This window comes from Cryptomeria japonica, chromosome 1 (genome assembly GCF_030272615.1).
Source record: "Cryptomeria japonica chromosome 1, Sugi_1.0, whole genome shotgun sequence".
In the NCBI taxonomy this organism is placed as follows: Eukaryota; Viridiplantae; Streptophyta; class Pinopsida; order Cupressales; family Cupressaceae; genus Cryptomeria; species Cryptomeria japonica.
The window spans coordinates 450,959,871-451,031,959 of record NC_081405.1 but is presented as its reverse complement, the minus strand read 5'-3'; positions in this window follow the sequence as shown (position 1 = coordinate 451,031,959).

Below are 72,089 nucleotides of genomic sequence, written 5' to 3'. Positions count from 1 at the left end.
GAAGACCTGTTTTGAATAACAGAGTATAGAGCCCAACAAATGGACAAGATTAGTTCTATGTCTAGATTGTATTGAGCAAAAAAGAACCTGATTCAACATTTTAGATGTGAAGTTGCAGATAGATTTTATTACTGTTATTTTGTGAAGTGATAGAAAATCTCTTAACCGAGTGGACTTAACAGTATTATTTGTAAATCCCTCTAGCAAGGTGACATTCTGATTGAGTGTTTGAAATCCTTTAACAAGGTCACTTCTAACAAGGTGAAGATCCTAACAGATCTGAGGGAAATCCCTTAATCAGGTCACATCTAGTAATGTGTTTGTAACCTTTAACAAGATTTGCTTTTAACTGAGCATACTCTAGAAGAGTATATTTCTTAGTGGGTCTGAAATCCCACAGTGATTTTTCCCTATTTGGGTTTCCACGTTAAATCTGGTGTTATGAGTGTTATGATGTTTATATGCTTTTGAGTTTGCATGTTTATTAGTTTTGGTTATATTACTGAAGTATATGTTACTGAGGTTGAATCTGATGTTTTTATGGAAGATTAAGTTTGTATGATTCACCCCCCCCTCTCATCTTATTAGCTTGGCATCTGTACTTTACATTAAGTATCAGAACTATCATGTTCTTTATTGCTTTGTCCTCCAAAAGTATTCAACAACCATGCCTTGACCATTTTGAGGCTATTTAAGTAGGTTTGGCCTGAATTCCAATGAGCACAACTGATTTTTGAACAATATGACTATTCACATTCCAAAGTTGTCAAGTTACCAAGCAACTTTGACAACTTTAGCATTTTTGCACTAAATGACCCTACATGAACTAAAACATACAAAATGGTCTTAATATGAGCTTATTACATCAAATGAATAATAAACATGACCCTAGACCCCTATATGCATTCTTTGACCAACTTTGACCTAGGTGCTCCTACACCATTCACCCGGGGAGGAGAGGATGTCATGCCCCGGATGAGATCAACTCTTGGAATGAGGTACCATTCTACTTTATGTCATCCTCTGCCATCCAAGCAACATATTTGTTTGGTAGACTTCCATTTGACCAAGTACTCACTGTAGACCTTGTGTCCAATATGCCTTCGAGTTTCATGGGATAACTTGGTAGTAGATCTAGATTCTTCATCATCAATCCCTGATTTACCTGTTTCTTATTGGAATCAAGGATCACTGAGAGGGGGGGTGAATTAATGATCTACCGGTACACAAATCTCTTGCTTTATTCTTAAACCACCAAAAGCATAAACATGAAACTGAAATGCATAAACATAAAGCAATCAACCACAATATTATATCACCAAAAATTTTATGTGGAAACCTAAATGGGAAAAACCATGGTGGGATTTAAACCCACAATATTATTCCACTATGGCCAGTAGTAAAACAATATTATAAAATGAGAATGCACATGCATTCACGTACATTTCCTAGAGCTCACTACTCAAATACAATAAGGGCTACAACCTCGGAAGGCTCACTACCTTATAAAACATATACAAAGATGAATTATAGTGAATGAACTCTAAAATAGCATCAATATATGCTTGGACAAGTTCCAATTAAATGTAGATGATCCGTTGCCTTCAAACTATTTTTATGCTCTGTTCTACTCACTTGATCAACAAATATTAAAAGTGCGCAAGTGAAACTGCACTCAATCGACACAAAATAGATCACCTCATCTACTACATACCCAAAACTATTATCCAAACTGATCTTATATATCCACACACACCAAAAACAAAATTTTACAAGTCGACTTCCAAACATTTGAAAATATGTAATGTGTCACTGCAAGTCGGATTTTAATCTAAATTGAAATTTAGCACTAGACCAAAAACATAAGAACAAACACTTCTTATAGGTTCCACATAAATTCTAAACACGTTTACCAATCACCGAAATCACCGAATGCTTCCGAACCAAAACTGCTTTGACCAATCCTAAAATAACGGTTTACTAGCTATCGGTCAACATTTTGCTTCTGGTTATGAATAATTATGGCTATTGGATCGAATCTCCATGAAGAGTTGCCATCAATGACAACCCTAAATCAATAATCAAGCTTTAGAATGCACCAAATGAGTGTCAATTACCAACAATCTCTGCCTTTGCAATTGATGGCAACACTCATGAAAAAATGGCTAAGTGTTGAAACCTGTACATACACCGAATCAAAATTCTAAGGCTCCGCCTTAGACCAAAAAACCAAAAACTACATCAAGATTTTGTACACTCCATTCTCACTGAACTGTACATTTTTCACCTTAACTCTCCCCCTTTGACAACAATGCCAAATATCGGGCTCTATCCAAAATTTATATACAGAGATACCTACTGGAGACTTTACAAATACTTGAAGATGTTAGCAAAAATGGTCTTCAAAATCCTAGGTGAGTGTACCACCCACTCTTCAAGTTTTCCAAAACTGTAATGAATGCACTAAATATAGTTGCATAAATATCTACTTCCTTTAGATTAGATGACACAGGTTGAGACATTGCCTTCATACAGTCTACCTTATGTTACTACTTATCAAATTGCCATTAGTTTCATATCCAAAGTCATACTATATTCTAGTCGGTTAGTATTACTAAATCATGCAGTCATTACACATAGAGAAGTCAGTATGGACAGTCTATTCGGTTACTAAAGAAAGCAGTCATAGAACACAGTATTCACCGAGTTGTTTATCGAGTAAAGGTTCATGGCTACCGAGTGGTATAATTAACTCACCGAGTTGATATTCACCGAGTAAAGCATCTTACTAGATACATTGAACCTAGACATGCACATGAAAACATGTTACAAGATCGAGGCACATCTAACCATTTTTGTGTTGGAAATTGCACTAGGACATTGTGTATGATTACAAGATCAAGCTAACCTATGAGATATTTTGTTTAATCAAAGAATCTTTTTGTAAGATCGAAGTAATAAATCAGATCACCGCTGTAAGAGATCTATATATACAACATAATTCTAGGGTTAGATATATGACACGATATGATGTGATAAGAGATGCAATGAGATAGCAGTGTGCATGCATGAAGGAAGACTATTATAGAGACATAGAGAGGTCACCGAGAAGGTTATCAGTGAACAGTCAAAGAACAAATTAAACAGAAGGGTTTACCAAGCTTCATTATGGGTTACCGAGGTATGCTACAAGCTAGGTAATCTTATTTAGAGCTCATAGAATCTACTTTAGCATTTTAGATGTAAAGTTGTAGATATTTGTAATGATTATATTGTAATATTTTGAAGTTGTAAGAGAAACTTTTAACAGGGTAAAAGACTCTAACCAAGTCTATAAATTGTAAATCCTTTAACCGGTGCTACACTTATATAGTGCTGTATAAATCCTTTAGTAAGGTAGATCTAACTGATGTTAATACTCCTAACAGGGTAAGCTATCAGAAATAGCTAAATGTAGCTCTAACCGAGCATTCTTTATTATTGTAGTAGTGAAGTTGTGGGTGCCATCCCCACCACAGTTTTTCTCTCTAACCAAGAGTTTGTGCATGACCAAAATATGTGTTATGGAGTGAATCATGTATGAATGTTATCTGTTGATTATAGTTTTGTTTTATGTTACTGCACTATTTTTTTTATGCATAACAGTAAGGTTATTACATAAGAAAAGTTTTGGAGTATAGATTCACCTCTCCCCTCTCAGTATATTAGCTTTCTATATTGGGCCTAGCAATTGGAATCAGAGCTTGAATCTTGGAAAAGGGTTTAACCACCTGAAGAGAAAGATCTTAGCAATGGAAGGCTACAAACAATCTTAGAGGATTGTGCATCTTTAGGAAGAGCTAGATAATGCAAATCCAAGTGATTACAGACATGCAGAGGCAAATGCAAAAATCTCTTAAAGTAAGGAGAAGATTATCTGATGACTTGCAGGATTCTCAAGAGCTAGTGGAACAAATTGAGACATCATCTGAGAATAGTATATCTGAAGAAACTGAAGAAATGATTGGAATGTTGAAAGAAAAGAACAAAGCATTGGCTGATCAACTAAAAGTAATGAAAAGAGAACATGAACATTTCAGTACACAAATGATTGAAAATCTAGATGCATTAAGGAGAGATGAGGATAAAGCAAGAGATCTACAAAGAGAGAAACAACAACTTGAAGCACTAGTATCTGATAAGGATGATGAAATCATAAGGTTAACTAGTATTCAACAAAATATGACAGATCAACTAGGTTATGCACATCATGAAGCAATTCTGAAGAATGATGAAAATCAATCATTGAAACTTGAAGTATCAAGGTTGACTGATGAACTTGAAACAAAAAAGAAATTTGAAGAATCATTGGAGAAGAGTTATGAAGCATCAAAGATGTTGGATGAGCAATTGAATACAAGAAGACTCTACAAAGATGGAGGACTCAATTATAAAGGAAATAATACTACCGAGAAAGGAGAATCATCAAAACAAGCTAAAAAAAGAAATAACATTAAAAGGAAGAAGCCTATTTGCTACTACTATGGAAATCAAGGTCATACTGCCAATATATGCCAGATCAGAAAAGGTAAGCAACCGAATATCTCTAAGTCCAATGGATATTGTTATAATTGCAATAAATATGGTCACATACCTAATCAATGTAGAACAAAGCCTATTAACAACCATTAGAAGGAAAAATTCAAAGGGTTTTGTAAGAACTGCAATAGATATGGACATAGTACCGAGAGATGCTGGTTTAAGCAAAAGAACAACATGAAGTATCCACACCGAGAAAACACTGGAGGTTACCGAATTTACACAAATTCTCATTGACAACATGCAGCAGTACCATGGGATTACAATATGAGGATATGGTATGAATGTTGTGGAAGATATGGACATATAAGTGCCAACTGTTTTATAAGGTTTGGAATGAACAACCAGAGATCATGGAGAAATCCCGGTATGGCATGTTTTCATTGTCACAAAATTGGACATTTAGCTAAAGATTGCAGAGATCAACCGAGAAGAGATACTGAGGAGATAAAATAAAAATTCAAGATGATTTGGAAAAAGAAAGAAATTATGTCTGATGAAGAAAGCACCTTACCTACCGAGTTAGGTGCACCTATTTCAAATTAGCCAAGAAAAGGTATGAAGGGACTGCATTCTTCAAAAGATAAATCATAACAACTCCTATTTTATTATGAACAAGAATTCAAAATCTGCATAGTTAAGATACAATTAGTCAGTTAGTATACTATACAGGAAACCTGTCAAGTCGGTGTATATAGGAAACCTATCAAGTCGGCTATCAAAGTAAAGCTGAATACTCGGTGAAAATAGAAAATGAAGTAAATCGGTAAAAGGTGAACCGAGTGCATTTAATACCATGACCTAACCTACACAGAGCCCGATAAGGTATTTTTGAGTACTTAAAAGTATTTTGCAGTCATTTTCATTCACCCAAGTTTTTGGGAAGCAGAGCAAAGCGAATCAAAGTGACCAAATTTCATTCAGAGCAAATTTTCAAGGTATTTACATCAATCTATTCACACTGTTTAGCTGGTTTCTAATCTAGTCAAATTTCTAGTGTCTACCGAGTGTGAAGAGTAAGCTACTTGTAAACCCTAAGGATAACCTATCGAATTTTTACTCGAGATCTACCATGGCACCCAAGATCCAAGACCCTGTAGTTGTCCAAAATGTGGAGAAGCCATCTCTGAAGTATTCCCTAACTCCTAAAGTTGCCTCAGAATTGGATGATAAAATGACATTTTCACTCATCCCGGATTGAGTCTTATTGGTAGAAGATGTCAGATTCTTTACCAAGTGCCGTGTTGAGGAACTCGGTCATGTAGAGATTAGTAACACATATGATGAACTGTGCACTGACGGCAAACTGGATAGTAAATTTGAACATATCAGAATCAAGGGATTAACTGAAGCCCTAGTCTATCCTCGTGTGTTCAAACCCCAATGGGTTAAGTTTGTACTGAGCAGAGTACATGATGATTTCATGTGGCTACAAGAGCAACTGTTCAAGATCACGAAGGAATTCATTCACCTAATCACTGGATATCCCATCTACGATCATGCTAATGCACAGAAAATGATATCACAAAAGGAGCTAATTAGTCTAACTAGAGTAGAATCTGATTACCAAGGACTAAAATTGAATAATGTCATTGATGCCGAACTGAAATTTGCAATCAGAGTCATTGGTTACTATTTCTTCCAATCTGCAAGGGAAAACAGTGTACCATGTGCTGCAGTGGACCTGGCCTACAAAATAGTAAAGAAGGGAATGAAAGTAGACTTGTGTGAAGTACTAATAAAGAACTTATTTGAGAACCTGAACACCATAAGGAAGCCGAAGAAGAACAACTCGGCAAACACACTCAAGTTCAGTTCACTACTTGTCTGTATGTTTTTCTATTTTGAAAAGTTCTTTCCCTCAATCGGTAAAGTAGTATGGGAACTACACCGACCTATCACCCATCATATCAATGATTACATCAAGAAGTTAGGAGATAACTTTAATGATGTCATGGATGATTACTCTAGCAAATTCCAAGAGAAAATGCACAACAGGTATAGGATCCCACAACAACTGGTTGAAAAATACAAGGACAATATTTGTTTTGAAGTCGACACTAATTACTGCTATGTAAATGCTGTTGAACCAAGGATTCAGTTGTTGCAACCAATGGGTTATGATATTGATTATGACATCACACAACAACAAATTGATGCCTACCTATCATTGCCAAGGCATGCAACTGAACTAAGGTATGGAACCTATGAAGAGGTAAAGGAGAAAGTAAAAATGAGCATTGTAGTTCCTAAGGCTACAAGGAAAGCAACAAAGATGATAAAAGCTTTGTCTGAGAAATTCAGAGAAGAATCTTCATCTACACCTGTCAAAGGCAATCTTGCCATTACCGAGGAAGAATCAAAAGCACAGGAGGAAGCAATAACATTGAGCACAGAGTTGCCAAAGGGAAAAGTTCTAAAAAGAAAGAAACAGGACATTACAAAGGCCCTACTGACTCCACCAACGAAGAGACCAAACACCAGAGCATCAGCTGCATCACTGAGCAAGAAACAAAAGACTATTGCCACTCCTAAGGTAACAAAGACTTACAAGAAATCTACTTAGAGACTCATTTTGGCAAAAGAGTCTAGTGATACAGAGTCTGATGATGCTAACAAATTCTAGATTGTGAAGAGCAAAAAGGAAAACATTCACAGTATTGAAAAATTTTGTGCCAATCTCAAGGAATATGATGGATTTGCAAGATTCAGATATGTTAAGTATGAGTCTAGGAACAATGATGAGAAATGACAGATTGAAGAAGCTGTCATATGTACACTTCTGAAGTTTCAATTAGCACCATTGGAACTAGCAAAGTCACTTCCAAGTGAACTCTACTCACATATTGATAACAAATGGAAATATGCAATGGATTCAGAGAGACAAATAAGAGAAAGAAGTCTTGTCCACTTATTTCCTGACATGTCTATAGCTGAAATCAAGGAGCATTTGTCCACATACAATTCAAAATTTCTTGTGAAACAGAGAGCCTTAAAATTGATGAATGGGATATATATTGATGTGGAGAATGAGACTAAGGCCAAGTGGCAAGAGATCTTCAAACAAAAGGATGTCAGTGAACAATCTCAAATTGAAATTGTTGATGTCACCGAGCAAGATCCAGATGTCACTGAGCAAGGTCCAGACCCGGTTGACACAATACAAATTGATGAAGATGTAATGGATGAAGCCACACCAGAGCAAGAAATGATTGGAGGCACCACTTATGCAAAACTTGTGTCTAGTGAATCGGTCTTAGAACAAGTTCAGCCTTATCCGCCAGTGAAGCCAATAGTACCAACCGAAGCCCCCAAGGACATCAAATAAGTTACCGAAGGTAACAAGTCTGAAGCTACAGCAGACACAACAAAAGATCAATCGTCTCAGGGATAGACAAGCACAACAAATATTACAGCAGAGACCCCTAGCACCAAGCCATCCAAAGACACTGCAACTGCTATAGGAATAGTGCAAAGTGTTGCATCTACCGAGCAACCTACCGAGGGATAGCAAGCCTCACAAGCACTTATCTTAGTGCCCCAGACAAAAGGAAAAGAGAAAAAGGTGAGAAAGCATGGTTTTAAATTTGACTTATCTAAACTGATCGTGTTGCCCAATGTTGACATCTCCAAATTAAAAAGGCAAGCACTCACTAAATTCGGTGAACTATGCAAAGAAAATGCCGAATAGGAGAAACAACTGGCAATACAGAAAAAGAACAAGGTACTTCAAAAGGTTAGAACATTGATCACATAAATGCTACCATCAGCAATAGTGTCAACCGATGTAGCCATCCATATTCAGTTGGATGAACTCCTTAATCAAATTGAAACATCTGGAGTTGATGCATTCGAATACCTAAGCAAGCTTAAGGATAAAGAGCTCATAGCAAAAATGATAGAGGACGTCCAAAAATCAATTGTTGTTGGCAAGGTAAAACTTGTCAAATTCATTGCTGAGTTGACCTCTCAACTCAAGCACATTCTTTATTTATTCCAGCAATTGTGTACATTTTCTTTATTTATTAAAGACATAAAAAATAAAACTGATGCAACTGAGAAAGAGATCACCGATCTCTCCTCCAAGTTGACCACTGAGCCTAATTCAAATCAGACCTTTTTCAAAAAGCTACAACAACTCATGGCTCAACAGTTAGAACTGAGGAATGAAGAGCATAAAATTAGGATGGATATAATGACCCTTCAAACATTATTCCTTCCTCATCTCTCATCAGTCCAAGAGCAGCTTAACTGAGCTATAAGCTTATCAACTACCCAAGAGGGAAGCACTCTTGATGGCTTGATATTGTTAGAATTCCCATAGATACTGAGAGGGGGGGGTGAATCAGTATCTGACCGGTAATGTAATTTTCTTAAAACTGAATATGCAGAACATAAAGTAACAGTATACCGGTATGCAAGAATTAATGCAAATAACAGAATCAAAAACATCCACATGAAAAGAACACCATAACACAAGATGTTTAACGAGGAAACCCGGTGTGGGAAAAACCTCAGTGGGATTTGTGACTCATAGTATTCACTTACTGGCCAATAAGAGAATATTACTTACAATAGGGGCCTGCACATGCAGGAAGGCCAACTGCCTAGAGCTCACTGCTCAATAAGAAGTCACACTGACTTACAATGAGGATTTACACAAATCCAATATTTTGTACTGCTTTACAATAGCATCTTCAATGCCAGATTCAGTACTGGTTCTTTCTCTTTTCTTTACATATACCCTTGACCTACAATTCGCACATTAGGTCTGCCTTATAATTTATTTCTGCTTCCTATCCATATCCTATAAATGCCTACAATGATCTCTTTTATATACAAGAGTCATTTTACAATTTGCCAAGTTGGTTTACAATAATAAACAAAATATTACATATCAAAAATCCTATCGGCCTCTATGCCAGTATACATGTTCTTTTCTGTGCCGGTGCCGGTGTAGATTGATCTTGCTGATGTCAGTGCACTGTCTTGTTTGAGTAATGCTTTACCAGTATAATATTTTGTCGGTGCCATAGGATTGCAAGGTTGCCTGAGTAATGCTTTGTCGGTATAATGTCTTGCCAGTGCCATAGGATTGCAAGGTTGCCATCAATGACAAAACCTTCAATCACACACAATGTCTCATTGGAGTGTCCATATGACAACAATCTCCCCCTTTGGCATTGATGGCAACACTCATGAGAAATTTCAAAAAGATATCCAAAAATGTGTAGACCAAAAATGTTACCAAAATGTGAGAGCTCCCCTCGAGCATGTGATCCCTGTGTTTTGAATTTTCTCATCTACTACTCCCCCTTTGGCATCAATGACAAAGGTTAGTAGATTTTGTAGTTGTACCAATTCATAACCTCAACCTTGTAGTTGGGTGGTTATTATCTAAAGAATATCTCCCAAAATTAAGTTTATGCCATCCATAAACTTCTTGCTCTCCTTTATTGCTATCTTAGTTCTGTATACTATACTGGTGAGATGCTGCAAGTGCTCTGCCGGTGTTTTGCTACCCTGTGTTAGTGCCTCTGAGATTTCCTTTCGCAGAGATGCTAAATAGTCCAATCTTGGACTTAGTTTAGATCTCAAGAATTTTGCTTTGTTTATTATTTTCTCTTTCTCTCTTTTTAATTTGAGCAATTCTTCCTCAAAATTTGTTATCTTTTCCTCAAAAACTAATAATGTATCAGGTGAGTTAACAAAATTATCAGCAAGTTTATTGATCTCTTCCTGTACCTTGCTCATCTTTTTGTCTATATCTATGGTCAAAAATTTTATCTTACAGGTGTCTTTGTATAGAGTTTTGTACTCTTTCAATAAATTGCACAGTTCCGGTAGAAGTGTGTCAAATTCCCTGTTACACTTCTTTATTCCTTCCTCAAAGAATTTATGTTTCTCTTTTTCTACACTTTCCTTTACAATTTCTACCTTTGTTTGCTCAAAATTTCCAGAAATTTATTTACAAAGTGTATCCAACTAGCCTAAAGAATCTTTGTTGGCTATATTACAATTGGGAGTTATTGATTTCAAAACTGGAATTGAATCATCTATCGCTTTATAGGCTTGTGAGCTATAATCAGTTATTTTCTTGATAGATTCGAGCAATACCTCTGTTACATTTGATGGTGACCCAACAAACTGAGTGCTGATGGAAGTGACCATGCTAGTATTGACCTCTGGTAGGTCTGTTTGTGTCTCCATCTCTTTAAGCATTGGTTTTCCTGCATCATTTCTTACCGGTGGCATCTGTTCTAGAGCCTTTAGCTCTGTTGGTTTCTCTGTTTGTGTCCAGATTCCATCTTTTTCTCTGAATCTACTGCCAGTTACTCTTTGTTTCTATTGCCGGTTGCTCTTTGTTTTCTGTTTTATCTGTTGTATCCTTGTCTACCACTATGTTGATTTTCTGAGTATCAACATTCAAAGTATATAGGACTTCAGGATTAGGATTATTATCCTCTGTGTCCATGCTCTCAACTACTGGTTGATCTTCTGCAATTGTGGTTTTTATCGGTGGAGTATTTAAAGGAGGTGGGGGTAAGTTGTCTCTAATATTGATACTTGGTGGTCCACCAACTTTACCTTTCCCTTTGTCCTTTTGATATACCAGAATGGGCTTGGGATTCCTATATTCTTCTTGTTTTTCTTTTTCAACCAAGAATGTATCCCAACCATTTTATGTTTCCTCTAAAACTTCAGTAACTCTACTTGCCATTAGTGATATTTGTCAGTGTGTAGTGGAAAAAACTGTCTGGTTGGCCTGAGCTATCAAATCATCAATTTCCTTAGGTGAGTTGACTGGGTATACTGCAAGTAATTTCTCTATTTTTATTTTCTTATCCAACTCAATTATTCCTTGCCTTCTGGCCTCAAGTCTTTTATATAGTTCATTAGGAATTTCATTTAGGACTTGCATCAAAAACTTTTTATACATGTCCATGTGTAATATAACACTTTCCTCGACTTGTCCTTTCTCATCATCTGATAGGGTGTCATAGATTTTCCCTATGTTTTTCAATTTACCTTCCCCTGTGATCTCATTTAGTAGTATGTCAAGAGGGGCAAAGTCAGTGTTTGTCTTCTTCTTCCTTTTGGGGGTCAGCTTATTCTTAGGTGTGGCTTTCTTGATCGAAGACCTCACAGCTTGTTGCTTTTGTCTTGTCCTTCTAGGTGAAGGAGTGGATACCGATGAGGGGTCTCTTTTCCTAACAACTCTTTTGAAAGTTGTTGGCATATCTCCTTCTGAGGAAGTATCTACCGGTGATAGATGAGTTTCAGGTTGCTGGGCTGCCAAGTTATCTTCTATTATGCCGGTTTTCTTTAGTACATCTTCCTTTATGGCTTTTGCTTGTCTGGTTCCTTTCCTCACAAATGCCTCAACCCTTTTCACTCTCTTTTTAGATTGAATTTGACTTTCAATGGTCTCATCACTACCAAATACTTCTTCCTTTGGTTCATTGGGGGCTTCCAGAAGTGCTTTGGCATAAGTTTCCACTGTGTGGTCATCTGTTTCATACCCCATCTCTATAACCCAGATTGTTCTTGGGATGACTGCTTCCATCCAGATCTCATCCTTTTTGATCACAAAGCATATATCATTCTTGTATTTGTTGACAATTTCTTGTGATAGTCTGATTCTTTTATTCATTCTGACCGTTAGTGCTTGAAAATACTCATTGATATTCTTTTCTCTGTTTTCACCCATGTTGTTGAATAAGTCAGACAATTGTTTTCCTACTGGTATGTCGAATCCAAAATCCTTGTAGCCTATACCAAGAGCCTATTTGGTTATATGTAGCATTAAGCATACAAGTAAATTTCCAAATCTAAAGGTTCCTTTCTTATCCTTCTTGATTTTTGCTAAGTTGTCAATTAACTCATCCTTTAATCATTCACAGATATCAATTTTTACATTGTCCTTCACCATGTCATAAGCACTTTTTATGCATAAACTAGAAATAGAGTTAAGCCTATTAGCATGAGTTGCTTTGTAACCTAGAATCATGCTAACAAATCTAACATTTGTATCGGTCACATCATTAACCCTCAATGATCTCTTGTCAGATGTTGCACCAGTTAAGTTTGTTACCAAGTCATTGGAGACCTTCTTGGTTTTGTCGGGTCTGCTACCAGTGGAAGGTAACCCTGTTACTGCTTTCACAGCTACCTTTGTAATTTTATGTATAGAGTCAAGCCAAAAGAATGAACCATGTACCCTACTTAGAACTATCCTAACCACTTCCTTGGGAAATTCAGGAATGCAGAGGATTTCAGTGAATCCTAGGGTTTCAACAATTTTATGTTCAGGTTTCACATTCCTGGAGTTGTCACATATAACAGACTTATACATGTTTTTGATTTCCTCATCACCTAATTCCTCTATGTTGCAATGAATATACATTCTAGGGTCTTCTGCATAAACAACACCTTTTGGAATTTTTGAAAAAGCACCTGTGTTGTCATCTTTCTTAGCTACCTTGGGAACTAACTGAAACACGGGCCTAGGTCTTTTTATAACTTCGACTATTGTAGGGTTTGCTATGAATTCAAGTGTAGAGGAGGATGCCATGATGATAAATACCTTTTTCTGCCTTTGGATGGATTGATTGCTGAAGTGCTTTGCCTCTTTGCTCAGAATGCCTTAGCTTGGAAATCTTCATGCTCTTTGAAAGTTTGAATTCACGGTGAAATGAAATGGAGCCAAAAACCTTATTTTATAAAGTCTTTTCTTCTACCTACCACATTAATTGCTTGCCGGTAATGTATTAGCTTAACTTTATTTGCTAGTAGTGAAAGATTTTCAACTTCTTTTCTCTAACCAAGGGAATAATAGCACATGTGTCATTTGATTGCCAAAACCCTCAAGATAATTTTCTTCAATTTGATGAAGAACATCCTGCCGGAGGAGCATTGCTCTGTCCTGCTGGTGGAGCATTTGTTGGTTCTACCGGTGGAGGAGTAACCCCAATATTTAGATCACCTTTTCTAATCCATTGTTTTGAAAATTCTTGCTTAACCTCTTCAACCTTTTCCTTACCTTTCTAGCTAGTACTTTTGTTATCTACCGGTGTACCTTTACTTCTACAAAATTTAGCAATATGACCAATCTTGTTACATGCATAACAGGTTACATTATTTTTCTGAATAGCTTTCCCATAACCTATGCCGGTTTGTGTTCTGCATTTATTTGATAAATGACCAAATCTTCCACAAACATAACATCTTACATTCATTTTGCAATTTTCAGAGTTATGACCAATTTTGTTGCATTTGGTGCATTGACCGGTGGGAGGATTGATGTTTTGATAATTCCTAGATCTACATTAATTTGCCCTATGACCAAATTTATTACAGTTAAAGCATTTTCCATTGAATTTGTAAGTATTAGAAGGTCTTACTGGTTTGCTGTGATCCTGGGTATTTGCAGTACCGGAGCTTTCTCCAACTTCAAATCTAATTCCAAAAGTGTCACCTTTGGGTTTTTGATTCTTCAATAAGGTACCAAGTTCTTCTGAGCTTTTTTTGAATTTTTCTTTGTGTTGATTTGCAGTTTCCAATTCCCTTTCCAAGATTTCTTTTTGTCTCATTAGTTCATTTGAGTCATTCTAAGTATGCATCGGATATGTCTTCAACATGTCATTTTCATAGCTAAGTCTTGTGTTCTCATTTGCTGCATCACTTAGTCTTCTGGTCAATTCTTCTTCATTCTTCTTTCTGTCCTCAATCTCTTTGCAAAATCTCATAGTCATATCCTGCATTTCATTTTTTGTTGTCATGATCTCTTGTTTCAATTTGCTTATCATATCATTTAGTGATTCCTTTTCATCATTCTCATTTTGCAATTTTTCACAAAGTTATGTTCTCTTATTCCTTGTAACAGTAAGATTTTCTTGAAGTGCCTGAATAATTTCCTAAGCTACTTTTAAATCATCTTCTAATTTTATATTTTTTAACTTCTCTGCATCATAGTCAGTAAGAGCTCCTTCAAGTTGCTTCATCAGATTTTCCATCTTTACCGATGTCAAGATCTTCCTCAAGCTATTAGGCTTCTGAAAATAGAGGACCAAGCTCTGATACCAATTGTTAGGGTTCCCATAGATATTGAGAGGGGGGGGTGAATCAGTATCTGACCAATAATGTAATTTTCTTAAAACTAAATATGCAGAACATAAAGTAACAGTATACCGGTATGCAAGAATTAATGCAAATAACAGAATCAAAAACATCCACATGAAAAGAACACCATAACACAAGATGTTTAACGAGGAAACCCGGTGTGGGAAAAACCTCGGTGGGATTTGTGACCCACAATATTCACTTACTAGCCAATAAGAGAATATTACTTACAATAGGGGTTTGCACATGCAGGAAGGCCAACTGCCTAGAGCTCACTACTCAATAAGAAGTCACACTGACTTACAATGAGGATTTACACAAATCCAATATTCTGTACTGCTTTACAATAGCATCTTCAATGCCAGATTTAGTACCGGTTCTTGCTCTGTTCTTTACATATACCCTTGACCTACAATTCACACATTAGGTCTGCCTTATAATTTATTTCTGCTTCCTATCCATATCCTATAAATGCCTACAATGATCTCTTTTATATACAAGAGTCATTTTACAATTTGCCAAGTTGGCTTACAATAATAAACAAAATATTACATATCAAAAATCTTGTCGGCCTCTATGCTAGTATACATGTTCTTTTCTGTGCCGCTATACATCTTCTGTGTCGATGCCGGTGTAGATTGATCTTGCTAATGCCGGTGCACTGTCTTGTTTGAGTAATGCTTTACCGGTATAATATTTTGCCGGTGCCATAGGATTGCAAGAGTGCCTGAGTAATGCTTTGCCGGTATAATGTCTTGCCGGTGCCATAGGATTGCAAGGTTGCCATCAGTGACAAAACCTTCAATCACACACAATGTCTCATTATAGTGTCCATATGCCAACAGATATCACTCTTATCTAATATTCAAGCATAGAACTCATTAATGGAAAGTCTCAAGGACTCACTCTCAGTCGCCCTCACTGATGCCCGGACCAAGTATAAAACTATTTTTGATCAGTTACCACCTCCGGATGCAAATTAAGATTTTAATGTTTGTCAAAAAGGGGGAGTAATTTTATGTTACTACACAGGAGAGGAAAGCCCAACAAAGGGGGAGTAATTCTACACTTGGAGACTAGTACAATTTTGATAACACAATTTTGAGTATTATATACAAGGGGAGTCTACCGAGCAGAATATATAGAGCATTCAGAGTACACAAGTACAGTACAGAACCAAACTGAACATGCAAATTCAGAGTTATGTACAGGATAATGATAAGGGGAGTATATCTACATATACTATTGACTATTGTACATATTGTCAAGTATAGTCATTTTGTCAAGTTTTTTCTTTTTTAGTTATGACTTTGTAAGTAGTTTTTGTCAAACATCTCAACTAATGTCAAAAGGGGAGATTGTTACTACTTATCAAATTGCCATTAGTTTCATATCCAAAGTCATACTATATTCTAGACAGTTAGTATTATCGAATCATGTAGTCGGTACACACAGAGAAGTCGGTATGGACAGTCTAGTCGGTTACTGAAGAAAGCAGTCACAGAACACAGTATTCACCGAGCTGTTTATCGAGTAAAGGTTCATGGCTACCGAGTGGTATAATTAACTCATCGAGTTGATATTCACCGAGTAAAATGTCTTACTAGATACATTGAACCTGGACATGCACATGAAAACGTGTTACAAGATTGAGGCACATCTAAGTGTTTTTGTGTTGGAAATTGCACTAGGAGATTGTGTATGATTACAAGATCAATCTAACCTGTGAGATATTTTGTTTAATCGAAGAATCTTTTTGTAAGATCGAAGTAATAAATCAGATCACTGCTGTAAGAGATCTATATATACAACATGATTCTAAGGTTAGATATATGACACGATATGATGTGATAAGAGATGCAATGAGATAGAAGTGTGTTTGCATGAAGGAAGACTATTATAGAGACACAAAGAGGTCACCGAGAAGGTTATCAGTGAACAGTCGAAGAACAGAGTAAACAGAAGGGTTTATCGAGTTTCATTATGGGTTACCGAGGTATGCTACAAGCTAGGTAATCTTATTTAGAGCACATAGAATCTGCTTTAGCATTTCAGATGTAAAGTTGCAGATATTTGTAATGATTATATTGTAATATTTTGAAGTTGTAAGAGAAACCTTTAATAGGGTAAAAGACTCTAACCAAGTCTATAAATTGTAAATCCTTTAACCAGGTGCTACACTTATATAGTGTTGTATAAATCCTTTAGTAAGGTAGATCTAACTGATGTTAATACTCCTAACAGGGTAAGCTATCAAAAATAGCTAAATGTAGCTCTAACCAAGCATTCTTTATTATTGTAGTAGTGAAGTTGTGGGTGCCATCCCCACCGCAGTTTTTCTCTCTAACCAAGAGTTTATGTGTGACCAAAATATATGTGTTATGGAGTGAATCATGTATGAATGTTATTTGTTGATTATAGTTTTGTTTTATGTTACTGCACTATTCTGTTTATGCATAACAGTAAGGTTATTACATAAGAAAAGTTTTGGAGTACTGATTCACCCCTCCCCTCTTAGTACATTAACTTTCTATATTGGGCCTAACACCTTATTGCTTAACATGGTGTCCAACGATGGGGCAATTAAGTTCTAGAGTTCACCAACTATCCTCAAAATCATGTCCTTCTCCGTATTGAGGCTCGAGATTTGATCATTTAGAGACATTACCTATCCTTCAATGTTGCTGGTAAGAGCTATGTTTGAGTCAAAAGATTATGAAATTCCAGCTAGCTTACCTTCATAGATACTTATTTGTTTGTCTATGTCAGTAGTGAACTTTGGAAAAACTAGACAAGACATATATTTTACCGCCTTCTATCAGAGCCTCAATGATAGTTTGCAAACCTTGATTCAATCTAACTCGTTCATCCTCAATCATCTTCCAGAAGGTTTGCATTCTAGCCTCTTTGAATCTATCCAAAACTTGCTTTGTAGTGGACTTTTCCAATGACTCAAAATTTGTATTTACATTGTTAACTAATTAAGACAATTTACCGGAAGGGATAGTACTTGGATCTAGATTTACTTCTGGTACAACTTTCTACAAAACTTCAACAGTCATTTGAATAAGATTTCTATCCTCACTCTCTGACTTCACTAGGTCTTGATTGGCTTGGACCTGAACTACTACTGCTAGCATTAGCTTCTCCATGGGAGGCATCTTCCCAATATCTATCGGTCCATCAAAATTTACTGATATCTGGGGTAGGGTCTTAACCCAAGGAGTGTCAATTGTTGGAGAATCAACAACTTGCTTACCCTTGTCTACCTCAGCTATCTTCTCATGCACCAGAGCCAGCACAGATTCTCCTTTTTCTCCCTCTATTACACTAGTGTTTCCACTTGGTACAACTTCAACCACTGGAACCTGATCGACTATATCAATAGTTTTAGCTGGAGGAGGATTCCAACTTATATCTTCATCAAGAGATTCATCTTTTGAATGTCCCTTAATCTAATTTTCATCCTTTTGATCACAAGAGACACTTTCTTGAGCTACCAATTGAGAGGTCTCATTTTTCTGAGCACCATTATTGTACAAAGGGTTACTAATGATGATCTTCTTCCAAATATTATCTATTTCCTTTCTTACCTCTTCCACATGTCCAATCATCAACCTATTTACCCTATTCTGGCTCCTGAATATTTCTTGTTAGCTTCCTCAATGAGCCTACGAGGATCATCTTGGGTAATACAGGTGCAAACATTGATCAACTCTCTCTCCTTCATTTCTTTATTAGCCTTTTGAGTTGTCAATATCCTTGCATCAATGATATTTTATAAGACTTTTGGGATATTGCGCTCAAGTTAAATCACAGATTTATTGAAGTCATGCAAATGCAAAACAATAACATCCTCAACCTATCTCTACTCATCCTTATTCAAATTCTCGTAATATGCACTAATATTTTTTAAATTTCCATCAACAACTATCTGATCAACTAATTATCCTATTGACAGAGGAGGAACAACAATATATGTACCTTTTACTTTTCCAGATTCAATAGCTTCATCAAGCTCTGAACTCACCTTCCTTCCTCTCTTAGGACTACTAGTTGGTGTTGGTTGAGATTTGACCTTCTTGCTTGGTTCAACACTATCGGATTGTGGTTTCCTAACCACTCTCACAAATTCTCCCTTTGACTTGGAGTTGACTGCTTCTTCTTTTGAATCAGTGTTAGAAGAAACTAGAGATATCATGACATATATCCTCTTATGCTTTTCCTTTTGTCTCAGGACACCTTTTCCAGAGGGACTCACACCTTTTGATTGCATAACAGAAATAGGGGCAAACTTGGTCTCCTTTGGTTTAGCTTTTGGAGGATACTGGTTCACCCTTAGGATTCTTGATTTCCTCTTTAGCCTCCATCTTTGCATGTTTCTCCCTAGCCTACTTCACCTCCTCTTGTGTGAATCCCATCTGCACTACCCCTTCCTTGACCATCTTAGAGACTTTCCTCTTCCTTGCAGGTGCAGTAAAATTTTATGAATCTCCATGTCCTTTTCTCTAAAAGTGCCAAATCTGGGTTCCTTAGGATCCACCGGTTTACTCAAGAGGTGTTGAGCATATACCTCAAGAGTCTGACTATCCACCTCATATCCCATTGACAAGATCCAGACTATCCATGGATCAAAAACTTCCATATGACATTCATCTTCATCCACCATGAAGCAAATAGTATTTTAATACTTCTCAACTATCTCCTTGGGGATTCTCACTCTTTCCTTCATCCGACTTTGAAAGATCTTAAAGAAACTCCATAGGGCTATTGTGTGATCTTCTCTATTAACCAACCTTTGTATATCTTGTTTAATTTGCATTGGCATTGGAATATCAAAAGCCCATTGTACTCTGCCTGTACCTGGAATCTGGTTCATGAAGTACAAAGCCAAACACAGAATAAGAGAACTGAATTTGAACACATTTTTCCTGGCAGATTTGATCTTCTTTAAGTTGGTCAAGAGTTCTTCAAGAAGAACTAAACATAGATCAAATTGATTGTCTTCCTTCAGTATTTGATATGTGGCATATATGGCTATGTTAGAGACAAAATTCAGTTTGCTTGACTAATATACCTTGTAGCCACAATCATAGATGCGAATCTCACATCATGTTCTAAGATGTCATCTATAGTCATAGACCAGTTGTCAAACTATGCACCGGTTACCTTTGTCATGATTGTGTTTGAAATTTTTCTTAGATTCGGCTTCTCACTGATTTGAGGTTAATAGATCACAACATGAATGGATTCCTTGGTGATTTTATAGTTTTTATCAAGCCATATGAATTCATCATGCATGCGACTGAGACAACTTCTTTGAATAGTGGGAAGTGCACAAACTGTGTGAAACCCTTTCTCTCCAATTCTGCATATTTAGGTTTAGAATTCCCATCATTGTTTCTAATATGCCTGTTGTATAGTGCAAGGATTGCTTCATTACCAATTTACTCAATGTTGCAGTGAATGTAAATTCAAACATCATTGACATGCAAGACACCGTAGGGCATGGACGAGAATGCACCAATTGTGTCATCCTCCATAGATTTAAATGGATTCATTTTGAATTCAAGCCTTTCTCTTTCTGAAACCTCAACTACTAGCAGAGTATTAATAGAAGAAGATACCATTCTAGAAATTCTAGGGTTAAAAAGAGTTCTTATTTAAATACCCTTTGTTCTGAAAAATGCACAAATGCTCTTGTCTGATCACTTCAATCTCTTAAATGCCTTGATAACTAGTTTGCCTTTCTCTCCTATTCAAACTCTTTGCTTGAAATGTGAGAAATGATTCATATTTCCACCTTTTTATCTTCACAAATCCTAATTTTTTAGTTGATATAAATGCACTAGCAAAGTTCAACCGGATGGCTTGTCCAGCATCAATCGACTCATTGAATGATCTAGAGATCCGGATGAACAAATCCAAGCATCTTCAATCTACCATGATCGATTACAGATCTCTCCAGGGGGGTTCTACAAGATTTTGCATGAAGATGCCACCCCCTAAGGCTAAAAGCCTTAGTTACCGGGTGAGGGCTCTGCACCGGATTCAGGTATAGATCCACTAGCTTCTTTAGATTCATCTTTTCTCACCCACATATTTTTGTTCTTGTCTTTGATCTCTTCTACCTTTGTCTTCCCCTTTTCATCTATTTTGTTCTGGTTTACCAGAAAATTCTTGCTTCTAAATTTCTTTGCAATATGACCAAGCTTGCTGCATGTATGGCAAGTAACATTCCTCTGCATTGGTTTGAAGTTCATCTAATTTGGTCTCATCTTGCATTGGTTAGAGATATGTCCAAACATTCCACAAGCATAACATATCTTGTTTTAAAAGTTATTCATTACTGATCTACACATATTTGACTTGTGACCAAAATTATTGCATATGAAACACTAACTGGTAAAGGTAGGACCATTATTCATATTGTTAATCATGTTGTTGTTGTTGTTCATCATTCCATTATTCATCCTATTTCTGCATTGATTTGCCATATGACCAAATTTATTGCAAGTAAAGAATCTACCATTAAATAATTGAGCATTAGGCTATCTAATCAGAGGATTATTCCTCTTCTTTTAACTAGGTTTTGCATTGCTTTGTCCAGATCCAGAGGATTCACCTTTCTCAAATCCAAGTCCTTGCATGTCCTTTCCATGTCTCTCACTTTCTAGCATCTCATCAATCCTTTTTTAGCTAGCTTTGAATTTTTCTTTGTAATCATTAGCAGTAGCAAGTTCATCTCTTAAGGCAATAATCCATCTTTCAAGTTCTTGACCATTATTCCTTGACTGTGTCAACCCAAGCTTCAATTGATCATTCTCATAGCTAAGCTTGAAGCATTCATCAACTCTTTCCTTCAATGATTGTGCCAGATTCTCTTCATTTTTCTTCCGGTCCTCAATCTCCTTAGTAGGCCTCATCATAATTGATTGCATCTCATTCTTCAATATAACATTCTCTCTCTCAATCTTGTCAAATTCATCAGCTTTACCTTGATTTTCCATGATTTGATCTTATTTATCCTTTAGCTTGTCCATCAATTCTTTCCTTTTGTCTCTTGAAGTGTTCACTTGATCCTTCAAGTCATTAATGAAATCATCATCAGCATTCAACTTTCTCTTCAAAGAACTAATCTCATTTCTTATTGCATAAAGATCCTCAAGTGCCACACTGAGCTGTCTCTGAAAACCAGAATCCATTGATTCAATCTCTCGGACCTTCCTAAAGTGGTTAAGCTTCCTTAGAGGAACTTGGCTTTGATACCAATTGTTGGAATCAAGGATCACTGAGAGAGGGGGGGGTGAATTAGTGATCTACCAGTACACAAATCTCTTGCTTTATTCTTAAACCACTAGAAGCATAAACATGAAACTGAAATGCATAAACACAAAGTAATCAAACACAAGATCATAACACCAATATTTTTACATGGAATTCCAAATGGGAAAAACCACGGTGGAATTTGAACCCACAATATTATTCCACTATGGCCAATAGTAAAATAATATTGCAAAATGGGAATACACATGGGAAGGCACATGCATTTAGGCACATTGCCTAGATCTCACTTCTCAAATACAATAAGGGCTACAACCCCAGAAGGCTCACTACCTTATAAAACATATACATAGATGAATTATAGTGAATGAACTCTAAAATAGCATCAACATATGCTTAGATGAGTTTCGATTAAGTGCAAATCATCCATTGTCTTCAAACTATTCTTTTGCTTTTCTTTTCTCTACTCTGTTCTACCCACCAGATCAATAAAGATCAAAAGCGTGCAAGTGAAACTACACTCAATTGACAAAAAATACATCACCTTATCTACTACATACCAAAAACTATTATCCAAAATGATCTTATATATCCACACACACCAAAACAATCTTTAACAAGTCAGCTTCCAAAGATATGAAAATATGTAACATGTCACTGCAAGTTGGCTTAAATCCAAATCAAAACTTAGCACTGAACCAAAAACATATGAACACATACTTCTTATAAGTCCCACATAACTTCTAAACACATTTAGCAATCATTAGAATCACTAGAATGCTTCCAGACCAAAACTACTCTGACCAATCCTGAAATATTTGTTAACACTTGCTTCCAGTGAAGAATAATTATGGCTACCAGATTGAATCTCCATGAAGAGTTTCCATCAATGATAACCCTAAATAAATAATCAAGCTTCAGGATGCACCTGATGAGTGTCAATTGCCAACATTTCTTTTCCTGCATCCATAGATCCTTTAAAAGGATAGAGGTCAACTACATTAAATATTAGTGAGATGGCTACCCCAAGGGGTCACTTTATCTCATCTATTTTATCCAAAATTATGGACCACCTTGTAAGGTCCAATCTTCTTCATCATCAAATTGGTGTATTTTCCCTTAGGCAACCTCTCTTTCCTCAGTTGTGTAAGCACCATGTCTCCAACCTTGAACTAAACATCCTTGTTTCTCAAATCTTCCTTCTCCGTGTACCTTTCCACACTCTTTTGAAGAGTTTCTTTCACTTTTTGATGGATATCATGCATTGCTATTGCAAAATCCTCTCCTTTTGCACTCCTGCTCTCCATTCCTTTCAGACCCCTCAACTCATATACAACCCTTGGGCTCATGCCATACACAACCTCAAAAGGACTCATTCCTATGCTCTAGCTAATAAAATCATTATAAGCATACTCTGCTTGGGGAAGTATGAGATCCCATGACTTACCATTCTCTTTGGTGAGACACCTCAACAATTTTCCCAATGACCTATTGACAACCTTAGTTTTCCCATCCATTTGTGGATGATAGGAAAAACTAAAGGTCAAATTTGTTCCCAACTTTTTCCACAAGGTCCACCAAAAATGACCCATGAACTTGGAATCTCTATTAGACACAATAGTCAAAAGAAGTCCATGAACCCTTACAATCTCTTTGAAAAATAAACCAAATATGTGAGATGCATCATTTTTAGTTCTACAAGGAATGAAATGTGCCATCTTATTGAATCTATCAACAACATACACACTGTCATACCCTCTTTGTGTCTTGGGCAGACCCAAAACAAAGTCCATGTTGATTGACTCCCATGGATGGTTAGGTACTGGAAACTGTTGATAAATACCTACAATAGGACTTGATCCTTTGGCTCTTTTACACACCCCACAACTCTCCACAAACCTTTTGGCATCAAAATTCATCCTTGGCCAATGATAACATCTCTTGACCTACTCCAAAGTCTTATCATATCCAAAATGTCCACCTAGACTCCCAAAATGCTTCTCTCTGATCAGATTTACTCTCATAGAGAATTTTGGCACACACAATTGAGCACCCTTGAATAAAAAACCATCTTGCAACACAAAATTAGAATACTCACTGTGAAAAGAACCTTGTGGCTGATTACAAATAGAAAAAGCACCCCTAAAATCATCATCATCTTGATACATACCTCTCAATGCATCCACCCCTACACTTTGGAGTTGTATCTCTTGTGCTAACATGGCTCTCCTACTTAGAGCATCAACAACCTTGTTTTCTTGACCCTTGTTATGCTTGATGGTGAAGGTATATGCCTATAAATATTCCACCCATTTTATGTGTCTATGGCCCAACATTTCTTGACTGTTCAAGCAACTCAACAAATGATTATCAGTGAAGACAACAAAGTATTTAGATAGGAGATAGTATCTCCATTTCTTTAGGACTTGAACCATTGCATAGAGCTCTACGTTATATGAGGAATACCTTATTTTAGCTTCATTAAGCTTCTCACTAAAGAATGTTCTGTGTGTGAAAAGTTGACCTGTATCTGTAAGCTATATTTGAATACACAACACTTCAATTAAGACATTAGATGCATGGTTAGTAAATCAATAATCGATAATGAACAATAAACCATTGCAAAGCGACCTATTTCCTTCTAGTAGATGCAAGTTTAGTCTTTCTCTCAGATTTCTATATGCAATACTAGTGACTAGACGACACCTAAACAAAGGATTTAATATATATGAGCATGAATTTGAGCTAAATGAATGCAAGATTTAAGCTAGATGATTTAATAAGGATGCAATAACTAAAATGAAATATCTCAATGCACAAATCTCAATGAACCTAGAGAAAAAACAACATCAAACAATATATTCTCTAGGATCCTTGAATGAGAGATGAGAGCCTGAATTTATACAAAATTTAGAAAGAAACCGACAGTTGAGATCAAATGATGATGAGCGGCCAAGATTTTCCAAGAGTAAGCACAATCCAGGTTTATTGATGTGATTGGCTACTTTTCTTAGTTTTACAGGAAATTGAACGAAAATTAAGATAAAATTAGAAAAAACTGATTTATTCTCTATTTCATTCAATTGTGATATTGAATTGTTTTAATTGCTTTCTTGATATTTTTCTTCAATTTTTAATTTGATTTTCAAGATTAATTCCTTTTGACTTCTTTTCTTAATTCTTTTTTTCCAATTAATTTCCTTTTTTGATGATTTAATGGCAAATTGATTTATTTAATTAAATATACTAGGATATTTAATAAAATAAATAGGTTTAATTGTTTAAAATGATTTACTTGGAATGATCAATTAATTAAATATTTATTTAATTAATTTAGAGTGATTAATTTGTCATGTGACATTAATGATTTAAGAAAATTAATTGTGTGCTCAAGATTAATTTTAATTGCCTTTGGTTAGGACCTTGGTGATGTTGTCAAGATTAGGGGCCCATGGTTTAGGTGACCATTTCTAGGGTATTACATTTGCCCCTTTTTGAATTAATGTGCGAGCAACTCATTGGTTCAAAGAATAGTTGATGTCTAGGAGATACCAGTTCTGAACTTGACTGATCACGAACTAGATGAAGAGCAAGGTATTCAATTTGTTTTGAAGTGATGAAATTGAACAGAGTTGATTAAAGCGATACCAATCCTGAACTTGATTGAACTAGGACAAAGGAAGAGAAAAGATAGCGAACTTGAACTTGATGGATCAAGAAGTGGATCTTACTGATCTAGGATTTGATTGACCTAGACACAGTGAGTGAAGATAAAACTGATCTTGAACTTGATGGATCAAGATACGATGAGCGAAGATAAATAGTCCATCTTGATTTGATGCGATGAAATTGAACACCTGCTTAGATTGAGCGTGTGATCAAAGATACTCTTTAAACCCTTGATTGAGTTTAAATGAATAATCAACTTGATGAAAAGCAATGAATTGATTAATGTTAAGAGAATGTTTTAGATGAAGACAATATCAGCTTGATTTGATGCGACGAAACTGATTTGCCCCTAGAGATTGATTTGATTCAGATGATCGAGAAATTTCAACTTGAAATGAAGAGATGAAGCTGAGATGCCCCTAGCAATAAGGTCTTGTTTTGATGAAGCTTAGTTGCTCAACTTGTAACGAAGATTTTGAAAGAAATTCTCAACTTTGAGGATGATAATCACTAATGATGATGTCATGAGTATGCCCCTTGGGAGTGAAATCAAAAGATAGCGAGGGTTGCGCAATGATGTCAAGCAATTTTTTGGAGCGATAAGTTATTTAAGCACAAAGATTAATGTTGAAGATTAAAATTAGAGTTGGTTTGAGAATTAAAATTGAGATTCAGAGTTGAGCACAAATTGAAGAAAAGAAAGAGCATTTGATGAAAGTGCTAAGTGGTCTCAGTTGTGCAAAATTTACTAGGAAGATGATCTCAGTTTTTGATTTCGATCCCGAAAATGGAATCAGGATGAGCAAATTAGCTTAGGGTATAGTTTTCACGTCCATCGGAGCAAGTTAAAAAATTAGGGTTTTGGCTATATAAGGGGTCCATGTGTCATTTTAAATTCATTTTAACCTCTCCAAGTTTGAAATTTTAAAAGCCCTTTGTGAAGAAAAATGGCCATTCTGATCTAGGAGCATTGTTTTGAGTGCTAGAGATGTCATAATCGACCGTGAAACTACGACCTAGCGGTAAGTGATCGATCTTAAGCCTATTTGATTTCTTAAATTTTGAATTTTGGTTAAATTTTTTGCATTTTATAGTCGTTTAAAGTCATGTTCCTTGTTGTTCTCAAATTTTGATTTCCCTATCCCCTCTGTAAGAAAATTTAAAGCCTCTATTGCATGTGGAGAGAATGATAAGAAAATCAAAATCCAGAATAACATATAACAAGGTTTATATGAAACCTTCTACACTTTAAGCCTATCCTAGGCTTAGGTGGGTATACCTCTTGTGAATACTTTCATAATTTTAATATAAGATCCACATTGATCATACAATTCAACATATCAGGGTCTATCTTCTCAATTACCCTAGGAGCATGTGGTTCTCTATATAACTTAACCTAGTTTCCATTTACTGGGATTGTTGAATATGAAAGATCTAATTGCACATTTCCTCCAACTGATGCAGCCCATTGTCTGGATAATAGCATGCGATAATGGGGTTTTGTGTCAGTTACTATGAAATCCATTTTATAGGTTGCTTTAGGAAATGTTGCTATCTTTATCTCCACATCCTTCATTGTACCTACCATAGGTACTTCCCTATTGTCCATAGCATCACATTTCCCATACATAGTACTTACTGATAATCCCACTTCTTTCATGAAACCGTATGGCATCACATTTGTAGCAGCACCAGAGTCTTATCATACAATTTTTGATTAGCCTATTATTGACTAATAAGGTCACATAAAATGGATCCACCTGGGAAGGTTCTTGAGTAATTGTTGTTTTGACATATATTTCTGGAGTCTGAAGCTCATGATCCTTTTCATCCTTCATGGTGTCTATAGGTAAAGTTGCACTATTATCTGATATATTAGAAAATAAAGAGAGAGCAACTTCTCTATGTTCCTTTATTTTCAACAGTTCTACCAATGGAACTGTAACCTTCACTTGGGTCAAAGCCTGAGTCATATCAAAAGTGGAACTGATAATTGACTCAATATTAATTTTAGCCTTTTCTATTTTTGGTTGGCTTGCCCTTTTAGCTGAAGCAGTCCCTTGTAAATTGCCAGTAGTGTTGTTATCTACTCTCTTTGTTACGTCTTTGGATTGATCACCTTTTGCATGACCATCTTGGGGCAGAGTACTATTGCTTTCTATCCTTTTTCAAGATACTTCTTTCATGAACATGAAGCTAGGTTCACCCTGATCTCCATCCCTTTTACTACTTCTTAGATTGTAATTGTGCTTGGCTTTGGCTATGGCAGCCTTAGTAAGATTTTTTACCTCTTCATCACTAGGTCTTCTGAGATGAACTTCTTCACCTTCAATGGTTACCACATTTAAAGTAGGATGCCAATCAATTTTTATCTACCCTTGGTAATAGTCATTATAAATTAGTGAATCATACCCACTAGATTCACTTTGTGAAGACTCATTATCACTTTCAACAATAGTGCCAAACATGTTAATATGAGGCTCACCTTCCTTTCTCATGGATTCATCTAGAGCTTGAGCCACAACACACTGATGGGGAGAATGTGGTCCATCACAAGCTGTACACCAGGGAGTATTTTCCATATTGTGCACATTCTCTCCTTTCAAGGGATCAGGTGTATCTTGGTTATGTATGTTCTTGGGCTTATCTTGGATAGGTTTACCATCCTTCCAAGTGGTGTTGTATGACACATCATGCAGTCTAGGAGGCCTATCTTGCCAATTGTAATAAGGTTTGTCATTCTTACTTACCTTAGTAGTAAGATATTTCACAACAATCATTAATTTTTCTATTTTGTCTTCTTCCTTGGCAACTTTATTAGGCTGCTGTTTTGATTCTTGCCACAGCCTACCATCAGTCCTCCTTCTCACCTTTCTAGATGCTTTCCTATTACTTTCTACATTTATGGTAATTTTGAAAGCATCTCTTAGACTATGTGGGTTTTTATCTGATGAATAATGATGAACAGTAAATGCCCAACAAGTACTGAGAGGGGGGTGTGAATCAGTATAGACAAAAGCTTCTTCAACAACTTAAACTGCAAAGACTACACTAACTGGTAAACAATATCACCAGTCTAAATCAAGGCACTACCGGTAAAACACAGTATGACTGTAAAAGACATAAACTGGTAACATCTAGATTTTCTCAAAACCTATTATCTCATCTCAACTTCACCCATATGCTTAAGCAAGTAATACATCAGAAATACCATGACCATTGGATCAACTTGCATTACCACTTAACATAAAACACTAAAACATCACATGAAAAAGCATCACACATAACACACTGATTTTCCACGTGGAAACCCAACTGGGAAAAACCACGGTGGGGATGAATACCCATAAGTTGTTCTTGAACTCTTCTAAAGTCCACTCTGTTAGGAGCCTAGTCTGGTTAAAGACTTTACAATTGGTTCTGCTAGGAACTGATCCTGCTAGGGATCACCTAGTTAAGGGATGGATAAATACCCAGTTAGAGGTTAAAACCCTGTTAAAGGTTACCTTGTAAGAGGATTTGAAGAACTCAATGATTTTGAGTCACCCTATTAAAGGATTTACAAAAATCCTATTAAAGCTACCCGGTAAAGGGATTTTCCATCTTCTGAAATGGTTAGAAGTCAACATGTAATACGCTGATATGATAACAACACTTAATGCCAAGGTAGATCCAGTTAAGTTCCTTTACATTTGCAATCACACTCTACAGATCTCTACTCACTTCTCCGTTCTGGCAAGAATCACTTCACATACATTCATTTGTCAACAACTTCAAATGAAAATCATCATCGACCTTATAGATAACAATTAGGTCGATGGCCAAAACCTAAAACCCTAAGCATGTAGGTTAACAATATAGTCAGTCCAATCCTGTCCATTTAAACACATTACATAGGGTAAAACACTAATACATTTGGACTAGATTTTTGACTGAGGTTTCCGACGGAGAAGGTATATTGTGGCCAAATTTGATTTTTTTTTGAAAAAATGCCCACATTCATTGTAATTCCAACAGAAATTACCCATTTGGTTTCGACGAAGAAGGCATTAGCAATGAAAATTTTCTTTTTTTCAAAAAAGTGCTTGAGTTCATCGTAATTCTGATGATAGCGGCCATTACAAAATAAAAAAAGAGGCGGGGAATTCATTTATGAATTGCAATCCTGTGTAGGTGTCCGTGGTGACTTCAACCCCCAAGAACATCAAACGCACATCGAAGGCAATCCCACACAGGAGGTAGATTCAAATTGCCCTAGTTTTTAATTTCATGTTGCAAAAAATATACATGTGGTGGTTAATTGTCCTAGTTTAATCTCGTAAAACCATAGAACTATGATTGAGGAGTGAGCATTCAATTTTGTATCAGCAATCCCTTCCTCCCGTATACACGTGTGTTGATTGTTCACATGAGATCACATCTCTTTGCGGCATCATATCAAACAATTCACCAGCCTTGTCCATGTTTCCACATTTTGCATTCATGTCAAGCAGGGCATTTGCAAGTACAACACCTAACAAAATTCCTCTATCCGTTATGCTTTGATGGATGTCCATACCCTGTTCCAAAGCTCCCATTTTTGCACAGGCAGGGAGGATGCTAGCAAAGGTTGTGGAATTTGGCTTTATGCCTTCCAATTTCATTTTCTTGAAAGTGTCTAAAGCTTTTTCGACAAATCCATTTTGTGCATATCCAGCAATCGTTGCAGTCCACGAGACAACATTTCTTTTAGGCATTCTATCAAATAGTTCACGTGCCTTGTCTATGCTTCCACATTTTGCATACATGTCTACCAAGGCAGTTACAACTACAACATCTGACAAAATTTCTCTATCCTTTATGCTTCGATAAATATCCATACCTTGTTCCAAATCTCCCATTTTGGCACAAGCAGGGAGGATAGTAGCAATGGTCATGGAATTTGGCTTTACACCTGCCAATTGCATTTGCTTGAAAGTTTCTAAAGCCTTCTCAACAAATCCATTTTGTGTAGTTGCAACTACATCTGACAAAATTCCTCTATCTTTTATGCTTTGATGGATGTCCATACCCTGTTCCAAAGCTCCCATTTTGGCATAGGCTGGGAATAGGCTAGCAAACATAACTAAAGAAATGCAATGATTAGCTCCAAAGACATCAAACCACTACTAACAAAAATTGAGAGTCTAAAATATGATAGGGAATAGTGTGAGCTGTCCTGAAATAAAATATTTTATTTTCAATTTCAACTAAAACATAATTACTCAGCCATTTAATGTTATTAATAAATGTTTAATTTATGAAAGAGATAAATGGTTGGCCACAAGTACATGAGTTACTAAATGCACACAAATAAGTGAATTTGATATTCAAAACTATCTACAATGAATTCAATTCTTGTCCATTAGTCATTTATGTTTGCAATAAGCATCTTTCTTTGTTTTTCTTAATCTTTATTCATAGTTATGTGCATATTTCACATTCTATAATTAGGATATCAATTGCTATGGCTGAACACTAGCATGATTTTTGTGTTGTGGTATAGATGCATGGAAACATAATTATGGGATTGTTATATTATAGAGATCATAAATCTAGATATCACATATTAGTTATAGCTCTTCTTGGATTGAGTCTAAAGTTGACATATAGTCATAAAGCCATTATTAGCAGGTCTATCCATTTCTAGTAAAGACAATTGAGAAAGTCATTTTGATATTGAGAGTTTCTTATCTGTTTACCTATTGATCATTATTAAGCCATAATATTTAGGTCTATTTATCTCTCTTGCAAAACCTCTGTAAGTGTCCTAGATTGTCCCTACTACTCACTCTTCAATTCAGAAAAATGGAGTTCTAAAGATTTGTTGCACAAGATGGTGTTGAACGTATCAACAAGGCTAGCATGGAAGGCATGTTCAAGCTTCCACTTGTACAACTTACAACAAATGATTTGTTGATAGAAGAAATTCTTGAAATAGGGATACAATCGAAAGACAAGTAAGTACATACAAACCTCCCCAGTTGAAAGTAAAATCTATGTGTAAAAAGAGTACATTGAATCCCAATCCATAAACACAATAGAGATATCGATGGAGACTTAATTGGATGTAGCATGTCACACCAAAGTTGTTAGAGTATGCTAAGCTAGTACATAATGTTTCATAAAGCCACATTAGTATTTTACCGAGATCATTATCTACCAAAACTAACTATAGTAATCCTTTTAAGGATTAATTTCATGGTGCTGGATCTTCATTTAGTTCCACTTCTTGTTGGAGATAAGAATAGTTATTTCTTGAGGTAGATGAATATCCCATCAACAAAGGACAAGACCCTTTCTAGAATATAACAAATTCTACTCCAACAAAAGATCATGGGGGTTTCACTAGAGATATTGAATAAGAGATAGACTTCTACTACTGCATTAAAAGCATTGGCATGTTCTTCATTTATTGATGTAAACTCTCTATGATGCCACCACAACCAACAAAGTTGTAAAAAGTTGTTTGCAATGCATGAATTTTTAGGATTGTCCTTAGAGAAAATAGATTTAAAGTATGGAAGTAGGATCTGCCAGCTCCTGAGGGAAAGTTCATGTTAGACAATAATTTCTATTTTCTTGCCTGTGAAGAAAGACCATGTCAGACAATATCAATGAACAACAAAATAAGGAGACAATTGCTAGATTGTGGTCTAACTTGAAAAGAAAAGGTGATGGAAAATGTTATTGTCCATGCAAAATTTGTAAGGGGTTAAAGACTAGAAGACTTCTAATCAAAACAACAAAGAAACATTGTAGGCTACATGGTCACATTGAAGGTGGACATGATTATCATCCATTGGTAAGTTTTTCATTATATCATTTTGACAATTTTTATACATAATAAATCACGTGATGATGAGATCATGATGATGATTTATTTATGTATATCAATTTTATATAGGTCGAGCACCCCAGAGCACATGGTATGGATCAACACAACCCTGAGAATATGGTTTTCAAAGTGGATGAACATGGAGGTGTGAATATCGAACCTGAAGATAATGATCCCATGGAAGATGACGATCATGAGCCAGAAAACACAATTGAAGATGATGGTACAAATACATTGATCCATGACTCATTTAGTACTCACGCAGCTGATCATGATGATGAAGATGACCTTGATGTTGTTCATGATGTCCCTCTACTTGAGAAGGCATTTGAGGCCCTTTATGAAGGCTCATAGGCAACTCTTCTCTCTGTTGTATTGTTGGTGGTGAACTTGAAGGTTATGAATGGTTTATCCAACATAACAATGTCATGTATGTTAAGGCATGTCATATATGTCATAATAAACTGTAAATCATGTTGTACCATTAATATTCTTTATTATAAAAAATTATATTTTGTTGTTGTAGATTGATAGGTGAGTTTTTGTTACCACCATCAAATATTCTACCTCGCTCATACCGAGAATTATCTGCCATTATGAAAGATATTGGAATGGAGTATCAAGAAATAGATGTTTGTCCCAATGATCATATTATATATCACAAACAACATAAATTTCAAAATGAATGCCCTGAATGTTATATCAGTAGATATCGAATAGATCAAATAACAAAAAGGGTTCCTCGCAAGGTTCTTCGCTATATTCCCATCATTCCACGTATGCAACGATTATTCAAGTGCACTAGCTTGGCACAATTTATGGATTACCATGCCCGCAATAGAAGTCGAGATGACATTATTCGAATTCCTGTGGATGGTTCAACATTTATGGACATAGAGGAAAAGTGGCCACACTTTAAAGAAGAACCTCGTAATCTCTAGCTTTCATTGGTAGCAGACGGTGTCAATCCATTTGGAGAGATGAGATCTGTTTACTCAGTGTGGCCTATTTTTTTTATAAACAATAACATTCCTCCATGGATGTCAATAAAGAGGGAGCACATAATGTTGGCAATGATTGTTCCAGGTATTTTATCATTTAAATATAGTTGTCTAAATTTAATTATAAATATTGTAGTAAAATGGTCATAATAATTATGTAATGTTTTTGTTCATTCGATTAGGTAAGTACCAAGTTAAAGATATGAATGTATATATCGAGCCTCTTATTGACGAGTTGCTGGAGTTATGGAATGGTGTTACTATGTATGATGTCTCTAGACCAATAGGACAAAGATAATTTCAATTCCATGCGATGCTTCTATGGACAATACACGATGCCCCGGGGCTAACACATTTTTGTGGTACGTTATAGTGTTTAAGTTGTGCATGAACATTATAATTCAAAAAATTATCATATTTAATCCAATTATACATTATCTTGTAGGTCTTGAAACAAAGGGAAAATTTGCATGTCCTGTTTGTGGTCTAAAGATGAAATCTCGTCATTCAAAAAGTTTAGGAAAGCGGGTGTTTGATTCGTATAGGCACTTTCTCCACAAAAATCATAAGTATCGAAATACTAAAAAACATCTTTTCAATGGGAAAGAAGAGAATACATCAAAGCCAGGAAGAATGACACCTCACCTGTGGAAGTTGGAATATAATAGAATTAATCGTCAAGGTAATGCCATTCCATCTATTGGTTTGTCATAAAACATCTTTTCTATTTTGTTTTGTTTACTGATGATGTGATTGATGATCATGAAGGTCGTGAAGGCATAAATGACCACCTTCCTAAGGGAATAAAAAGTTATCCCCAACAATTTAGTAGGTTGCTCTACTACGAGTAGTTACAAATTGTTCATTTGTTTGATAGTATGCATATTGGAAAGAATATAACAGAGACATTATGGAAAATATTGGATGGAAGGCATGACAAAGAAAAAATTGTCAAAATATGTAGTGACATTCAGGATTCCAATCATGCAATGATAAATGTCATTCAATCAAATAGCCATGGAGACTAGATTAATATAAGTGAGCTTCCTTGGTTATTAACGGACCAGCAAAGAAATGCTATAAAAGAAGTCATACAAAAAATTCAATTTCCCACAGGATTTGCTGCGAACATAAACAATCTCATATCAAAGAAAAGTGAATTTGGGCCAGGGATGAAAACACATGATTGGCATACCTTCATTAAGGTAGTTCATGTTCTTGTGTTTTTAGTATGTATTTAAGTACTGAGCGTACGTGTACTTTTCATTATGTTACAAAAAAATGAAAAGATAATTTTATAATTGTTGCAGTACGTTCTACCTCTATCTCTCCTAGATGACTTTGACAATAATGTCAAGCAAGTCATATATGATCTTGGAAAATACATAAGGTAAGTAGTGATATTTGTTTAGTTCGTTGTATAGATATTATATTTGCGATTTGTTTTACTTCTTATGTAATATATTTGTTTGCGTCTTGAATACCTTGTAGGTGGTTGTCATGTAAAGAAATCCATAAAGACGATATAAAATAGTGGAAGAGAAAAATTCCTCATTTAATGTGTGAAATGCAAAAGTGTCTACCTCCATCTTTTTTCAATGCACAAGAACACTACCTCATACACCAAGTTGAGGAGATTGAATTGTGTGGACCTATACACACTAGGTCAATGTGGATGGTTGAGAGGCACTTGAAATTTTTGAAGGCTTTGGTTCGACAAAGAGCACATCCTGAGGGTTCTATGGTGGAGGGATATATGGTATACTAGACTATGGTGTACATTTCTGAATATCTTCCTAAGTTTGCAGCAAAGATCCACGTGGATCGCATTTGGGATCCCAACACCATTAACAAATTCGAAGGGGAGTACTTGACAGGGAAAGGTAGATTGAGGAAAGTGAGAGGTAATTATAAGATGTTATTGTAGTTAATTAATTCTTAATCTTCAAAATAAATTGATTGTAAGACGTCTATTTATTTTTTGTACAGTTGGTCGAGAGTGGGATGCACTACATTTGTATATTGCAAACAATCTTGATTGGATGATGGTATGGATTGAACGTTGTCAACATTCTGGATGCATGTTAACATGGGAAGGTGTGACTTCATTAGTTAAAGAAGCACATCATAATGGAGATTCCAATGTTACGCAAAGGGAAATTGATTTAGCATATGGTTTAAGAGATAAATAAGTATGTATAAATTTATTAATCACCCATATGTGTATCAACTCACAATGCAATAAATTTTACATGTTTGACATATCGCAGGTCAAACACCACAATGCTATGTGCTGCAATGGTCATAAATTTTGCATAAAAAAGTTGGATGACATGAAGAAAACTTGTGATTCTGGCATCACTGCAGTCTTTGAGGTGACAAATATTTCATCAAGAAATGACATTCATCCTCAATAGTCTCAAAATCGATACTATGGCATTTTGGATGATATACTTGAGTGTGACTTTAATTCCTTCAAATTAGTTTTGTTTGTCGTCAAATGGTATAGGCTATGATTGAATAAAAATGATCCTGATAGAACTATTATTGAACATGATAATGGTTTTATAATGCTAAATACAAGGTCATTTGAACCAGTTGGGGATGAGCCCTATATTCTTCCAGGCCAATGTGAGAAAGTATTTTACTCAGAGGTTCCACATAAACCGGGTTGGTCATTTGTTGTTAGACATGATCCAAGAGGAAGGCCAATAAAGTATAATGTGATGGAAGAAGAAGATACTAAAGAAGAAGATACTGAAGAAGTAGAAGATAAAGTGGATGATGATCACGATCGACAGTTTCACAATGACGATGAAGAAGAAAAAGAAGAAGAAGAAGAAGAAGAAGAAGAAGAAGAAGAAGAAGATGATGATGATGATGATGATGATGATGATGATGATGATGATGATGATGATGATGATGATGATGATGATGATGATGATGATGATGATGATGATGACGGTGATGGTCATGATGGTGATGATGATGGCGAAGACGTTGATGATGATGATGATGACGATGATGATGATGATGATGATGACGACGACGACGACGATGATGATGATGATGATGATGATGATGATGATGATGATGATGATGATGATGATGATGATGATGATGATGATGATGATGATGATGATGATGATGATGATGGCGATGATGACCTTGATGTTCATGATGATGAGGAATGAAATGTATGAGGAATGCGATTAGTATATTATATATTGAATATTGACTTCTTGAAAGAATTTTTTTTACATAATTAATTCATTATGTTTTGAATTATAATGCCATTACATAATTAATTCATGATGCACCTTTTAATATGAAGATGGAGATAGGGGGTGTGACTATTTATGTGACAATTTTTAAACTGTGTTTATTTATGGAAATTGGATTGTTTATTAGCTATGTGACTATTTATGTGACCATTTAGTTGAGGATCCTGCATAGTCTACATAAAGTAAAGGTAAGGAATTACAAAATTTACAATGATTTTGATGACAACATCTTTTTATTATTTAATACTCTTTTTGTCTACAAATTTCACGTTGTTCATGTTGTGTATGATGTAATTTCACTAATGTTTTTTATATTTTTTCTTTGTCACAGGCCAACATGGATCCATCACATATCGCAGACAGAGATGTACCTTGCGACACTTCTACTGAGTAGGTAAACCTCATTGTAATTGTACAAATTAGGTAGAAGCAAACTGTTACATTATTATGTTCTTTTTTTTAGTGATTTATACTAATTTTGTAATTGTTAATGATATTCTTGACACAGATGGATGTTCGGGGAAAGGGAAAGGGAGTTGCAGTACCTGAGCACCTTTCTATGGATGTGGAATCATTAGGGTTAAGAAATGATGACCCTGAATATCCCACGGACCTTTTGAAATTCTTTAAAATGCCTCTTATAAAAATTAGAAAAGAGATTGTTGCTTTGGCAGCCATGCATCCTACCACTGATGAGATACGACAGAGGGTGGAATTATTGTATAAGACAACAAAAAACTTGCAAGTAAGTAGTAATGAAAGCTTTAATTATAACAAAATTTCAATAATGGTTTATGTTTTATTCTCTTTTTATGTCATTAACTAAAATATCTACGTATTGTTTTTACATAAATTTATCTGCCCTCATGAAAGTCGTTCCTACGATCAGGGTGTTGCAGGATGAGGTGATGACAATTTTCTTGTATTATCACTTGCTTGGCTTATCACTCTGAGTACCCTAAACACATCATACTTGATGCTATCTATTTTCAAAATAAAGGTTCATCCTTGTTTACAATTCTTGCACTTTTCATATATTTAATTTTTGATATATTTAATGTATTATTCTTGAGGTGTTGTCAATGTTACTATGCAAATGCCAACGCTGCCTCATCAGAGGTCCCCCTCACCTATATTGCTGACTCAATGTTGACAACACGTAGCATGCAGACATCCTCTAGTGCACGTCATATTAGCCCACCCACTATTGGTAGATCCCTCTTTTTCTCCATCTTATGTCATGTGTTTATTTCCCTTCAAGCATTCTTTCTTGAATTCTAATGCCATTTCATAGTGGATTCATTTTTTGCAGGAGGAGATGCACATGAGGATGTGCCATAGGCGACTACTACTGATAAGATAGCATCGTTTCCTGGATCTTCTCATATTGCTAGTACGAGAACATTGTAGGCCACATTCGTGGTGAGCAACGAAGAAATGCTTCCCTTAAAGATACAAAAGGTTCCAGGTACTTTAAAATTATTATTAGATATACTCTAATTGTAATTTACTTTATGATCACTCATTTTGGACTAATATTGATCCCATGAATTTTTCGCAGGCAATGATATTTTCTATAAACATCTTAGTGACATTGCATTGCAGATATTTGGGCCCACCATATGTAAAAGGTGGTACAACATATGTGAACTAACCCTTATCCACTTTTGATTTCATATCATTGCTAGAATACTTTTCCTTTGATCCATTTCTTGAAGTGTAATAAATTTAGCTTCAGTTCATTTCTGAATCTAACAGGTTTGTTTTTTCTTTAAAAGGTGGAATGACCAAGAAAAAAGGTTAAAAGATGAATTGACAAACCAAATGGTTGAGTGGTTTGGAAATGACACCTTTAATAAAACCAAGCTCCTTGAAAAAGATGACACATATCTAAAGTATGTGAGTGACCAATACATGACCCATTTGGAGAGAAACCTAAAGTATGAGCATCCCTCCATGATTCCAGAGAGGGAGTGGAAGGACTTGATTTTGGATGCCAAGGAGAGAATTGAAAGGAAAAAAGGAAATACACCAGTAGATGCTAGAAGAAGGTACGAGATACTGTTAAGAATGTAATTATATACTAATTAATTACTCTTTATATTTATATAATCTAACATATTTCAAACTTTTTATAGACTGAGTGACACGTCAAAAGCAACCAAGGCAAGGCAAGAAAAGCATAGGCAACACAAACTTGGCTCTGGTGGTTACATGAAACTTGTTGCACGAATTGTAATTATCTCATGTAAACTCCCATATTGTCTCAAAATATTAATAAATTGCAAACGTTTTTTTTTTATCAAACAATGCAAGCAAAATTGATGGTACGAAGAAAAAATGCAGGGCTCTGAATTCAATAGAGCGCCCATAGAAGATGACAAGAGAATTGCCTACTAGCAAGGCTATTCAGCCATGGCTAATCGGCTACGAGAATTGAGTGGGCATACACAACATTCGAGTGCATCCATCACACAGGTAAATATGGTAAATGGAAGTTGTTTCAAATTGAATACTTTACCAATAATCTAATTGATGTTGAGTTGCAACATAAAGTGACTATATTTGTTTTAAATAAGCAAGCAATGATAACAATGTGCATGTCATTGGAATGCAGCCTGCTAATTGTGAAACACCACCTGCACATGAAGGTCCAGATGTACATCCCAGTAGTGGAGGTATTCATTTGCTATTCAAATTTATTTATTTAGCTATTAATACAATTAAACATCTTAATTTGTAATTAGAGTAGTAATTAATGTAACCTTTCTTGTTAATATTTTAGAGCATGTAGTCGGTGGTGAGCAAGTGGAGCATGATCTAGGTACACAACCTCAAGAACATGATGTTCCCCACTTAGGTGAAGAGGACCATGGTGTTCAACATGTTGAGGTTGAGGCTACACAAAATGATGTGGCCCCATCAGGTAAAGAGCAAAACAATTATGTTCTCTAAATTAATGAAATACTTGTAACAATAATTTTTTTTTTTTTGAATTTAACCCATTTCTTTGTTATTGTAGAGGACCCCCCTTCACTTCAGTGTCCTCATCCTCAATATAGAACTAGGCATAAATTGAGATCACGAGCAGTTGGCGGAACATCTATAGAGGGGGGAAATGATGAAGACACCGATGTTCCACTTAGTCTTTTCATAGCTTCAAAGAAAAAACAAAGAAAGAAATTATTGTAATCTAACTTATTTGATAATGACTAATTTTTATGTGTTAGTGAATGTAATTATGTGCTAATTAATGGTTATGGATGATATGTGTTAATTAATATTGATGAATGTTGCATGTTAATTAATGTTAATCAATGTTATGTGTTAATGAATGTTATGTGATATTAATGAATGAATGCTATATTTTATTAATGGTAGAAAGAATTAATGAATGAATGTTATAAGATGTTAACGGGGAATTTAGAGTGATGTTGGGGGGGGGGGAGGGGCCAAATGAGCTTCCACCTTCATGTGGTTGGCCCTGTTAAGTAGAGAATATTAAACTATTCTCAAAACCAAGCGAAGCTCAACAAGGTAACACACTTTTCAATATTTCATTATGTTGCACAGTTAATCTTATTGAATAATGTATATTAAATCTTAATTGTAGGGTCCAACAGAGCCAACACGAACAACAACACCACGAGTTGTTGGGTATAATGAACTCCCATATTGTCTTGTCTTTACACGAACAATATGAGTTGCTTCTAGTGTTGATATCCAAGGTGGGACTACAAAAGTTATGAATATGCCTCATCCTTGTAATTTTTTTTATTATAACTCCTAATTCTTGAGACTAAACTTTTTGTTCTTGATTTTTTTCACTAGTTGTCATAACCTCTGACTTTGATGCTTGTGCCTTAATAGAACTAGATGTTTCTTGTATGCATACTTGGTCAAGGATTGCATTATGATGCTATAGGGCTACAAACTAAGATTATTTATTGTATTGAGTTGCACATTTGACATGAGTTTCCCTATGAATGCTATGCACATTTATGTATATACACTATTTCTAGTTTGTATATTGATATTAATTTTGAGAAAATATTACAAAACTTAGAGTATTCTCCATAAGACTAGAAAAAAGCTCAGATAAATTTCTGCAGTGTTTTCTTACAATTACTTGTGATCATTTTTTTAGGAGTCTTGGTATCCATTTATAATAGTATGGATGCATACAAGCTTTGGACCCTTCAAAAGAAAGTTTGTTACAAACAACCGGTCATTTTCAAGAAGCAGTTATAAGTCCTTTTCAGCATCTGCGGCTTCCTCTGCTTGTTGTTCTATTACAACCCCCTGTAACTGCTCCCGAGCATCTTCTTTTTGTCCCATATACTTATCTTTCCACTTCTAATACACATCATCACTAGGCCAAGTAAAACTAGCAATCTTTTGTTTCATATATTCTAGCCGCTTCCAAGTGACTCGTACATGCCCAATCTCTGTTTCTATGAAACCATAATGAGATTTCACTTTTTCAATTTCCTCAATTGTTTGGACAAATAAGGATGTGTCATCAGTACTAATAATCTTTTTGATCCTTAGGGACAAATTGTGGTCCACCTCCTTTAACCAAGTCTTCTCTTCCTTTAGCTGGACAGGACCAATGAAACCTCCTGGAAACATTTCAAATTTATGATTTCAATATTCTTTCCTATAAAGTTAGGATTTTCATTTTATACTTGCTCCTTCCACTGAAAGAATATTCATCTCTTTTATAAACTCACATGTGGACCTTAGATTGTCTTTCTCTTCTGCATCTGCATGGGAAGAACACATGAGCCCTAACTCTTTACTTCTAGGCACTCACTTACTCAGGATTGGTTCCAAAGTGGCTTCTTCTTCTCTCAATTTGATCAAAATCTCAAGAATCCTCTTCATATTTATGTATACATTGGAGGTTTTGACTGAGTCAGCAAACTTCAAGATGGTGGCTTTCACGTTCTCCTCATATATTTTTGCATACAATGTCTGAGCTTGTTTCAATTTTTCCAGCTCATGTTGGACATTTTTAGGTAATTGGGAACTAGAAGGCATAGGAGAAGGGGGATATTCAATGATGGGACTAGTAGGAGGGGGTCTTGTTGGAGAGGAGGCTATCATGAGTGTAGAAGATTCACCGGGATGATATTGACCTGCCAGTTGACTATGGAGTCTAGCAATTATGCTGTCTCTATTGGCTATTCCTTCTTTAGCATCATTGTAAGCTTTTAAAATAGTCTCCAACTTCAATTGGAGATTAGCCTTTTCTTGTGCCTCTTTCTCTGCCACTGCAACACTAAATTTTGCAGTCTCTAGGACTATGCTTGTAGCTTCCACTACCCCTGTGTCTTGGACTCTTTTAACTATCATGCCTCCTAAGAGGCTAGAATATGATGCATCCTTCCTTCTTTTGTTTTCATCCTTCTTTAAAGACCACATGACAAGAGCAGCATTATCTTTGCTAAATGTCACTCCTTCCATAGGCTTTGTTTCTTTCCTCACTGCATCAAGCACTAAGGCATCAACTATATCCCATTCAGGGAGAATCAACACACCAACCTTTGCTACCATTTCTCTTCCTTTCTCAGGGGTGATTGCTTTGAACTCCTCCATCATTTCTTTCTTAACCTTTTCTTCTACCCGAGTTTTATTTTTAAGAGGCTGTTCACTTTTCCTCTATTCACATCTAGTCTTGAATTGATCAATATTTTGCTTCCATAGAAACTGTATAAAAGCTCCTAATGTGACAAAATTACTATCAGCTAGGAATTCTTCACTAGCTTGCTTAACAATAAGGTCCATTTCTTGGCCCTTTAACTCACCATCAGTCAAATCCATTTCAGCATTAGGTGGCTCTTCAAGCATCCCCTCTTGGGTCTCCTCATAGGTATAGGCAATCTCACCGAAACTCCCTAACTACAATAATTGTTCAGCCACAGCTTGTTCATCTCCAATGTGGATAGGAGACTAAGATGGAGAATATTGAGGCTCATCAGTTTCAATTTCCTTTCCCACTCTCTACTTCTTAGGGGAATCCTAGATGTCAATGACATCTTCAATTTTCCTCTTCCCTTTTGAAGTGGAAGGATCACCTATGACTGGCATTATCACAATGTACTTTGACCTTTTGTGCATTACATAGTCACCACGTGGGATATCTCTAGCAAAGGCAGGCTTAGCCAATACCATCTTAGCCTTATCAGGCTCATTTTGCATTATGGCCTCCCTCTTTTCTTATAAGGTTTGCATGAGATATTCAAAATAAAGAATCAGGAATTTTATTTTCTCCTCAAATGGATTGAAGCTAGAATGGGGGTCATAGCCAGTGTCAAACTGATGGATAAAATCAAGGGCTTTCTTATATGCCACCCACTTCGCCTTCCTCAGTTCTTGCTCATCTAAGTTGAATTCATTTCTAATTAGATCTTCTGGGAACTAAAATTGATGTGGCCTACCTCTACACACTACTCTTTTTCTAAACATGCCATTGAAAAAATCCTCGGGGTATACACATCTTGACACTGTAGTAGACAGCCTATATGGCTTAAAGAATTTTTCAAAAAATCTCCATCCACCCTTAGTGATCACAAAATGGTGAGCCATGGTAATAGTTGGGAAAATAGTCCCTTTACCTCTATTGGTTAGCTTTGCTTCTTGTACTCCCCCAATTTGTCTTAGGACTTCTACAATCCCTATCTTCAACGGGACCTGATGGGGTAGTAAAAAGGGGATGCCTCTAAATCCAAACACTCTAAAAATAGTAGACATAGGGTAAAAATATATGTCTCCCCAATTGTGAACAATCTTGATATCCTCTACAAACTCCTTTGGTCTGAGAAACTCCAAAAGAGCCTTAGGAATTCTAGGGTTTTCTCTGTATAGAAGAATCCTAATTTTAGATGCAAAGCATCTATCAAACTTTAAATAACTTGTATCTTTTGTATCCCAAGATAGAACGCTACTCCACAATTGCATTGGCATCTCCTCTTTATCCTTGACGTTAATCAGGTCCATCTCCTTTCCAAAATAATCAGCCCCTTTGAATAGAAACATATGCATTAACATGGAGTACCATCCAAATAGCCTATCCACCTTACCATTTTTGATTCCTACTAGCCCTTTATGAATTGCATCAGAAAGGTATGAGGCATAATCAAATGTTATTGCTAGGGAGGGGTTTAGAATTTGTGCAATCATTAACATATAATGGGTTGGCATATTCTTTTCAGCATCCTCTCCAAAAATCTGGCATAATGCCCAATACATACCCTCAGCTCTCAGAGTGAGTAGGTTGAGAGAGAATGGTTCCATTGTGTTGGGGCCTACAACTATTAACCCCCCTATCTTTACAAAGAATTCTTTCAATGGGCCACTTCTAATATGATCCCTTTGTGTGTTGTAAACTTGGGCTAACGACTCAAAGTCAATAGGTTCTAACAAATTGGAGGACTCGCTGAGTTTAAACACTTTCCTGAGTTCATCTTCATTTATCTCAATCAAGACTGATCCCTTTATGTTCCTAATACATCTTGCCACAGAGTCATAATTCTGTGCAATCAGGGCTAGCAAATCTACATCCATAAAAACACCTGGGACCACAAGCTTTCCTACATCCTGCTCCCATATGCCATTCAAAGGAGCTAGGGAATTCCTCTGCCCAAAACCGACTTTGAAGAGTCCTAAGCCTGACAATCCTATTTTAGGGTCCCTCAACCAATTACCCTTATCATAAAGGCCATCTCCAATTTTTAGATGAGGGTTCTTAGGTACTAGCTCTTTGGCCTTAGCCCCAGCATTGGTGGACATGGTTAATTGCTCTAAAAAATCATCACAGATATTTCGGTCTTGGTAATTCACTTTCCCTGTAAATTCTCTTCTAGGTGCCATTCTAGTCAAACAATTATACCACTAGAAGCTAGCATAGACCTCTAATGAAGTAATTCACATAGTAGTATTTGAGAACAAACAAAGAGTTATCAAGAAAAGCACGAGAAACCTGATTATTTGCCTGAAGAAAATCGCTCTACAACAATTTTCTCTGCAACAAACTTCGATGAAACAATACTTAGCAATCAAGTTGATGCGAACTGAAAAGGGCAAGTTGGCATTTAATTTTTTAGAAATTAACTCCACATGCTTCGGCTTTCTTTTCAAAATTAAATTTGCCAAATCAAATTCAAAACTGGCTCCAATGGGTCATAATTTCTCTAATTCTTTCCTCTGTTTCACTCTTTCGCTACCTCACAGAACATAAAACCTGTGCTCTTTTCTTTCGCGAAACAATGCTAGCCGTTGGATCTCAAGAACTTACATCACCTTTATCTCCATTTAATCTCTTTGCTTTAGTGTTGGGCCCTACCTCCTTTTTGCCACTTTGCGGAGTTTAATAGTCATGCACTTTTCCTTCGCGAGGCCGCGCTAAGCGTTAGATCAAACTCAAATCAACCGGCCTTTAACTCCAACCGGGACCATCAATCCTTTTAACTAACCGCACCTCATCTTGATGGCTAATGATTTTTGCCATTTCGCTAAGGTTAAGCTATGGGCATCTTTGGGTCATGAAACAATGAGAAGCATTGGATCAATCTTGAGATGGATTCCTTTTAAGTGGGCCCTTTATCCAAGAATTACTTACCCCACTTGTTATCTGGTTAATAAATGCCACATGGCAGTCGACCATTAGCCCTGGAAACTCCTTTTGGTTCCACCCTTAATCCGCCACATGTTCCCTTTTACTATTCCCACATAACTGTCGATTACACCTAGGTGGGCCCTCAACCACTTTTTTAAACCACATGTCATGTCATTCCTCCATGTGATTTCCACCTGTCTTTTGCAACTTCACAAACATTATTCTTCGTTTGGCTTGCAGCCATGAAACCATGAGAACCGTTAGATCAAAATAGACCTGATCTGCTTTTAACTTCATACCATGCCTGTCCCTTGGGCCCATTGGCCTTTTCACTACTTTGCAATGACTAACTTGCTAGCATCTTATCTTCGTGAATTCATACGAGCCATTAGATCTCAAGAACTTGCTTGTTGTTTACTCTTTTTATGACAACCTTGCTCGGACCCACTGCATACTGCAAACTGAGTGCCTTGTCACCACCATGTCATCGCCAACTGGGGTTAGCATATTTACTACCCCTATTAGTGGGACCCTCCACCTTTTTGCTATTTCGCTGAAGGTATAGCTTGAGCATCTCCTGACCAAAAAACAATGAGAAGCCATTGATCTTTTTCCAAGCTCTACAAAAAGTGGCAGCTGTTATGCCACGTCACTCCTCCGTGTGATTTGCACTTGTCTTTCATGACTTTGTGAACATTATTCTTCGTTTGGCTTGCAGTCACAAAACCATGAGAACCGTTAGATCAAAATAGACCTGATCTTCTTTTAACTTCATGCCATGCCTGTCCCTTGGGCCCATCGGCCTTTTCACTACTTCGCAATGACTAACTTGCTAGCATCTTATCTTTGTGAATTCACGTGAGCCGTTAGATATCAAGAACTTTCTCATTGTTTACTCTTTTTATGACAACCTTGCCTGGACCCACTGCATACCGCCAACTGAGTGCCTTGTCACCCCCATGTCATCGCCAACTGGGGTTACCACATTTACTACCACTCTTAGCGGGACCCTCCACCTTTTTGCTATTTCGCTGAAGGTATAGCTCGTGCATCTCTTGGCCACAAAACAATGAGAAGCCATTGATGTTTTTCCAACCCGATCATTCTTTAACCAAAGAAGACCACTTATCTCTCGGACCCACCAAACCCTTTCACCACTTCGCAAAGGTTAAAACACGTTTAGCTTGATCTCATGAAACCACGCTGTCCGTCTGATCAGATGAAACTTGATTAGTGTTTAGCTTTGGTCCAAACCTATATGCCGGGTCCACCTTTGCCTTTCGCTACTTTGTGAAAACTAAGTTTCAAGCACTTTTTGGTCACGAATCAACGCGGACCGTCAGATCAATAGAAAATCGCATGATACTTATAAGGCTCGACGGACATTAGAAAAGGTAGATTAAAAGAGAACAAGAATAAAATATTTAAAGGGACTGCCTAGGTAAATGACAAGGGGAGAACACTTTTATCATAAATGGACCCATTGCTTAAGTGAATATAGTAACACCAAATTAGAAACCAAAAGGGCTTTTCTCAGCTATTGAAGCAACTTAAAACCTAAACCCTGAACCCCTTAGGATTTAAAACAAATTGAAAGAACTTCCTTCCTTCGATGGCTCTTTTATATTTATTTTTTTTATAAAAATGATCATCATCGGAATTACGACGAATACCAAGCTTTCGACCGATGACTTCTTTGACCATCGACAGAGTCCATTGGATTGTCAAATTTCTGATGGGCATGGCATCATCGACCAATCTGACGTTGAGTTTTTTACGGTGGATTTTGTCGACACTCTGACAAAAATTCATTGAAAATCCGACAAATGGCCATCATAAATTAGATCCGAATGTACTAGTGAAACAATCTTGAAAAAATCTCAAGGCGTTCTCCATCATCCGTTTTTCATCGCTTCTAGAAGCTGATAACCCATCACGCGCTCTCCATCATTTACTAATATTTTGCTCATTCCCGAGGTAGATAGAATCAATCTTCTTCATGCAAGATCCTCAAGGAGATTCTTCATGTGCACAAGGCTGATGTGGCAATGCGATCTAATTTTCATTTCAATGCTAACTCATCATAGAATGTGGTTGGTTGAATCACACAGACTTGGAATGCATCAACCAGAAACTCTGAAGCTGAGACTACCAACAGGTAGTCATATCAAATGAAACCCCGATACAAACTTTGCATATACCATTTCACACTCCAACATAGCGGTTCACTTGTTGCATATACCGGTTCATACCATCATATCGGTTCACTTGCTAGTTTGCTTACTTCAATATATCGGTTCATACTTCAACATATTGACATCAATGACAACATACAATCCCATCATGTCATCAAACTCTACACATATGCCAACAATCTCCCCCTTTGGCATTGATGGCAATACACAATGATATCTCTACATCTTCTTCCCTATTATATGTATTCAATACTATAGGTATCTTCTCTGCTTCACATCTTCTCCCCCTTTGACAACAATGCCAAAGTGGAGGCACAAACATCCGTGATCTACTATGCTACTCCCCCTGAGGAGTATCATCCTTCAACACATCAATCTTGTAAAATATTTGACAATGCAATACCTGACTGATGTGGAGCACATACCTTTAGTTCACCTCTTGAAGGGGAAACACCCCTAATTCACCTCTTGAATAGGTAATGTAGCCTTCGCTAGAGGCTTGGTGAATATATCTGCTAACTGCTCTTTACTGGAAACATGTTCCAATACAACCTCTTTGTTCTGAACTTTCTCCCTCAAGAAATGATACTTGAGCTCATAGTGCTTGGTTCTAGCATGTAATACCAGGTTCTTGGAAATATCAATTGCACTTGTGTTATCACAAAATATACTCACTAGTTCAGATACAGGGACTTTGAAACCACTTAATACATGCTTCATCCAAATTATCTGAGTGTAGTTCATAAATGTTGCTACATATTCTACTTCTGCTATGGATTGAGAGATACAACTCTACTTCTTGCTCATCCATGAGACTAGTCTACCACCAAGAAAGAATGCACCACCAGTTGTTCTCTTTTGGTTGTCCACATTACTAGCCCAATCGGCATCAGTAAACACTTTGAGATTGAAATCATTATTGTATGGATCCCACAATCCATAATCTATAGTTCCCTTCAGATATCTAAGAATCTGCTTGACTTCTACCAAGTGGGATTCTCTTGGACTTTTTTGGAAACGTGCAACAATGCCCACTGCATGTGCAATGTCTGGTCCGCTGTGTACAACATAGTGCAACTTACCAATCATTGACTGGTATTCCTTTTCATTCACCAACGCTGAGTCATTTTCTTTTGACAATTTACAACTAGTCATCATCGATGTACCAACCGGTTTGCTATCTTCCATGCCAAAGGTCTTCAACACCTCTTTGACATACTTGGACTGAGTGATAAAGATACCATCTTTCATTTGTTGAATCTATAGTCCAATGAAGAACTTAATCTCTTTGATTAGTGACATCTCGAATTCCTTCTTCATTTCATCTGCAAATGCATGACTCATCTTGTCATCTCCACCAAAAATTATGTCATCAGCAAACACTTCACAGATCAGAATCTAATCTCCTTTTGTCTTCAGATAGATATTGCTATCTTCACTTGTTCTTTCAAATCCAATCTTCACAAGATGGGAGTGTAAACATTCATACCATGCTCTAGGTGCTTGTTTCAATCCATACAAGGCTTTATGTAGCCTACACACCATATCACTATCTTCTAATAGGGCAAACCCATCTGGTTGCTCTATATACACTTCCTCTTCAAGCATTCCATTCAGGAATGCATATTTCACATCCATCTGATACACTTTGAATCCCTTGAAGGCTGCATATGCAAGTAGCATTTGAACTCCTTCCAAACTAGCTACTGGAGCAAAGGTTTCTCCATAGTCTTCTCCTTCTTCTTGAGCATATCCCTTACATACCAGTCTTTCTTTGTTTCTTACCACTGTGCCATCTTCATTCAACTTTTTTCTAAAACCCCATTTGGTGCCAATAACATTTTTGTGCTCAGGTCTAGGTACCAAAGACCATGTACCATTCTTTTCTATTTGGTCAAGTTCTTCTTCCATAGCCTTAATCCAGTCTTCATCTTTGTGTGCCTCTTTAAATGTTTTGGGCTCAAATTTAGAAATCATGCAAGAATTCTCTCTAACCTTTCTTCTTGTAAGTATTCCTGCATCCTTATCCCCTATGATCTGCTTTGGATCATGATACAACTTTACATACCTAGGAATGATCTTAATTGATTCCTCTTGCTTTTCCTCTTCATCCTCATCTTCATCAGCATCTACTGGTGTAGGAGCACTGTTACTTGTACTTGGTTGTTTTGCAACCGGTTCCCAGAAGGTTACATCTGGTTCATCTACCGCTTGCTCATTGCTGGTTTTCTCAGATTTCTCAAAGGTTTCATCAACTCTAACATTGATACTTTCAACAATTCTTTGACTCCTATTGTTAAAACACTTGAGAGCTTTGCTCTTGGTGGAATACCCTAGGAATATTCCCTCATCACATTTTGCATCAAACTTTCTCTGGTATTCACTTCTCTTGATATAACACTTGCTACCAAACACTCTAAAGTATCTTACTACTAGAGTCTTACCGGTCCAATACTCATTAGGAGTTTTATCCTTACCTTCCTTGATGAGTACCCAATTCATAGTGTAGACTGCAGTGCTCACCGCTTCTCTCCAAAAAGTGTGAGCAACCTTCCCTTGAATCAACATTGTTTTGGCAGCTTCAAGTATAGTCTGATTGTTCCTTTCTGCTAGGTCATTATTCTATGGAGTCAGGGGGGCAGATAGTTGCCACTTGATGCCATTCTCTTCATAGTACTTATTGAATTCACTAGAAGTGAACTCACCTCCTTGGTCAGTTCTAAGGCATTTAATCCTCTTACAACTTTCCTTTTCAGCTAGTGCTCTGAAGGCTTTAAACTTTCCAAAAGCTTCAGACTTGTCTTTCAAGAATGGGACCCACATCATTCTTGAGCAATCATCAGTAAGAATCATAAAGTGCCTATCTCCCTAAACACTCCTGGTTTTCATAGGACCACACAAATCAGTGTGCACAAGATCAAGTAAATTATCTGCTATGAAAGATTTACCTTTGAAGGTTGAGGAAGACATTTTCCCCAATTGACATTCTTTGCACATAGGATTCTTCAGTTTGTTCAGCACAAGAAATCCTCTAACTGCCTTGATCTTTTCGGCCTTCACAATATTATCAAAATTTACATGGCAGAGTCTCCTATGCCATATCCAACTGTTATCAAACTTAGAAATTAGAAATTCACTGATATTTGTATTTAACTAAAATAAGTTACCTTTGGTCTACATACTAGTGGCCACCAGTTCACCACTCTTTCCTTTTATTTTTCACACTCCATCTTTGAATTCCAGAGTGAGTCCTTTATCATTCAGCTAGGCAACACTCAAAAGGTTATGCCTGAGACCTTCTACCCAATACACATTATCAACATTGCTTTTTCCATTTAGAGAGATGGACCCTTTGCATTTTACCATACATGGTGCATCATTACCAAATCGGACTACACCTCCATCATACTCTTCCAGAGACATAAAAATTTTCCGGTCACCAGTAATGTGGTGAGAACATCCACTATCAATAATCCACTCATTAGAATTATCAAAGTGGGAGACAAGAGCCTTCTTGTCTGACACATCTTCCTTAATGACTACAAACACTATGTCTTCACTTTATTCATCTTTTGATTCATCATCAATGACACCTTCATTGACTGCAACAAGACAGTTTCTCCTATTTCCTCCTTTGAACTTTTTAAACTTCTCTAGTTTGTCCTTATTATCACTATTGGGACAGTTGACAAAAATGTGTCCTATCCTATTGCAAGAAAAATATTTCAAAGGGAGCTTACCTCTGTATTTTCCAGTTCCCTTAGGAAGTCTCTTGGCAAGAAGAGATTCAAACTCCATTAGGATCTCCTCATCATCCATATCCCTACTCTGTTTGGGTTCATAGCTGCTACACACCTCTTTTCCCTTTCTAGATAGTGCATCAAATGCTCTAAAGGTTGATTCAGTCTTCTGAACACTGCCATCATAACTGTTTAGCTCATATGCAGTCAACTTAGCAATGATGGAGTCAAGGGATACCTTTGTCTTGTCAATAGACCTCAACTCCTAAATAGCAGCAGCCCTTATTGCATAGACCGGTAATAAGGATCTCAAAACTTTGCTAACAATGGTGGAATCATCCATTGTACCTCCTACACTCTTGATGTCTCCAACAATAGTTTTAATCCTTATCCCATATTATTGAATAGTCTCTCCTTCAACCATCCACATGTCTTCAAATTTTCTCCTAAGGCTCTCTTCCTTAGCTTGCTTCACATGCTCATCACCGCTATAGATAGTCTCTAGAGTATCCCATACATCTTTGGGATTTTCTTTATCCTGAACATCTATAAACTCAATATCAGATAGACTGCTGATAAGAGCTTCCATGACTTTCCCATTCTCCTAAATTTCTCTTCTTTGATCATCAGTGAAAATACCGGTAGGGACAACATAAGTATTCTCAACATAGTTACAGTGTTGAGTACCCATGCTTTTAATGTAGATCTTCATTTTGTCCTTCCATATCTTAAAGGTATCTCTATTGAACTTAGGACCTTCCCTCTTCATCATTAGAATAAAATCTTTTCCTCAAGCGATTAAGCTTATAACACAGAGGACTTGGAGGACACTCTGATACCAATTGATGAATAATGATGAACAATAAATGTCCAATAGGTACTGAGAGGGGGGGGTGAATCAGTATAGACAAAAAATTCTTCAACAACTTAAACTATAAAGACTGCTCTAACTGGTAAACAATATCACCAGTCTAAATCAAGACACTACCGGTAAAACATAATATGACTGTAAAAGACATAAACTGGTAACATATAGATCTTCTCAAAACCTATTATCTCATCTCAACTTCACCCATATGCTTAAGAAAGTAATACATTAGAAATACCATGACCATTGGATTAGCTTGCATTACCGCTTGACAAAAAACACTAAAACATCACATGAAAAAGCATCACACATAACACACTAATTTTTCACATGTAAACCCAACTGGGAAAAACCACAGTGGGGATGAATACCCACAAGTTATTATTGAACTCTTCTGAAGTCCGCTCTATTAGGAGCCTAGTCCAGTTAAAGACTTTACAACTGCATTTGCTAGGAACCGATCCTGCTAGGGTTCACCCGGTTAAGGGATGGATAAATACCCGGTTAGAGGTTAAAACCCTGTTAAAGGTTACCTTGTAAGAGGATTTGAAGAACTCAATGATTTTGAGTCACCCTGTTAAAGGATTTACAAAAAGTATGTTAAAGCTACCCGGTAAAGGGATTTTCCATCTTTTGAAATGGTTAGAAGTCAACAAGTAATACACTGACCTGATAACAACACTTGATGCCAAGGCAGATCCACTTCAGTTCCTTTACATTTGCAATCACACTCTACATATCTCTACTCACTTCTCCGGTCTGGCAAGAATCACCTCACATACATTCATTTGCCAACAACTTCAAACGAAAATCATCATCGACCTTATAGATAACAATTAGGTCAGTGGCCAAAACCTAAAACCCTAAGAATCTAGGTTAACAATATAGTCAGTCCAATCTTGATTGTTTAAACATATTACATAGGGTAAAACAATCTTGAACAAATCTCAAGACGTTCTCCATCGTCTATTCTTCACCGCTTCTGGAAGCTGATAACCCATCATGCGCTCTCCATCATTTACTAAGATTTTGCTCATTCTCGAGGTAGATAGAATCAATCTTCTTTATGCAAGATCCTCAAGGAGATTCTTCACACATACAAGGCTGACGTGGCAATGTAATCTAATCTTCATTTCAATTCTAACTCATCACAGAATGTCATCGATCAAATCACATAGATTTGGAATGCATCAACCAGAAACCCTAAAGCTGAGACTACCAACCAGTAGTCATATCAAATGAAACCCTGATACAAACTTTGCATATACTGGTTCACACTCCAACATATCGGTTCACTTGTTGCATATATCAGTTCATACCATCATACCAGTTCACTTGCCAGTTTGCTTACTTCAATATACTAGCTCATACTTTAGCATATTGACATCAATGACAACATACAATCCCATCATGTCATCAAACTCTGCATATATTCCAACATTATCTCTCAGGATGTAAGCCATTTTAGAATCAAAAGCATTATAGTAAGTGTTCAGACACATATTATCATCTAATCTCATCACTTGGTAGAGCCTATGCATTGCTTTTTGAAACCTCGCATTGAAGTCTATGACAATCTCATTATCACACTTCCTGACATTGGTGAAATCATTGAGCATAAAGCTCACATTCATTTTACCACCATATTGCTCTTGGAAGAAATTCTTAAAGTCCTCCCAAGAACCAATTCTATTTATGGGCAGACCTCTATACCAATCCCTTGCATCATCCACCAAAGACTGTACAAATAATTTCATGATGACATCTTCATCTACAATCTCATAGACATTTACCAGGTCACTGAAAGATTTTAAGTGCTCTTCTACACTTATAGCATTATTGCCAGCAAATTTGCAAATCCTATCCCTCCATTCGGTAGGAACATGGTTAGGGTACCCTGGGATTCCCTCAAAGAAAAACTATCTGTACAACTCCAAATTTATGGGTCTTCTCTGGAACTGGTTACCAGTAGGATTACTACCCATGTTCATTCTCATATTAAGAGCATGAGTTATAGGAACTTGGTTACTTTGATTGGTAATAGGGAAATGATTAACTGGACCAATACTCACAGGTAGGGTTGACTAAATTTTGACTGGAGGGTGTGAGGCATGCTGAGGTAAAAGCTTATTCGGGTCAGCTGAAGTAAAGATTATGGGAGGAGCCTTTAGATAATTAATTTTTCTTTTAACCTCTTGATTGGATGCTTCTAACTCAGTTCTCTCCAATTCCCTTTGCAGATCTTCCTTTTCTTTCCTCATCCTTTCTATCTCTATCTCATGTGTAGACAACCGATGAGAGATTTCTTCTGTAATTTTAGATCCAGACCCAGTTTCCATGCACTTTTGTTTTCCTTTGTCAATATTAGTTCTAGCAGGTGGTGGATCACTAAGGACCTCCCTACTAGGTTGCACAACAAATTTGTGTGCAGGGTTGATCTTGATAGTTAGATTTTCTCTGATAACTAGACCTTCCTCCTCACTCTTGGTTTTCTCTTGGGTGAACAATTCAAGATCGACAATCTTCCTTAAAATCCTATCTCTCTCAATAAATTTAGCCTTAACTTCCTTCTCCTTATTGGTTTCTTTTTGTGTCCTTAGAGAGATCAATTGATGAAATCTTTTATTAAGAGCCTCAATTTCTTGGGATACTTCATCTTCATCAGGGAAAATCTCTTCAGAATCTGACATATTGACTTGATCAATATCAATCAGACTAATATTCCCATCTACAGTTCTTGGTATAGAATCCATCTTAACATTAGAACTATTTCTATCCTTCCCAGACAAACTAACATTAGAAATCCTCTGATTCAAAACTTGGACATCTTCATTATTACCAAACAAACCAGAATGAAAACCCAAAATGTCTTGCTCAGATTCACGGGAAGAAGAATTTGAATTTGCATATATGGGTCTTTCAGATGACTTACCCGTATGACTTCTTTTCTGTATCCAGACAACATTAGATGGCTCATGTGCAATTGATATTTTATGGCCCTTTTGGGCCTCCTCAGGCAATCCCCCTTGAAATGTCTCTTGAGGATTTATCCTCATGTATGATTTGGTGTTCTTTCCTCTTTGCATTATGTTGGTATTTTTGATGATTAATGCTGTGATTGTCATTGATGGACACACACTTGATTTGAGATCACTTTTTGTATGTATAAGTTAAAGCTCAATCGATATTTATTCCAACTGGTATGATGTATTATAGTCTTTAGACTATCGGTGTTTTTCAGAAAGTGTTTACCGATCTGAAGTGGTATGAAGACCCCAAGCGGTTCGAGGATCTCAAACGGTACAAAGGAACGAAGCGGCACAACTCATATTTCCTAGTCTTCATTTTTTCAAACTAGCAACCAGTATTTTGCTTTAACTGGTATTTTGTATGAACCGGTAATACTCTGTGATGAGTTATTAACCGACATTTTGTGATGAGTTACCATCCACCGATTGTTTGGCGGTGTCGACACTTTAATGGTGCTTTTTGTGTTGTGTTATAGAATATGTCTAGATGCATTGAACCTAGGAAATTGTATTGTAATCCTATTGGATCGAAATGAAATTTGATTCCTTTATAAGGACATCATGTCTAGGGTTTTAGGTTGTTGCTATGGTTTAAGGTGGTTGATGAGTTTTTATAAGGGTAAATACAAAAGAGAAGTTTAGGTCTGTGAGAAGAGATAGAGTGTGAATGTGTGGAAGACTGAAGTAATGCTGGAATGCATTAGGAACGAGCTATCAAGGATCTAACCAGGCAATCTATGCTATTTTCTAGATCACTCACTTGTTGATTACTCACATCTTCAACAAGTTTGAAGCCCTTAACTGGGTAGGCCCAAAAGCCTTTTGTAAATCCTCTAACAAGGTGGTTCACATTTGTGGATCTAAAATCCTCTAGCAAGGTAGTCTTTAATCAGACTTATCTCCTAATAGAGATTGAGATTCCTAACAGGATCTGTTTTGGTAAAGAACATTGTATGACCTTAACCGGTCTGGTTCCTATTCTATAGATAGTTACTTGTCAGTTTCATCTCACTGTGGTTTATCCCATTTGGGTTTCCACATCAAAATCTCTTGTGTTATGGTGTTTGTGCTTCTGTGGGTGAATGCATTATTTGCTATTTGGTTTGCATGTGTGCTAACTGGTTTGTCTGCCAAACTATTTTACCGGTTTACTGGTAGTCTAGTAAAGTGTTTAAGTATAGTAATTTTTGGCATACTAATTCACCCCCCCTCTTAGTATTCATTAATTGGTATTAGAGCCAACCTTTCTATAAGTCTAACCACTTGGAAAGAGATATGGGGGAATACACTATGAGGGAACTTACTCATTGGCTCACTCAGTCTGAGCAAGCCTATGATGATCTTATGGTCAAATATAAGGCCTCTCAGGCAAAAAGGAGAGAACATGCTAAAAAACTGATGGAGCTATCTAAAAATAGTTCTTCTGATGAAGCGGACATGGAAGCCCTGATTCAAGAAGTAGAAAAGCTAAATGAATCCAATTCCAACCTGAGAAAAGAGTTGGAAGGACTGACTATTTGAATGTGACAAGAGCTTGAGAACCGGAGGAAAGTTGCAGATCTAGTAAAAGACAAAGATCATGAAATCTCCAAGCTAAAGCAAGAGATCAGTGCCCTAACTGCTCAACTCCATGCGAGAAAAAAGGAAAAGGAAGACATGCAAGGAGAACTGAACATGGTCATCTCTGAGAATACAAATTTGATGGAAACAAATGCTGCTATTTCCAAATAACTCTCTAAGTCAAAGGAAATACTTGCTAAGTTCAACAAGAGTACTGTTAAGCTAGAACAAAAGCTTGAATCTGCCAAACCTGTCAAGAATACTGATGGACTTGGTTATTCCAGTCATGAGGAAAGTGAGACCTCTGGTACAAATGCTGGAGCATCAAAGAAACAACCGACATCAAAGGATAAAGGTAAGCAAAAGTTTAAACCTGTTTGCTTTAACTATCTTAAAGAAGGACATACTGCCAATGTGTGTAGGAGCAAAGCCTACAATAATTTTCCTTACTTTATTAACAATGTACTTAGATCCAATAAGTTCAATGGTAATTGTTATGCATGCAAAAAGTTTGGGCATAGAGCATCTGAATGCAGGTCTGTCTGTTATGAACAACATTGGAAGTTATCCTCAGAGGACTCAAGGAGTTGGTCTGGAACCCTTTGTGAACTAGAATCACAACCGGTTTAATGCCTTTAATCATTAGTCAGGAAGCGGTGGCTATCAAGCGGCAATTGGATGGAGAGAAAATTGTTTGATCTGTCATTGTCATGGTTGTTGGTATTTTGGTATGGTTTTGTCATTGATGTCAACACCTACTGAAACACTAGCACTTTGGAGATCCAACAACATTCACCGGCAAGCAAGTAACTATTGCACAGCTACTGGTATATGGTTCACCAATAGGATATAATGTTCACTGGCACTTGGAATGATATGGAAGACACTTGGTAATGTCGAAGACATCGTGTGGACACTTTGTTTTGAAGAATTAATCATTGGTATATTCATATTTGCATATTTGCTTTTACCGACAAATAGGTCTAGGGTTATCTAGGGTTACACTGGCAAGTTTATCTTTTCTGGATCAGCATGGCACGCTATGGAGATGATTTATTATTGATGTAAATGCATTAAGCCAACATCTTTAATTGGTTATTGCATCAGATATTATATTGTTTGTAAAATGTTTTTTATTGTAATATCTTGTAGAGATGACCAACTAAAATTGGTCTTAGGTTATGGTATAAATGCAAGATCTTATTTGTAAGATCGAATGTGGAATGCGAAGAAGAATTGTGTGAAGGTATATGTGAGATTAAGTAGAGGTATACACGAAGACATCATTTGAAGGTGAAGCTAGGTTTTTGTAGAAGCATATCAACATTACACCAGTTTTGAATCCAGCATATGAAGATGCTATTTTGTGCAGTACATTCTTATTGGATTTAACCATCGAACTATAGTCAGTGTGACTCCCATTTTGTGATTGAGCAGTGAGCTCTAGGTTGTTGGCCTTTCTACATGTGTAGACCCCATTTATGTACACTTACTATCTGTAGTAGTATCATCTGATTATGGGTAAGGTTTCCCACCGTGGTTTTTCCCCTTACAGGGTTTCCACGTACAAATATTGGTGTTATGTGTTGTGGATGACTCTATGTTTATGTTTCATGCATTAATCTCTACCGGTATAGAAATTTACTATTAACATTGTCTATCGACACACTTAACTGGTTTACTAGTATTAAGCATTAAGTTGGTTAATTGGTTTTTGGTTTAATTTTATTAGACCACTGATTCACCCCCCCCCCCCCCCCAAGTTGTCTCCAGGACCTAACAATTGGTATCAGAGCTTAGTCCTCTTTTGCAGAAGTTTAACAACTTGAGGAGATCCAATGTCTACTAATTATTTCAAGAAGGATAGTCCTAAACTTGATGGAACCAACTATGGGATATGGAAGATTAGGATGGAGACACATCTTAATTGCATCGGTAAAGACATCTGGGAAGTTACAAAGAGTGGTTATACTGATGTTGTAGCTGGTCAGACTGCTCCAACTACCTTAGCTAAAGATGAAGAAAATGATTTCAAAGCAAGAGAAGCACTTTGGAGCACATTATCAAAGCAACAAATCATGGGATTATCAGATAGGTCTACTGCTAAAGCTATTTGGGATCATTTGGAAACACTAAATGAAGGAGATTCCATAGTCAAGATTGCAAAACTTGAAAGCTTCCGAGTCAGGTATGAACATCTGAAAATGGAAGAAGATGAAATGATTTCTGCTTTTATGGAAAGAGTAAATGAAATTGTTTTGGGTATTAAATGTTGTGGAGGAACCCTGAGTGAGGATGAAATTGTTTCAAAAATCTTAAGAGGTTTGCCACCGGCATATAAAATGAAGGTTACTACTATAAATGAGTTGAGAACAATGCCTAATACATTAGTAACTAAGGATACATTGATTGGAAAACTTTCAGCCTTTGAAATTGAGGAATTTGGTCATGTTGCTACTATAAAGACTGATTTGGCCTTTAAAGCATCAACATCATCTACTCCATCATTTGACAAATCAGACTGGAAATCCTTTTATGCAAGAGAACTTGAAGAAACCAGGAAGGAGAATGAAGAGCTTGGAGAACTTGAAGCACTATTTGCAAGAAAAATGCCAAAAGGTCCAGTTGGAAGTAAGTATGAAGGTAAAGCACCCTTTAAATGTTTCAACTGCAATAATATTGGTCATATGGCTTCAAGATGCCCTGATAGACATGCTAGACTAAGAGAAGAAGCTAGAAGAACATACAAGCCTAATCCTGAATATCAGAGATACAGATTCAAGAAGAACAAAGACAAATCCTGTTACATTGCTGATGAAGGTGTGACTGATGATTTTGATGAGGATCCAGCAGACAATGGATGGGTTTTTGTTGCTATAACAGAAGATCAACTGGCACCTACTGCTCAACCGATAGAACAAGCCCTAGCAGCTAAAGTTGAAGTAAAGGATAATGGATCATTGACTCAGGATGCTCACATCATATGACAGGAGACAAAGGTAAATTCCTGAACTTTCAAGAATACAATGGAGGTTTAGTAAGATTTGGAGATGACAAAGCATGTTCAATCAAAGGTAAGGGTTCAATATCTCTTGTAGGTAAGCATAAAACTGACAATGTCTACTATGTTGAAGGATTAAAGCATAATATTTTAAGTGTTGGTCAATTAGTTGAGAAGGGATTTTAGTTACAATTTAAAAATGGAAAATGCAAAATCATGAATAGAACTGGTTTGGAAATTGCAACCAGAAATCAGACTAGAGGTAATATCTTTCATTTGAATAATAGTGAAAAGGCATGCGTGATTGCAAAACCTCAGAATACAATTTGTAAGGAATGTCAATTTGGAAAACAAGTTAGAGCTAGTTTCAAAAGTATTCCAAAAATAGCCAATAATGCTCTTGATTTGATTCACATTGATTTATGTGGTCCAGCTAGAACTAAAAGCTTACAAGGTGATAGATATTTCATGCTAATTATTGATGATTATTCTAGAATGTGTTGGGTTACTTTTCTCATAGAAAAATCAGAAGCACTTGGAAAGTTTAAACTGTTCAAAGCAATGGTTGAGAATGAAACCAGTAAAAAAATCAAATGTTTAAGATTAGATCGAGGAGAATTCACATCTAAGGACTTTAATACATTCTATGAAGTGAATGGAATCAGAAGACAATTATCAGCACCTCGAACACCACAACAGAATGGGGTTGTTGAGAGGAAAAATAGAACTATCTTGGATGCAGCAAGAAGTATGTTATCAGAAGAAAATCTACCACATGTGTATTGGAGAGAAGCAGTTAGCATTGCTGTCTACACATTCAACAAAGTTCACATCAAAGGTGAAACCGATAAGACCCCTCATGAACTATGGTTTGGTAATACTCCTACTCTTAAGTATTTTAGAATTTTTGGAAGTAAATGTTATATTAGAAGAGATGAGTATATTGGAAAATTTGATCCTAGAAGTGATGAAGGAATATTTCTTGGTTATTCATCTAAGAGAAAGGCATATAGATGTTTTAAGAAGAGATTGCAGAAAATTGTTGAGAGTACAGATGTAAAGATTGATGAACAATTCAGAGGAACTTCAAGGTATATAGACTCTGAACCGGCAATAGAAATTGTGACAAATGAGCCTACACTAAATCCACCAGTACAGAATGAAGATCCAGTTACCCCGATATCATTAGAGGATTCCACAGTAATTGAAGAACAACAGCAAACTATGACACCCTAGTATGTAAGATTGAATTATTCTGAAGATCAAATAATTGGAAACAAATTTAAAGGAGTTATGACAAGAGGAAGATTGGAAAATGAAGAAGTATGTCTTATTTCTCAAATTGAACCATCATATATCAATGAGGCATGTGAAGATGAATTTTGGATTAAAGCTATGGAAGAAGAATTAGGACAAATTGAGAAAAATAATACTTGGACATTAGTTACCCGGCCTAAAGATAAAAATGTAATTGGAACCAAATGGGTATTTAGAAACAAACTTAATGAATATGGTAAGGTTATCAGAAATAAAGCAAGACTAGTGTGTAAGGGATATTCTCAGAAAGAAGGAGTTGATTACAATGAAACCTTTGCACTGGTAGCCAGAATTGAGGCAGTCATAGTATTCTTGGCTTTTGCAGCTCACAAGGACTACAAAGTTTATCAAATGGATATTAAATGTGCATTTTTGAATGGAGATCTTGAAGAGGAATTATATATTGAACAACCTGATGGATTTTCTTTAACAGATGACAATGATATGGTTTGCAGGTTAAGAAAAGCTCTGTATGGATTAAAACAAGCTCCAAGAGCTTGGTATGCAAGGTTGGGTAAGTATCTTTTAAAGATTGGTTTTACTAAAGGAAATGCAGATAGCAATTTATATTACAAAATAACTAATGATGACGTCTTGATTATTGAAGTATTTGTTGATGATATAATATTTGAAGGAGAAGATGGATTATGTAAGGAATTTTCTATTAAAATGCAGCAAGAAATTGAAATGTCTATGATTGGAGAAATAAAATTCTTTTTAGGATTGTAGATTTCACAGACTGATAAAGGTATATTTTTGAGTCAATCCAAGTACTTGAAAGAATTACTAAAGAAATTTGGGATGGAGAACTCTAAACCGGTAAGCACACCTATGACTACAAATGACAAATCATCTCAAAGGGATGAATCTACACCTATTAATCCAACTAGATACAAATCTTTGATAGGAGGTTTACTGTATTTGACACAAACCAGGCCTGATATTATGAATGCAGTATGTATTGTTTCTAGATTTCAAAGTAATCCTAGGGAAAATCATGAATCAGCAATAAAAGGGATTTTCCAGTACTTACAAGGCACAACAAATCTTGGATTATGGTATCTCAGAGATGAAAATTTTGACCTATGTGCATACACAGATGCAAATTGGGTAGGAGATGTGGATGATAGAAAAAGCACCACTGGAGGAGCATTCTTTCTTGGAAAGAGATTAGTTTCTTGGTTGATTAAGAAACAGAGTTGTACATCTTTATCAACAGCAGAATCAGAATATGTTGCAGCAGCAACTAACTGTACACAGGTACTATGGCTTAGGAAAATGTTGAAAGACATAAAGGTAAAATGCAAGGAACCTATTACTATATATTGTGATAACACTGCAACAATTGATATATCTAAGAATCCAGTATTACATTCTAAAACAAAACATGTTTCTATCAAACTGAATTTTCTAAGGGAAAAAGTTGAAGAAAAGGAGATAAAACTGGTTTATGTGAATACCAAAGAACAACTTGCAGATATTTTCACAAAACCTTTGCCTAAGGAGACTTTTGAATATCTCAGAGATCATCTTGGAGTCATACCACCACTGGTAGAGACTTAGACAATTGATGATTGTCATCAACCGATAGAATTGAAAAACAAATCTTTTACTCCGGTCTTTGATGAGGAAGCTACTTCTCAAAGGGGGAGTAGTTGACATATTGAATTGATTGGTATTTTGTATATGAACTTGACTTTTGTAACTTTGGCATTTGATGTCAAAGGGGGAGAGATATCTATGGAAAAACACATTATCTTTTGAGGAGAGATTGGTATTGAAAATAAATCTTTGGATAAACACATGTTGCTCCCAGGGGGAGAGATTGTTGTTTAAGGGAGATTGATTGGGTTTTGGTATTTGGCATTTCCGTTTTGACACTTTGATGGTTTTTCCATCTTGTGTTGCCATCAATGCCAAAGGGGGAGATTGTTGGTATTTTATTATGGTTTTGTCATTGATGTCAACACCTACTGAAACACTAGCACTTTGGAGATCTAGCAACATTCATCGGCAAGCAAGTAACTATGGCACAGTTACTGGTATATGGTTCACTGACAGGATATAATGTTCACTGACACTTGGAATGATATGGAAGACACTTGGTAATGTTGAAGACATCATGTGGACACTTTGTTTTGAAGAATTAATCACTGGTATATTCATATTTGCATATTTGCTTTTACCGGCAAATAGGTCCAGGGTTATCTAGGGTTACACCAGCAGGTTTATCTTTTCGAGATTAGCATGGCACGCTATGGAGATGATTTATTATTGATGTAAATGCATTAAGCCGACATGTTTAATTGGTTATTGCATTGGATATTATATTGTTTGAAAAATGTTTTTTATTGTAATATCTTGTAGAGCCGACCTACTAAAATTGGTCTTAGGTTATGGTATAAATGTAAGATCTTATTTGTAAGATCGAATGTGGAATGAAAAGAAGAATTGTGTGAAGGTATATGCCCGATTAAGCAGAGGTATACATGAAGACATCATTTGAAGGTGAAGCTAGGTTTTTGTAGAAGCATATCAGCATTAAACCAGTACTGAATCTAGCATATGAAGATGCTATTTTGTGGAGTACATTCTCATTGGATTTAACCATCCAACTATAGTCAGTGTGACTCCCATTTTGTGATTGAGTAGTGAGCTCTAGGCTGTTGGCCTTTCTGCATGTGCAGACCCCATTTATGTACACTTACTATTTGCAGTAGTATCATCTAATTGTGGGTAAGGTTTCCCACCTTGGTTTTTCCCCTTACAGGGTTTCCATGTAAAAATATTGGTGTTATGTGTTGTGGATGACTCTATGTTTATGTTTCATGCATTAATCTCTACCGGTATAGCAATTTACTATTAACACTATCTATTGACACACTTAACTGGTTTATCGGTATTAAGCATTAAGTTGGTTAATTGGTTTTTGGTTTAAATTTATTAGACAACTGATTCACCCCCCCTCTCAGTTGTCTCCGGGACCTAACAATGGTCACACTACTGCAACATGTAGGAGGAAGAATGATAACATGAATAATGGACCTTGGAGAGAACTTGGAATGGTCTGCTATCATTGCCACAAACTGGGTCACATTGCCAGATTTTGCAGAACAAGAAAGAACATATCGGATGACATACCAGTCACTCTAGAAGGAAAGATTTATATTGAAACTGTTCAAGTGGATATGAACAAAACTTGGAAAAAGAAACCAATAGTGTTGCAAGAAGAACCAGTCTCTGCACCTAGTGTGGAAATCACGAAACCGACAAACTAAGCATCAGAAAAGCTTAGGGGGAGCAAATGGCGAAATACTTCGAACCCCTAGTTTACACCGGTAAAATACCTTAACTGGTATGAGATACCTATCAGTCTATAGAAGACCAAAAATAGTAAAAGAGAAATTAGGGTTTACACCCTAATATTGGAGCATTTATTATGGTAGGTGGAGAACCTGTTTAAAAGGAATTTTCAAATCATTTCTCACTTATCATTTTTTGAGCAAAGAAGTTTTTCAAGTGCAGAGTGAAGGAAAGTGATTTGCACTGGGAATCAAAGAGTTTATCAAAAATTTGGAGAAGAATCTAAAGCTATCATATGTTGAAGGAGTGAAGAACACAAAGTGGTATCTCTGCAACTAAAGGAGTGTGAAGCAAATTTCAAATTGCAAAGCCCTAAATTTCAATTTGCAAAGGTATTTCTCATAATTCTTCATTTATCATGGCTTCCACATCTCATGATAGTTATAGTACAACTGTTGATTCTATGGACTTCATACAACAAAAGTCAAAATATAATGCCTTGTCTCAAGTATCGGCTGGTGTTATAGTAGAAGAAGGGATTTTTGATTACATAGACTGCAAAATCGAAGACCTAGGGTCTCTTGTGATCCATTCCCAGTTGAGCTTATTCTGCAGAAAGGATAAGAAGATTAAACTGGAATTCAACATTCTAGAAAAGAAGAAACTCCAAAATGCAATTTATTTTCTTGAAGAATTTTTGGATGATCACATTTACGTTATTCTAAGCAAGGTACATGGTGACAAGATGTACCTAGAGCGAACACATGATATCACACCAGAAGTGATTCATGTCATCACTAGTTTCTGCAATACAGGGGAAGTGCCAGCTCTAAGGAAGGTCAGCAAGACTGAAATGTCCAAACTCACCGATTTAGTGAGCGACTCATGTGGCATGACCATCAACTCAATCAAGGACGATCTGGTCAAGTATGCCTGCATGGTGATAGGTTACCAGATGTTCTCTGCTAGCAAAATTAATTTTGTCTCTACTGCAGTGGTAAATGTCGCTTACAGGATGATCAAGGAGGATGCATCATTTGATTTGTGCACTTGTATGCAAAGACAACTTGTGTTGAATCTTAAGTCAATCAAACAAGACAATACACTAAGATTCAAGTTCGAACAACTACTGGTTGGGTTGTTCTTTTACTTTCAAGGCTACTTTCCAGGAGTAGGTGATATTCAGTGGTCTACCGACCAACTGGTAACAAAAAAAATCAAGGAGAGCCTAAAAGTGGTTGGAACCGACTATCCGGAAGCACTGAACAAATAATTTGATGAGTTCAGATGCAAGATGAGAAAAAGGATAAGAATATTCGGTGATTTATTCAAAAAGTATGAGGCAGACATCTACTTCACCATCAAAGTGGATGAATGCTTAATGGAGGCCGTTGAGCCTAGGCAAGAAGAAGTAGAGCCTATGGGCTATGAGGTAATGAATGATATGCTAGATGGGTATGCTTCTACCCTAATCACCTCACCCCTTGATCCTAAGGCAAAGAGAATAGACACCTATTTGGAAAGGGTTGCACTGGTTGCAGAACCCTCTGAAAAGAAAGGAAAGGTAGTGCCTTCAGCATCAACACCGGTTACTGTAGCCAATCCCAAAGTGACCAAGCGGTCACCAGTTAAGAAGAAACCAGAAGTGGCACTTGCAAAAGTCTTCGAGAGGAAGTGCAAGACAAAAAGAAATGCACCTGACTCAAAAGAAACTGTGTCAAAAGAACCACCTAAGAAGAAGACTAGGCAAACAAAGAAAAAGACAAAGAATGAACTGACATCATCTGCACTAGTAAATATTGACATTTCTTCTTACAAACCTTTGACACATTGTCAAAGAACTATAAAGAATATTAGGAGAAAAGTGTTGAATGATTTAATTTATTGTTTTGATGATTTCAATTATGATGAAAAGGAAGCAGTTGGACAGGAAATCATTAAGTATTTATGTGTTAATGACCGGTCTCCTTCAGAAATTAGATCTGAGACACCAGATTCTTTGTATAATTCTTTAGACAATAAATGGCACATTGCCATAGAAAAGGAATAGGAAATGAGGGAGAAAATATTTGCTCAACATTTTCCTGCTATCAAATTCTAAACTTTTTGAAGTTATGAATAAATACAAAGGCCTCTTCTTCATGAGAAGAAGAAGACTCCTGTTACTGGAAGGAAAGGGTCAAGAAGTGATCAAGGATACACATACTCATGCTCAAGAAGCTCTTAAGATGCATCAAGTGGCTGAAGCCAACAAAAAAGAAGAGCGAGAACTGGAATCTAGCAAACCGGATGTAGTGTATGATAGTGAAGATGAACTAGTCATAGAACAAATGGGCCCCATCGATGTAGATGCCTTAGATGGTGAAAATGTTACTCAGGATGCACCATCAGAAGGAATAGGACGGGAAAAGAAGGCAGAAGAAGAAAAGAAGCAATAGGAAGCTGAAAAGAAGAAATAGGTAGATGAAGAGGATAAGAGAAAAGAAGAGGAAAAGAGGAAAGAGGAAGTAGATAAGAGAAAATAGGAGAAAAAGAAGAAAGAGGAAGAGGATAAAAGAAAAGAAGAGGAGAAGAAGAGAAAAGAAGAGGAAAACAAGAAATAAGAGGAAGAGAGGAAGAAGAAGGAAGAGGAAAAGAAAGAAGAGGAGAAGCAGAAAGAGGAAGAGAAGAAATAGGAAGAGGAAAAGAGGAAGAAGGAAGAGGAGAAGAAGAAGGATGAAGAAGAGAAGAAGCGAAAAGATGAAGAGAAGAAACAAGAAGAAGAGAAAAGAAAGAAAGAGGAAGAGGAGCAGAGGAAGGCTCAAGAATACTAGCAAAAAGCCAAGGACAAGGAAGCAATGGAAAAGAGCACACAGGTGGAGACTCCAATGGCAACTAGTAGTCAGGCTAAACTGGCTACAATTACCAGTCCTATTGATCTCTAGTCTGCAAATGAATCAGAGATGTTGCAGAGAATTAAGCTCGCTCAAGAGTGATTGGATGCTCTAAGGAGGAAAAAGGAGGAAGATGTTATCCAAACTATGGTGGAAACATTTACCAATTTGATACTCGATACGAACCTTCCCAGTACCGATTCCTCACTTGCACAATTGAAGCTCCTATGCTCAGTTGTAGAAGACTAGGTGCAAAGCTTGGAAGAGGTCGCAGAAGCAAATGCGAAGAAGGCACATCAAAAGGCTCTAGACAATGCCCTGGTGAAAAAGATAACAGAGTCCCGGTCTGATCTCCAGAAGGCACAAAAGGCCATTAGAGATGCAATGAATAAGGGAAATCTTCTACTCAGCAAGATTTGCCAACCTCATTTATTTTGTGATGATGTGCTTATTCAGAAGAACAAACTGCAATCTGATATGTAGTCATTTATTAGCACCTTCAAGTTGCCATATGATTGCTTTTCCACATATGGTCAAACTATTCACTGGCTTCAACTGCAATTTGCAAGACTAGAGGCAGAGATAAGCAACTGGACATGAAATTTGCAGGAACTTCAACTGGTCCTACTACCAAGACTGCAAATTCTCTAGAAGTGCTACCTAAATCTTGATGCCCTAATAGTCACTCAAGAGATGAGCACGATAGATGCCATGGAAGAACAAGTCTCCTAGATGCAGACAGAGAAAGAGGTGGCTAGATCCCTACTTGACTCATGGTCCTTATCCATGAAGCAATTTTTGCAGGACTTCAAATTAGTTTTTGACAAGTTTTACTCTTTATTGTCATAAACACTTATTCTTTTAATACTAATGAAACGGGGGTTGGTCTATAATATTTTTTTTGTCATTGTTGGCAAAGGGGGAGAAGTATAAATTTTGAATTTTTTTATGTATACTTTCATGTTATTTCTATTAAGGAGTAGTATACATTGTATTTTCTGCAAAAGGGATAGTGTATATGCTTAGGGGGAGTAATTTTGATTATGGCATATTTTTGTTGTAAAACACTTAGATGTCAAAAATTTTCTAAGTGTTGCCATCAATGCCAAAGGGGGAGATTATTAGCATTTTTGATGATTAATGCTATGATTTTCATTGATGGACGCACACTTGATTTGAGATCACTTTTTGTATGTATAAGTTAAAGCTCAATCGGTATTTGTTCCAACTGGTATGATGTATTATAGTCTTTAGACTATCGGTGTTTTGCAGAAAGTGTTTACCGATATGAAGCAGTATGAAGACCCCAAGCAGTTCAAGGATCTCAAGTGGTATGAAGGAACAAAGTGACACAACTCATATTTCCCAGTCTTCATTTTCTCAAACTGGAAACTGGTATTTTTCTTTAACTGATATTTTGTATGAACCGGTAATACTCTATGATGAGTTACCAACTGACATTTTGTGATGAGTTACCATCCACCAATTGTTTGGCGATGCTGACACTTTAACAATGCTTTTTGTGTCATGTTATAGAATATGTCTAGATGCATTGAACCTAGGAAATTGTATTGTAATCCTATTGGACCGACATGAAATCAGATTCCTTTATAAGGATATCATGTCTAGGGTTTTAGGTTGTTGCTAGGGTTTAAGGTGGTTGATGAGTTTTTGTAAGCGTAAATATAGAAGAGAAGTTTAGGTCTGTGAGAAGAGATAGAGTGTGAATGTGTGGAAGACTGAAGTAATGTTGGAATGCATTAGGAATGAGCTATCAAGGATCTAACCAAGCAATCTGTGCTATTTTATAGATCACTCACTTGTTGATTACTCACATCTTCGACAAGTTTGAAGCCCTTAACCGGGTAGGCCCAAAAGCCTTTTGTAAATCCTCTAACAAGGTGGTTCACATTTGTGGATCTAAAATCCTTTAGCAAGGTAGTCTTTAATCAGACTTATCTCCTAACAAAGATTGAGATTCCTAATAGGATCTGTTCTGGTAAAGAACATTGTATGACCTTAACCAGTCTAGTTCCTATTCTACAGATAGTTACTTGTGAGTTTCATCTCACCGTGGTTTTTCCCATTTGGGTTTCCACATCAAAATCTCTTGTGTTATGGTGTTTTTGCTTCTATGGGTGAATGCATTATTTTCTATTTGGTTTGCATGTGTGCTAACCGGTTTGTCTGCTAAACTATTTTACCGGTTTACTGGTAGTCTAGTAAAGTGTTTAAGTACAGTAATTTTTGGCATACTAATTCACCTCCCCTCTTAGTATTCATCACATTATACCCATTTTCCTTAAGATAAATTATGCTTATTCAAGAGTACTGGTTATTTTATGTCAGAGTCACCACCCAAAACTATGGGACAATAAGGAATTAAGCTTGGCAAATCACTCACAGGAGACCATAGGACGAGAACAATCTTCAGAGAGAAAAATAACAAAGAACAGGGATAAAATGGCCTACAATAAGGACCAAATAAACACAAATTAGAACAAATTTTTGGGGAATATAAAAACTAATCCATAGCATATATTCACACTATGACTCTCCCCAGCAGAGTCACCACTTTTGTTGTTCTCAAATTCTAATTTCCCTATCCCCTCTGAAAGAAAATTTAAAGCCTCTATTGTATGTGGAGAGAATGATAAGAAAATCAAAATCTAGAATAACATATAACAAGGTTTATACAAAACCTTCTACACTTTAAGCCTATCCTAGGCTTAGGTGGGTATACCTCTTGTGAATAATTTCACAATTATAATATAAGGTCCACAGTAAACCAATGTTAGAAACATGTGAACCTCATCACCTCAACAATACTGAAACTAAAGAGAAAAAAATGTGTTCATTTTTAGTCTTGACCCCAAGGAAGATAGAAAAACTTCATAAATGATATCAGTGCTTATTCCGAGCTACAGAGTCACCCAAACTAAACAAGAATTCCAAATCTGAACATTCACATACATCTCATTGCTTCGGCTTTATCAACCTAATATATGCATAACATATATATGTCTTTTCTTTATGCTAGACCCAGTCATCAAATTCAAGTAGAAAACAATTGATTTACTAACAGAAAGGTTTCATGTATGTTTAATTACTCTCCTTGAGAGAAAAACCTAAAACATGTCTGTAAGAATGCCTTGCAAACCTTATTCAATCAAATAACCCTGGATTATTCAAAAGAAACCAGTAAATCAATGAATGCACACAAGTAGACAACAAAGATTTAGGCTTAAAATGCTTTGATCTATATATTAATATTCATTTTTAGAATTGTACATAACTCAAGGTGATTTCCGAAAGAACCAGAAAACCTTAGATATATTTTGGCAGAGTTTCTTTACAAATTCTTGTGATCATTTTTTCAATAGTCCTGGTATCCATTTATAATGATATGGATGCAAAAAATCTTCGGAATTTCCTAGGAATAGTTTGTTACAACCATAATTCCCTCTTGCAAGAGGTTACAAATCACTTTTATCCCTAACTTCCTGAAGGTTGTTGCAAAGTTGCCACATCAATTAGCTATTCTTGAACCTTCGCCTCTTGCATCATATATTTGTCTTTCCATTCTTGAAAGTCATCATCATTAGGCCAAGAATAACTAACAATTTTCTTCTTTAGCTTATTTAATCTTTTCCGAGTGCTTCTTAACTACTTGACTTCTGCCTCCCAAAAACCATAGTGTGACTTCATCTTTTCAATTTCTTCAATTGTTCAAATAAATAAATATGTGTCATCTGAATTGATGACTTCATTTATCCATTGTGACAATTTATGTCCTAACTCACCAAGCCATACTTCTTCATCCTTTATTTGGTTAGTATTAACAAAACCTCCAGGAAATAATTCAAATTTCTGGTTAGCATATTCTTTCCTATACAGGTTTGCTTTTCTCTCTAGACCAGCTCTTCCTCTTGCTAACCTAGTCACACCTTTAACCAATTCACATGTGGATTTAATAGTGGCATCAGCCTCTACCTCTTCATGAGATGAGCTCATAAGTTCCAAATCCACTTCCCTAGCCATCCATTTATTTAGAATTGGCTCCAAAATAGCTTTATCCTCATTTAAAGAGGTCAACATATTCAAAATTATCTTCATGTATATATACACAATAGGAGCCCCTACTGTGTCAGCGAACTTCAAAATTGTACCTCTAACCTTCTCTTCATATTTGCTTGCAAAGACAGCTGAAGCTTGCTTAAATTTTTCTATTTCATCCTAAAGAGTCTCAGATGACTGAAAACCAGATGTCCCAGGAGAAGGGGGAAACTCAATGATTGGGACAGTGGGTGGAGATGTTGCTAGAGTGACAGCAATCATCAAAGTGGATGACTCACCTTTCTGTTGTAGCCCTTCAATCTGACCTTTTAACTTTGCAATTATTTTATCCTTGTGGGCTAATTCCACCTTAGCCTCATTGTATTCTTTTAAAATCATTTACATCTTCACAAGGATGCCAACCTTCTCTTTTGATTCTCTCTCAGCTATTGCCATGTTGAACTTTGCAGACTCCAAAGTTATACTGGCTGATTCCACTAGCCCTATGTTCTTCACTCTTTTTACAATCATTCCCCTTGAGTAGTTGGACTCTGAGGGGCTTTTTCTTTTCCTGTTTTCTTCCCTTTTTAACAACCACATGAACAATGTAGCATGATCCTTGTTGAAGGTCATCCCTTCAGGGCTTTGTCTCCTTTCTGACAACATCAAGGATTAATGTGTCAGCTATATCCCACTCAGGGAGAATTAACACTCTAGCCTTTGCTATCATTTC